General features: G+C 37.7%; 2 protein-coding genes and 1 long non-coding RNA gene across 3 annotated transcripts; 1 reads left to right on the top strand and 2 right to left on the bottom strand.

Annotated features, from left to right (window-relative positions):
- Positions 1-17,583: 17,583 nt before the first annotated feature.
- On the bottom strand, positions 17,584-20,402 carry utp11 (UTP11 small subunit processome component). The gene is made up of 8 exons (XM_065246061.2): positions 20,245-20,402; positions 19,862-19,923; positions 19,448-19,550; positions 19,224-19,337; positions 18,982-19,090; positions 18,594-18,724; positions 18,318-18,428; positions 17,584-18,121 (listed from the first exon to the last, which is right to left on the bottom strand). Exons 1-8 carry the CDS (start codon positions 20,302-20,304, stop codon positions 18,038-18,040), a joined length of 774 nt encoding a protein of 257 aa, XP_065102133.2. The 5' UTR covers positions 20,305-20,402; the 3' UTR covers positions 17,584-18,037.
- A 2,917-nt stretch (positions 20,403-23,319) lies between these two features.
- Positions 23,320-68,752, top strand: fhl3a (four and a half LIM domains 3a). Its single transcript, XM_065298377.2, has 6 exons — positions 23,320-23,517; positions 58,177-58,356; positions 61,318-61,492; positions 64,330-64,499; positions 65,347-65,533; positions 66,570-68,752. Exons 2-6 carry the CDS (start codon positions 58,201-58,203, stop codon positions 66,719-66,721), a joined length of 840 nt encoding a protein of 279 aa, XP_065154449.1. The 5' UTR covers positions 23,320-23,517; positions 58,177-58,200; the 3' UTR covers positions 66,722-68,752.
- LOC135788914 (uncharacterized) lies at positions 32,750-35,168 on the bottom strand. The gene is made up of 2 exons (XR_010547469.2): positions 33,654-35,168; positions 32,750-33,005 (listed from the first exon to the last, which is right to left on the bottom strand). It is a non-coding gene; the product is annotated as an uncharacterized lncRNA (long non-coding RNA).
- Positions 68,753-72,089: the final 3,337 nt, after the last annotated feature.

Here is a 72,089-nt window from a genome sequence, read left to right as displayed (position 1 = left end):
GGACACACGCCCCTGCCGTGTCACAACCCCATGAGTGGCCTGTAACCTCGCCCGCCCTGCGTTACCCCGAGTCCGTTTTAAGCAATCACCGCCTAAGCATTTGCTCTGATACCCCTGCGCTTGTCACAAAATTTCTGCGTCATAGCGGGCACACAAAAGCAACCCAGTGTTTGCGTGAGCATGCAAGCGTGCGCCCGGGCGCAGATGTCCCGCAGCGCTGCCGTTTGAATGCATCTGTTGTGAACGCGGCAGGGAAACGCGTCGGAGGCCTTGCCTACACAGTGACCACCATCTGAATGGATGGAATTCAAGATGGCAACTCTGACGAGCTGAGCATGCAGACACCAAACAATACCCCTCTCTTTCTCTCCTTCGCTTACTTTTGTCTCTCACAGTGGCTTTTCAGTATTCTTTCATCCACTTCTCTCTGCTCGCTGGAGTCCCAAGCGGCACTTTCGCTGTGATGGAGACCGAAGATACCAGGCTTTCCCCCAGCAGACTTGGGCTGATTACTATGGAGGGGCCTTTAGATGTGACTTAAATCACAGGCCTGTATTATAGATTTTTTATGATGAAGTGGGTAAGGCTCAGGAAATGAAGAATGGCTGAACAGGGTGGTGTACCTTCTCTGATCTTCCTCTGTGCTGATCCGTGCTCTCGTTTTTGCCACCTGGCGCGCTTTGGCTTACTGTCAAACACGCTATTCATATTTCAGAGAGAAATGTGGCAGGATTGAAATAAATGTGTCATAACCGCCCCCCCGTTCAATGGAACGATATGGAAGTAAACGCACCCTGTGGCAGGGGATGATTGATTGCAAACGATCACTCTATGATTGATCTATTGATTATGTGTCCGGCAGCCCTCGTCCTGTTAACAGGAGACATATGGCATCACTCTAGGGACATTAGGCAAGCATGCCCATAATGCACCTCTCTCTCGAGCCTCAGTCTCACAGCAGGTGAAATAGAGGAAGTATAGTACAGACTTGCATTAGAAAAACTCATTCATCCGAATCATTCTTTTGAATGAATCTCATATGAGCGCTCGTGTTTGTATCATACTCAATGAGGTTAAAACTAAAGATTAATGCATGATCCAGAGAGCTCGCAATGGATCACTGATACTTTGCAAAGCAGACTACGGTACATACTGGAGGTCTCTTTTCCCACAATTAGCAAACAATAATTAGTCTAAAGCAAAGTAATTTAAAACTAAAGGGTCTCTGGAGAACACAATCGTGGTGAGCCTGAAAGCCATCCTGGAACTAATTACTCACATGGCTTCTTTGAAAATATATTAGAAAAGATCAGTGCCGTATCATCTCGACATCTAAGGAACAAGCGGGGTTCAGATAACAGAGATTAATAGGAATGGAAAAACAATGAATTCTGATCAAACAGACAGATCTGTTTGGGTAGATAGCTTGCTTCTACCCAAAAGAAATGATTTTCTGTATTTGTGACCCAGTCTGTGAAAACCATCATTTTGTGAATACTGTTTTCTACATAAAAACTTGAAAATATAACCTTGGTATCTTTAATATTGACTTTTATGCTCCCAAAATTAAACTATCAGACTTTAGCCCTAGTTTCACAAACATATATTTTGTAAGTGAATTGCTATACATGTGAGAGCATTTACAGAGAGAGAAAAAACAGTGAGAGAGAGTTTAAGACAGTACGCAGCTCTTTGCAAAGCAGCCTCTTTGTTCCCAGGGATCCCAGCGGTGGGCGGTTAGCCCCGGATGAGAGAGAAACATTATCTCTCCGAATAAAGCCAGTGCACTGGTTTCAGAAGCTGCAATGGCATGGTTTGCCCTGTCCTCTAGGTAATTAATTCTCTGAGTGGCTCTTGTCTCTTGGGAACAAAGTGGCTGCTTGTTAGGGCAGATTGCTCTAAAACCAACCCATCTCTACAGACATGCTGCGAGACCTCTACTGTTCAAAACCGGCCACGTGTTAGCTATTCCACGCCCACAAAGGACCTCTTCATCTCAAAATTTTGAGTCTCATAAAAACATTATTGTGCAGCTTCAGGGATGATTTGTCCACTTCACAAAAGAATCAAAAACCAAAACACTGACCCTTTTGGACTTTCGGGGTGCATTTTTTACATTCTGAGGCCCTCCCCGTCGATCTTGTGCCCACATTGACGTCCTACGTCGCCATCCCAATTGTGCTCCTACGCAGCCAAAAGTCACCATGAAGGTATTTCAAAGGTTGCGTGGTCAAAGCCGCCACCATAGAGGCTAATTTGTTTCTGTCCGCTCATCATGAAACCAGACAGTAGAGACTCTGTTGGGTGATTGCGTGCAACTACCGTATCTTAAATACATCTTTGTGTATTTATCTTTACGTTGTTCGTAAAAGCCTCTCCTCTTCTTCTTTCCTACATCGCTGGGAATCAATGGTCCCGGCTCACCATCAATAACAATCTAAATATGGCTGCTCCACATGGCTCCACTCTTGCACGCCGTGTACCTGCCAAGCGCTTGGGCAAGGTCATGTCAGCCTATTAACCATATTAAAACATCGCAATTATGGTAATTGGCAACTACTAATGCAACTTTAGGTAGCTTCGCTCCAGGCAATTAATCATAATGGATTAGCCACTAACGTGTGGGGGGAACGAAGGTACAGGGTCACATGCTTTAGGCCTATCCGACTCGTCAGAGCCTGACCCTGACTGCAATGAGCTTATTCAACTTCATTGTGCTCATCTAATTTGCAAACATGATGGAGAAAATAGACTATAACTGTATGAGATATCTGTCATCACTTAAACATCCCTGGATGACAAATTGTGTTTCAGTCTGCAATATCTGATCAAGAAATTGATAGTGTAGAATAGTCTCAGGTCAATTCATAAGGTAAAATGGATTTGCCATATTGGCAGCACACATCAAATGCATATAGTATTTATTGCTCTTAGTTTCTACTAACCTCTCTCATTGACTGTAAATTGTAAGATAGCAAGAAGACCTTATCAGATCAGCTCCCTGTCTAGTACATAACTCCATCTCACGTCTGTCTACACCACAGAGGAAGAATAAAAGTGGCATGGCCATGAAAAAAATCATCTTCACCTGAGTGAAAAATAGGGTGAGATATGTGATAATGTATCTGTGTAAGCACTGTTTCGTAAAATACAACTTTATCTCACAATAGCCTATGTATACACTGATATTAGGTAAAAATCTAACTTGATTTTTTTTTTTTTTTTTTTTGATCTTGTGTAAATTAATAATGTTTAGTAGAGACATTTTTTACAAAACATATTAAAAGCAGCTAACTATTCAGCATTTAGCTCAGTTGTTAAAACATTGCGCTATTTGGGTTAAACGATGTGGTTTCGATTCCAGGGAACACATAAATCGATTTGGATAAAAGCAAAATGCATAAATGTTATGTAATTAAATGCTTAACCTCCTAATCCCTAGATGTCCACATACGTGGATATCACATTGTTTTTGGTGTTTGCACCATAATACTTAATTCTGTGTAACTGGAACCTGTTGTACACAAATGGGTGATTCTTACGAAATACAGATTTAGAAGGTGTCCAGCATCAGAATTTGTAAAAAGCCCTTGAAGCCAATTTTTTTCACATATAAAATTAAGGTCTGAACTTATTATAACCATTATTTTTAGAGGATTTAAAAAAAAGTCCTATAGAAATTTTTTTTTTTTTATTATCATTATCGAAAATTATCATTACCGCAACATGATATTACATTACATATATGCATTTACAAACTCTTGTTTCGGTAATGAGAACTAAAAAGTTGTCTACTATGAAAAAGAAAATTGTAACTTTTATCTGGAGAGAAAAAATAAGAACTGCTTAACTGGTAGCCATCTTGAGTGTCACAGTCAATTATGTCCCTTCCAACAATTTTTTTTTTTTTTTTTGAAAATATTAGTTCCTTGAGGGCTTAAAAATGATTGAAAATTCTTGTGGAGGATAAGAAAATTGGTCTTGGACACATTGTCAATAATATTCCTTATTATTGTCTCTACATTTACCAATGATCACCAAATACCACATGTTTTTTTACTGTAAATGTTTATAGTATAACATGCACTGAAGCTTTTTGATTTTTTAATTATAAATATTTCCATGTGAAAGTACCCAAATCAATAAACATAAAAATGTTCCCCTTAAATGTGGAAAAAACAACATGATGTCATTTGAAATCATGTGCAAAATAGTACATGAAGAGATGTTTGTAACTGTATGCTTCTTATTTTGATTCTCTTACTTTGCATTTACTTTTTTATCAAAATGTTTCATGACACCTCATAAGTTAAATTTCGCGAGAAACACCCGAATGTGGACAATTACACTGCTTCATGTTCAAAGGAAAACATTTTCAGGTGACCAACTCAGAGTAGAAGGGAAAGTGCCGTCCTGTTCCTTCTTTACCAACCTCTCCCTATCTTTACACCAGGCATATCACCACCCTCCACCCCCTCCAAGCAAGCGGCCCTGACTGTGTCTCTCTGGGAGAACAGCGCATTCTCCTTTCATCCTCTTTAGAGGACAAACATCAGCCCCATCTTGCCGTCCATCCATATTCATGAGCCTCTTATAAATATCTGATAGCGGCCGCTCTACAGCTGTTTAGCTCTGAAAGCAACGCTTAGCCCATATACACACAGATACACACACAGGCTTTAGCGTAAGCACTTACTGGTCAGATCTCGATCTCTGTCTCTCACAGCCTAGTGCGCCCTGGCGGCGCTGTGATAGCATCGGCTCATTGCCGGGGTACTGCTCTCGGCTTAATTAAAGACTAAATGTGACCGCTAAATGAGAAGAGAATCCAAAAGAGCTGTACTCGCTTTCCTCATGACAACATGCCGCTTATCTCAAGAAAGAGAGACAGAGGAAAACACAGAGAGTGAGAGACAGAGAGAAAGAGGTGGGAAGGTTATACAGCATTCAGTTAATTGTCAGTTCCTCATCTCACCAGAACACAGTTCAAGGTTAGTACCTCAGGATCACTGCTATAATGTTTCATTAAGGATCATACACAGTGGTCATTTTAAGTATTTATAAATCAATTATTGTAGATAATTGAAGTACAGATGTATTTAAAGCAGACATTTATTTGCGTTGTACAATTTAACATCACCTTGTACAGCAGGGTACTACAGGGCTAAATGACCCACAGGGTAAAATAACCTTTTATCTTCTACTAATATGCACACATATGGACCCGCCTCAGCTTTTAATTAAGAATTAAAAATTAAATTAATTTTTGTTTAATTAAATTTTTATTTGTGGCCGCAATAAATATATTTTTGTAGGCATATCATGTGTAGTGATTTCTTATTTCTCCATAATGTCTAATTTCTCCGTCATTTCTTGTTTGCGTTTATTTATTTATTTTTGCACTCCGCGGCTGCCGTAGACTACTATGCTAACATTTTTTACATGACGCATCGCCGCGCCAAAAAAAACGAAAACACAGTGTGAGAGGTTACTATAATGGCAATCTACATGAACATTAAGGATAGACAAATATAAACATAAAAGTGGGGCCTTAAAGAGAAAAGAGAAGGCGGAGAAGTTAGTCACGAGTCAAAAACTTTTTTTCTTTATTTAAATCTACCCTTTAAAGTAAAAAAGTAAAGTAAAAATATTTGACTGCCTTATTAAAAGTATATGTTGTTAACAGACCTGCGCGACACAGTTAACAGTGCCAACGGGCAAGGTTGGGGGGGCTTTGGCTTAAGGGGGCCCGTAATTTTTTTTGCATATGGGCCCGGGACTGACTTGCTACGCCACTGCATACTTTGGTATTTTTGCCAAATAAGTTAAATAAACATTGCATGTTGTGTGGATAAGAAAAAAATGTCTAGTCAGTCTATTAGTGAAATGCAGTGTCAATCACGCTAGTCCTAGTCGCATAGAAATGTGTTTTGAAGAAGCACCGGACGGGGTATTAAATGTAAAACTACAGCTATTTTATATGTGGTGAGCACTAGGCACCATGTTCTGTACGTGAGGCAGAAAAGAAATCTGTGCACTCCTAAAAAACTGCTCTTTTCTGAGATAACCCGTTTCTCTCCTGCAACTCATTAGAAACCCTGCCGAATTGCTGACCCAGGCAAGAAAACGCACTTTGCTTCATTTTCCAGAATGTTCTTGTTCGGTTTCCAAAACAAATAGCGAGAAATTTAAATATCGCTCTTGTACTGTGGTGCGAGGGGTGGGGGTTAGAGAGAGAAAGACAGATAGTAAGATTTGAGATAAGTATCACAGCACCCAGTGGACTGAATGGTTTACAGTATTAACATTAGAGAATAAAGGATGAGCAGAAGTAAAGAAAAAGCTGAACAAATCACAAAGATATAGATCATGATAAAGAATAGAAATCAAGGGATAAGAAAATCACAATACTGATAGCATAAGGAAAAAGCAACTTAACTTTGCTTACCCGGGATATACACGGCACGAACACAGCAACACCAAGGTTGTTGGCTTAAATACTAGAGAATTTACATATTAAAATGAACATAAAATGCATGTTAGTTTGAACAAAAGTATTGCTCACATTTGAAATTAGGTGTCTCTTTAACTTCTACATAAGCAAAAATGTAAACAATGTAACAAAGCAAAAGTTGCTACATATAAAGTATCTTCATGTAATGACACTCTTGACCCCAAATCTACCTGGAAACAGTAGATTTGTATACAATATGACACATATGTACACATTAAGTACAATGTATTTAAGTTACACAGTAAAGACAACTGATATAGAAAGTATTTTTTGTTTTAAAGGTATACACAGCGTGTCTTGCTTTCAATGCAAGACACAGTGTTAAAGTAAAAAACGGCATGTCAACCAGGATTGATTTAAAGAGACAATAGGCAAAAACATGAAAAGGTCCCATGACAGAACGAAAGATAAAGCGAAAGAAGCTGAGGGTAGAGAAAAATCAGAGATGGGGGATTTCTCTACTGCTCATTAGCCATGCACAGTGATCTGGCTTCTCTTCCACACCTCACGGCTTATTACAGCCCGAGCCCTGCCTGCCAGCGCAGACCCCGCTCCCCCCGGCTCCCACAATCACGCCTGCAATCACAGCCTCTAATTAGGTTAATTAATTTGTATCAGCCCTTGTAGGGACTTGGCTGATGAGGCAGCCATAAGAGTATCAGCGCTTGGACCTCATTAAAATACAAGAAAAACGAAAAGATACCCAGAATGTTTGTGTACTTGTTTGTGTACAGCCACGCTGCTGACAGAACAGGACCGTAAAGCATTTTAGATTGGACCCCAAAGCCGCAACATGCCCACCTGCTATTTCGTTCTGCATTGTATTATAGCCTAGGTGACAAGGTTGCCCTGTTCAGCAACAGACATAGGACATAGTGTTTGAACTCGGAAAGGAGGGGCCCTTCTGAAACAGAGGCATCACATTACAATCAGCCAGGGCCGCTCATCAGGACACTGACGAACACACTCTGATTAACAGCACGATCTGATTACAGCAATCACACAGACCTTAGGACCAGTCCCGAGAGAGAGAGAGAAAATGCATTACTGGGAATGTGTGATGGGTATATTGGAATGCTCATTCATTCTGCTCTTATAATAATGGTAATAATGCGATAAAAGATAAAAAGATAGAAGAGTCATTATTTAATGGCTGATACCAATATCTACAAAGCAAGAACGTGTGTAAATATATAAATATATACAAGCAATTGGGGTTATGCGCAAAAAAACGTCCTTATCCCTTATAAAACAGGCTGTACTGTTTCCGGCTTTTTCTTTTTACCACTGACATTTGTATATTTAAAATAGACACTACCAAAAAAAAAAAAAGGGTTACGTTAGCTGATTACCTTACAGTGTCAGAAAAATTGACAAAAAGTTGTCCATAGCTGTCACTAGGGCAGCACCCTTTCAAAAAGTAAACATTTGCACCTAAGGAGTTTGTTTTAGTACATTAAATGTGCTTATTAGTAGCAAAGAATGCATTTTAGTAAATCAAAGGTGCCTAATGGCACCAAATGTAAATGTACCTAAATGGTACTTATTTTGACCTTTTTAAAGGGTACTGCCCTAGTGACAGCTTGGACCATTTATTGACAGTATAAGAAGTCCATATCGCTGTCAGTTTATAAGGCTGTTAACACTTTCTTTGACAAGGGGATATGATGAGACCTGTTTTCAGGTTTGTTGATGTTTGGTATAAAACCAAAAATATTTGTTATCAGTTTGTTATCTGGCGGTACACTTTTAGCATAGCTTAGCATAATCCATTGAATCTGATTAGACCATTAGCATCGGGCGTTTAAAAATAACCAAAATGTTTTGATATTCTTCCAATTTAAAACTTGACTCTTCTGTAGTTAAATAATGTACTAAGACTGACGGAAAATTAAAAGTTGCGATTTTCTATGCCGATATGGCTAGGAACTATATTCTCATTCTGGCGTAATAATCAAGGACTTTGCTACTGACACATGGCTGCAGCCGGAGCCGTGATATTACAATATTACGCAGCGCCCGAAAGTAAGCAATCTTTTTATTTTCCCTCTGTCTTAGTACACAATGTTATGTTACTACAGAAGAGTCAAGTTTTAAATAAGAAAAATATTGAAACTCGTTATTTTTTAGCGCAATGCTAATGGTCTAATCAGATTCAATGGATTATGCTAAGCTATGCTAAAAGTGGTACCGCTAGACCCGGAGATCGGCTGAATGGATTTCAAAATGGTAAAAATCAAATGTTTAACTCTAGGGGACCTGGAAAAGGAGCATATTTTTTTCAAAAAAAATTGAGTGTCCCTTTAAAATTGATAAATGTCAACCTGTAATACTAAAAATCACTGTAAATATCATCATGTTAAATTTTGTGAAAGTAAAGAGCAATGCAGAAAAACTACAACCTACTTTAATTATATTAAATAAACCCAACAAAAGCTGCATTAGTTAACATGCCATAATAAACAAAGCGAGCGTGTTTTTCTATAAGAATGAGTGAAACGGAGTGTGGAGGGATACGCAGAGATAGACAGACAATGACACCAGGCTGCCTGCAGACAAGGACAGATCCAGTAGTTAAAGTGTAATGAACACATCCCCCAGGCACACGGCTGCCAGTGGGAGAGTGATGGACTAACGGTAATACCCAGGCAGATGGGTGCACGCCACGCCTTGTCCCATCCTCTCACCCGCAGCGGGTCCCCCCCATGGGCCCGCCACGTCTGGGGAGCGAAGGGGGAGATGAGCTCCGCTTGGGAGGAGGCCTTTACGTGATTTAGGCTCCCATGCAAATTTAATCAATTCAAGTGCCTCTTTCCAAACAGGCTCATGGCTAATTAGTGACAATTTAAAGGAGTCTCTGTGATCCCACCTCACACACACGCACACAGTGAGGGTTATAAAGATTTTCCTTCAATCGCCTTCCCTCTAGCGCAGACACAAACCCCCAGCCTCCAGCTCTCTCTACAACCCACTACTTCAAAGCTGGGTGACAAACCACAGTGAAACTCAAAGGGGCATATGTAAGAACCTCAGCCATTTTTTCTCCACACGACCCTCCGATTCCACCGTTTGCCCTCCTTGTTACCCCGCACCATAATTGGCAAATCGATTAGTGCGTTCTTAACCTCTCCCATGAAAGGAGTCTTTGAGAAGAGATGGCTAAGGACTCGACATCCAGTGGGCTCAGGTGCTATAATAACAGCCAAGGCCAACCAAAGACACAAATATTATGGCATACAAAGAGTGATTAAGGAATGGCCTTACTTACAGTGAACTGTGATTCACAAAGGTGAATTCACGTATATATTTGTGAAAACCTTATTCAGTACGCCGCCATGTTGATTCCAAAACTAGGCTTTTATACTGGGATGCTGGTCATTTAGCCATCAAAACACAAAAAATACATCATTTTACAAATTTCTACAGAACAAAAACCTCAGAAATCATGGATTGTTAAAGTGAGAAGGAACTTGTGACCTAATTTTGAAATAAGAGCAGTGCAATGTGTACATAAAATCTGTTTTGTTATTAGCTTGTTGGCTAATCTCTAATGTTGTTAGCATGCTTACTTTTCTTTAAAACACTAATATAGTCTTATAACTAAGTACATAAAAAATGCATTAATATGTTAAAAACTTTTCTCCGGTAAGTTTTTTAAGCACATTGACCGAAATCAACAGAGGCAGGATTCTAACTAAATAACATGTGTACACAACTTTGTGGGGTCATATGGGGTTTACCTCTAACAATACTTGCAACAATGAATTTAAATAGCTGGTTTTCAAGTCAACCACACGTTATTAAAGGGATAGTTCACCAAAAAATGAAAATAATGTCATTAGTGACTCACCCTAATGTTGTTCCAAACTCGTAAGACCTCCGTTCATCTTCGGAACACAGTTTAAGATGTTTTATATTTAGTCAGAGAGCTTGCTGACCCTTCATTGAAAATCTATACGGTATACTGTTCCTTTCTCCAGAAAGGTAATAAAAACATCATCAAAGTAGTCCATGTGACATTAGTGGGTCAGTTAGAATGTGTTAAAGCATCGAAAATAGGGATGGGACGATTACCGGTTTTACGATTAACCATGATAAAATGTCCTGACGGTTAGTATTATCGTTTAAAATGTAATGATCATTACAACCGTGTTTGATTACCGTGATTTTGAAAACTCGCGGTAAATCCTGTCCAGCCAGAATCAGCTTGACGCAGGCGCGCGCTTGCAACATTGGTTTTTGCATGAGAAGGCGTGGCGGAAGGCAGTAACAGGTGCACTGTGTTTTAATGCGTTGCTTATGTGTGCATTGATGTTTCTTATTTAAGGTACTGTTCATTAAAACATACATCTCAGGGCTCCATGTTAATGTTCATTTAATGCAGGGGTGTCCAGTACGACCAGTCGATCGCAAATGCAATGCCGGTAGATCGCACATAAGTTAATAACTGTGTATGCTGCTCCACGCCTCCACGAGCTTCGGAAAACAAAGCGCCAAATTGGCATTATGATCTTAGAAACAAGTCTTTTTGAGTTGCTGCGCATTTCTTCTCAAGTGTGTATTTAGAAATCTTATGCCTGCTCGCTGCAGCTGAGTCGTCTAACTTCCGAAATTTGGATGCACATTCTTGCCTTCATGCGGTGGTTGTGCGCGCGATCGATCGACCGACCGAACGAGAGAGATGCTTCTGATAATGTTGTCATTTTCTAGTTTATTTCATCAAAACCGCATCTCCGCTATTCCGCTATAAGGAGTACTCGGCATGTACTCAAGGATTTTTTAACTGCTCAAAAAGAATGGAGTAATGGTGACAGCTCTAAATTAAACGGAGATATAGTCCTCCTAACACACCCTTAAGTGTTATAAAAAAAAATTAACAGTGTTTTGTTAAAAATGTTTTTTAGCAGGTAGGTCTTGTCAGCTTTATCATTTTAAAAGCCTGGACACCCCTGATTTAATGTCTATGCTTAAAAAATTGCATATAGCTGCTAATTAAATTTGTTGTTTGCTGATTTTCAAAAATAAAACTTGTTAAAATGTTTTCAGTGTGTGTATCAGTTCTTTTTGAACAATTCCATCTCAATTTAAGAAAACCATGATAATATTGATAACCGTGATAACTTTGGTCACTATAATCATGATATGAAATTTTCTAACCGTCCCATTCCTAATCGAAAATACATTTTAGTCCAAACTTTATTCAGCATTGTCTTCTCTTCCAGTTCTGTTGTGAACCGCATGCACGAGACTGAAGTCTGACGTACAACGTGGCTGACATGTTATCTGGTGCGCCCCAGCTTTTTTTTTGTTTTTTTGAAGAGAAGACAATGCTGAATAAAGTCGTAATTTTTTTTATTTTTGGACTAAAATGTATTTCCGATGCTTCAACACATTCTAACTGACCCACTAATATAAAACATCTTAAACTGTGTTCTGATCTCACTACATTCCGTCTGGGATTGTCACGGAATTTTTTGCTAATTTTTCCGTGGCATTCTCACGGATCTCCGCATTTTTCCGTGGCCCTGCTACGGACTTCTTTATCCATGGCATTCTCACGGATTGGTTACTCAACTGCTTTTTCCTATTTTCAAACCATTTTCGGTTAAGGGTTAGATTTGGTGTTTGCGTTAGTATGTCACTTTAAATATTGGTTTATACTTTTTTTCTGATTTATTCTTTTATATTTTCTAAACAATTGTCGCCTGGCGTTGAGGTTAGAGTTGGGTTTGGGTAGGGTCATTGCATGGAAATCTAACCCTAAAGCGAAGCGAAAATGGTAAGAAAATAGGACAAAACAGTTGAGCAGGGCCACGGAAAAATGCGGAGAAAGGTCCAGAAAGGTAATAAAAACATCATCAAAGTAGTCCATGTGACATCAGTGGGTCAGTTAGAATGTGTTGAAGCATCAGAAATAAATTTTAATTGGTTGGTTCTGAAGATGAACAAGTTTGGAACAACATAAGGGTAAGTCATTAATGACATTATTTTCATTTTTGGGTGAACTATCCCTTTAAGTCAATGTTCATGTCTTAAAAAAACATAACGGAGACAATACATGTGACATACTATTATGATCTACACAAACTGAAGATGTATTTGTAGTTGTTATCATAAAATCCCTCACAGCCTCGGTTTGGAATCAACATGGTGGTGGAATGAATAAGGCATATATTTGGGAAATTGTTATACATGATGTAGTTCTATATTTGTTTCCAATGTTTTCTGTTGCAAATTAAAATGTATTCAAGCATGCAGGATTAAGGGCGAAAAACATCTAGGAAAGTAAATTTGATTGCTGTAATAAATGCAGGTGTAAAATTTAAACTGGTTTTATGGAATAGCTTGTAAAAACAAAAAATGTTTTCCCTTAGATGCTAAAAAATTCTGCATTTGAGAGATATATATACAGTCGTGGCCAAAAATATTAGCACCCTTGGTAAATATGATCAAATAAGGCTGTGAAAATTCATCTGCATTGTTAATCCTTTTGATTTTTCATTTAAAAAATTCACAAAAATGTATTCTTTTATTGAATAATAAGAATTTAAAATAGGGGGAAATATGATTATGAAATAAATGTTTTTCTCTAATACACATTGTCCAAAATTATTAGCACCCTTTTATTCAATACTTTTTAAAACCTCCATTTGCCAATTTAACAGGTCTAAATTTTCTCCTATAATGCCTGATGAGGTAAGAAATCACCTAACAAGAGATCAGAGACCATTCCTACATCCAGAATCACTCCAGACCTTTTAGATTCCCAGCTACATGTTGGTGCTTCTCCTCTTCAGTTCACTCCTCTCATTTTCTGTGGGGTTCAGGTCAGAAGAGTGAAATGGCTTTAGCAGAAGCTTGGTTTTGAGCTCAGTGACCCATTTTTGTGTTGTTTTTGAGGTTTGTGTTTTGGTTATTGTACAGTTAGAGGATCCAAACATGGCCCATTATAAGAATTCTAACAGAGTCAGTCACTTACGGATTTTTTATCTGTTGGTATTTGATAGAATCCACGATGCCATGTATTTTAACAAGATGTCCAGAACCTCCAGCAGAAATATAGGCCCACAACATCAAAAACACAGCAGTATATTTCATTGTACACATGGGGTACTTTTTTTTCTCTGTGTTTACCAAACCCATCTTGAGTGTTTGCTGCTAAAAGCTCATTTTTTAGTTTCATCTGACCATAGAAGCCATTCCCATTTAAAGTTCCAGTCATGACTGATAACTGAATATGCTTTAGTTTGTTTTTGAATGAGCTAGGAGAATTTTTCTTGTAACCCTCCCAAACAACATGTGTTGATGTAGGTTCTGTTTGACAATTTTTTAAAAGGTTTTCTGAACCAGAGGCTCAACAATTTTCTGCAATTCTTCAGCTGTGACCCTAGGAGAGTCTTTAGCTACTCAAACTTTCCTTCTCACCGCACATTAGGACCATATAAGCATAGGTCCTCTTTCAGGCAGTTTTGTAACATTTTCTGATGGTTGGAAATTCTTAATTATTGCCCTGATGATGGAAATGCTCATTTTCACTGCTCTAGCTCTTTTCTTAAAGCCACTTCACCAATTTGTGAAGATCAATTATCTTTTGCTGCACATCAGAAATATATTCTTTGGTTTTTCTCATTGTGATGGATGATTAAGGGAATTTAGGCTTTGTTTCCCCTCCTTTATATTTTTGTGAAACAGAAGCCAGAGCTGAATGATTTTGTGTTTACAATCATGCTGGAGTTCTGAAAATTGTGAAAATGAATGTGAATATACTTCGGAGATATTTTACCAATAAGAATTTCTAGGGGTGCTAATAATTGTGTCCAACGAGTATTTGAGAAAAACATTAATTTCATAATGATATTTCCCCTCCATTTTAAATTCCTATTATCCAATGAAAGGATACATTTTTGTGAATTTTTTAAATAAAAAATCAAAAGGATTAACAATGCAGATGAATTTTTTTACAGCTTTATTTGATCATATTTACCAAGGGTGCTAATATTTTTGGCCACGACTGTATTTATATAAGTGCATTTTATTTGAATTAATACACCAATGTGGGGATATTCAGAATTTGAGAGACAGTATAAAGCAAAGCAAAAGACAGAGGGTAACTTTTTAGTAAAACACTTTGCACTTTCCACTACAAAAATAAAATCTCATCAAATAGAATTTTTAGATATCTTGTTAAATTTAAGAGATACCCACCTCCAATAAACTGCTCTGCTATGAGTTCCACTGACATATTGAGGTGCCACAAAATGATTTACAGCTCATTTTATTATCACCATTCAGAATCACTTAATATTAATTACTGCTGTCAGGTTAAGGCATTACCCCAATTACGCATCTTAATGATTTCACTGTGGTGTGATTTTAGTTAGTTTTTCTACAATGTACAATGTGAGGTAAAATTACTATTAAAATGTTTCAATGAACCTTTCAGTTTATATGTTATAAATGACAACTATATCCAGGTGCCAGATATATAACTCAAACAAAAATAAAAAATAAAATTGTCATAATCTGTGACCTATAGGCTAAAGTCTTACAATCTACAGTAATTATGAGATTACGAGCATCAAAGTTTGGTTACAGTCATTGATATCAATCTTTGACATGGCCTTACTCGGTGCATATTAAGGATCATGGTTATATTTTTACAGAATGTTCTTTACATTATACGGTGGTTTAATGTAGAAAATAGCTGGGTTTTTACAGACAGGGTCACATTTGCTTACATGCCATTACAAACCTGTATGACTTTCCTGATGGCCTTCTTTTGTATGAACTGAAACAAGCTTTGATATCTTGCTGCTAAGTATCGCTTTTAGTGGTCGCTGCTACAAGATGAGAGTGAAGTGTAAATGAAGAGTTTGGTTCCAAAACGCAATAAATGCCATTTTTGAAAAAAATTAGTTACTGCCAAAATCAGTATTATATCAGGTCAGTATTTAAAAGTAAATTCTTAATTTTACGCAAAATCCAATATCCGCCGTGTTATTCTGTCATCTTTTCTCCCTTTTTTCCCAAAACACAATAAACGCCACTCCTCCTTTTCTACAGAATGCAATAAATCCGCTCCACAAATTACAGCGCACCATTCCACGCAATGTACACAAACAATGGCGCTGTGTTGAGTACACAGAGTCCTAGTTTTCCTCATCTACTTTGTACTTCGTGATCAACAAACAAACAAAAACAAAATAATACTTTAATAGCATTGATTAACCTGTGGTTTTCGGTGACAGGAAAGAAACGTAAGCCTAACGTAAGATCTTATAATTTACGCGAGAGGCACTCGGGAGAAGGTCGCTTGTTCTCCTGACAGCATCTAGCTTCTCTCGTGCTAACACATTGACCCCAGGGAAACTTATGAAAAACTTTCCATAATTTTACTCAAAGTCAACGAGAATCACAGCTGATCGCTGTGAAAAATGTTAAGCACGACGTCAAGTATAACCGCGCAGCAATGACAGTGTTCCTAATATGACAAAGTAAGTATTTTGATTAATGCCATTAATGTTTATTTTTTTAATCATTGTGTACAACTGTTCTACTAAATGAAAATAAAATGCCACAGATGAATGCACATTTATATATTGATTGAATAGATTTATAGAATTTTGGGAAAAAAACTTGTCATGGATTTATTGCATTTTGTGGAAAAAATTATTAGTTTTTATAATAAATGTTATGGATTTGAATTTTTATGTTTTATGCTATGTGAAAGTTTGTCTCTTTGTCACTTTCTTGGTATAGAAAACACTTTTTTTACCGAAATTTGTCAAAATGGATTTATTGCGTTTTGGAACCAAACTCTTCAAATATAACCTAGTATTTTCACTTATTGTGTGATTATTTTTTTATCTACTCCTGTCCTAAAGTGAAAATTGTATGTACAAATTAGGATTTGTACTAGGATTTGGCTTCTGTAACCGGACAGTTTTCTCTTAGCAGATCTTTTGGGGACAAAAATCCATTCATTCCAAGGAACAATGTTGTCATGGACCAGCTGTCCCACATCACACTTAACACATTAGCACACAATAAATTACAGTTTGCAACGGCAGATAAAACAGAAAGCAAAACCACAGAGGGCCAGTCTTGAATTCAGATAGTAGGCTCTCTCATAAAAACTAGTCTTTCAAACGCTAACGTCAACTCAAGTTTTACCCCAAACCCTTAACAAACGACCAGAGAGTTTCCCGAGGGCAACGGGAGGCCTCTTACATCTCCTAATGTGAAAAACCTTATGGGACAATGTAGATGATTTTGACCGATATCTTTAAAATCTAGGGGTCACTACCAACACCCCGCACTCCCCGACCTGCAGCCGTGACCCCAGAGCAAAAGCTGACGTGAATGAAAGACAGGCTTCAGTTAGAACAGTGCTTCTCTGTGTAACGGCAACAGGAAGAACAGCGGAACTGCGCACACGGCTGCGTACCCTCCATAACCGACTGTTGCGAGCGCAGTGACGAATGTTCATACACATGACGCATGAATGCGCGCACTCGCGGAGGCAGTTTTTGTCTGAGAATTGTGCAAACACAGAAGGCCAATATTGATAGGTCACACAGAGCTGAATTGTAAATATCACCAAGCTTAGACGTGCCTGTCCATGTCACTATGAACAGACACTGACTATTATAGCACGTAAGCAAGCAACTGAAATATATGACGTTTAGCGCAGACACAAGCATCATCTAATATACAACCCCTCACAGATCAAATACCTGTCTTCTGATCAGCGTTGGCAAAGAAACAGGTCTGGCTCACCCTGAACATAGTGACATTTAGCTGTTCCTGACATTGTCCTGCTCTTTTCCCCAGGAGAGAGTAATGGATGAGGACTGTTTATGAAGCCGCTGCCACCTGCATGATCAATCACACTGTACATAGACCACTCGAAGCCCAGTCTGCGCAGACAACACGCAACCTTTCACGTGCACAATTACACAAGCAGGATCAGGGGTGTTTATAATTTTGTTGCTTTTAAAACAGTATATTATTTATTTAGACTTCACAGAAATGTGCAAAAGTCATTAAACCGACAAAGCTTAAATTATATGGGAGATGTAAAAAAAAAACGAGTTTAAATGCAATTTTGACAGCAAGCTCACCAAGCTCTTCAACGACAAATCCAGTTGTTTGTGATCACTGAATAAAGCTGATGCTATTAATTTAATTTTAAGAAGTGGTGGCAGTATTTTAAGAGATGTAAAGTTGCTTAGAAAGTTGCTCAACTTCTTAAGAAGTACCAGTGCCATCTACTGAAACAGACAAGAAATTACATCAACAGTTTTATTACAAAGCATTAAACCACCTCACAATTTTTCCTTTATAATAAATATTTACATGCGTCTTTTTTAATCTACAAGACTCAGCATTGTTGGTCTCTCAATCTGTTGTTTAGTTGTTATAAAGAAATCCAGAGATTCAGTCCATTTCACAGCAATGACACCTTTAAGTTGTTGAGAACTGGGCAGTGGCAGAATTGTGTAGATATGGAGACACAATGCATTATCTTTTCCTCTTGGCCTCAAATTTATAGATGGCAGGGGCAGTTTCGGTCTCTTTACGAACCTTTATTTTCCTAACCTTATCCTGTCAAGAGATGCAGAAGTGTCATACAAAAACACAAACAAACTCCATATGCATAATAAGTAAATTATGATGACATAAGTAACAGAAAACAAAATTCATTGATTAATGTATTTATGCATTAATGAATTTAGATGTTATTAGAAATATCTTATCCAGAGGTGAGGGGTTTAAGTAAGGTTTAGATGAATGGACTCACTTGTAGATCTTTTCTGGTCTGGATCTTTTGACTAATGACAAACATCTTCTTTTCTCTGTCAATACGCTGTGAGAGCACCTCATACTGATTTTTCCTCTGTTTAGCAAGTTTCTGAAAATGGGGACATAATATAAAAGTAGGAAACAAATGACGAATTTGTACAAAAGGACAATAAAAGCATACATTGTGTGTCAGAATGGAAAGTAAAAAAATTTGCAGTACACTAGACACAGTAAAGACATATAACATATTATTTTGTACGTATTGCATGCTAACCTTTATCTGTCGCGGATCCACTGCTCCCCCAATGCTCTTGCTTTCTAATGTCTGTATTGTAGGTCTGTTATATGTTCGGTTCACCAATTCAGGCACCGTGTTAAGGTGTTTGGCCAGGTCAAAGTCCTCCACTACCATTCAGCAAAACAGGTTTAATAGTATTATTATAACAGTATATTACATTAAGTCACTGAGATGCTTTTAGGTGACAAACCAAGAGGAACAAAACAATTTGCATAAGAGGCAACAAGATTAATACACAAGCTACAGCAGAAGTTGAATGCAAAATATTTATAACACTGTAGTTTATACACAAATCAACAGCATTTCTAGCTTAAACCTACAAAAATCAGAATAAAAATGTAAAAATATAATTAACAATGTGTACCTTCTTTTTTTGAGTCAACAAAAAATACATGCTTCTTCTTCTTCTTTTCATCATCGTCATCATCATCATTATCAAGGAGGTGGAGCTCTGACTTCAACCTTTCAACTTTCTAAAAAAAAAAAAAAAAACCTATTTAATACGTAATGGTTCTCAGCTTTTAAGGAATAACAGGATGCCTGCATAGTACTCCCACATCAAAATCATTACACGGACAGTTACCATGTGCAAGAATAACCACCCACCTTCATCTCAGAGACCCTCTTCATTTCAATGTATCTGATGTCCTGGGTCCTCATCACCTTCTTCTGTTCCTCTGTCATTTCTTCTTCTTTTGGTTTTATTACGTGAACCCCATCCTATTCACAATGAACAGTAGCACACTAAGCAGAGTAGCTGACACCGTATAGTCATAGAAAACCCACTGTGTACTATTGATTTGTTAATTTACAATCATGAGATTAACAACCTTTAACTGGCTGTGTATCATTTTAAAATGAAATTCATCAGGGTTTTTGTCCATAGCCTTCTTACGCAAGGCCATGAGAGTTTTCTGTTTCCGGTGGTAATCACTGCATAACAAAATGACAGAAACAGATAAGTAAACAAGCTATGCTGGAAATATAAACCACAGTTATTCAGTTGTTTTCTAATAACAAGCACAATAACAATACAGTACATTATACAAATAGCTTACATCTATTACATGATAGCACGTGACCTTATATATATATTTATAAGGAGTGATTCTGCTACTTGGGCTGAATAACAAAACACTTTTGACAATATAATGACAGGATGAAGTACATACGAATATAGAGTATTGTGTAAAAATAAAACATGCTTTGTATTGCAAACAAAACAAAAAACAACGTTTGCTTACTCTGCACGGAGTTTGTAGTCCTTTTTCTTCTCCAACAGTCCCAACTGTTTTCTGAAACCGAGCTGCGACAGAGAGAAAACAAATCACTTTTAATGAATAAATACTACTGAATTAATACATTTAACGTTATAGATTTCTTAAAGCCTATGACCGGCCACGTCTTGCTGTGTTGCTTAGCAAAGTTATGCATTAGCTAAAGTGGCTATCGGACAAAAAAGGATAAGCTTTACTAGTTACATTCACATATAACTTCTACAGTCAAATATAATCTTTACAACAACTACCTTATTAAAATAAACAAAAAAACACAGATTGCATCGTTTGGGAAGGATTTTTGTACAAAGACTGGTTTAACTAAACATCCGATTTAAAAATGTGTTTACCTGTGATCGCTCTTTGTGGTCTCGTTGTTTGGACTTCAACGCTTTTCGAAAAGAAGACATGGTTGTAAATATCTGAAAACAAAATAGAGAAAGAGATCCTATGGAGTAAACTGTCCATACACTGAACAATCTTGCATGTGTGATACTTCACTCACGTGGGTAACGTTACTACAGTAGATCAACGTGATGTTTCGCAGCAGCAGATTCGCAACATTGGTATGAATTCTTCAGTATTCGACATAATTTATTTCAAACGTTTAGTTGAAGTTTATTATGCCAATATAATTAATAACTGTACAAAAATGCATAAAACCCATAAAAAAAATGAAATAACACAAGATAAAGTAACGCTAGAAAAATGTCAACACCAGATGGCAGTGTCATCCACCGCAAAACCAGTAGAATCATCCAGATGTAAGCTCTTGTGAGGTTTTATGTAAGATTATGTGACGTTTTTTAAGTTTCATATTTCTGACAGTTAAACGCACAAGTAAAATATACTTCTGTTATGAAAGTAAACTATTCATTCTTGTTCCAAAAAATACAAATCATTGATCAATGTGTTTCACACAAGCCTAGAAAAGGCTGAAGTATCATTTACATTCAGTTTACACCATAACGTTAGCTTTATAGGGCCATCTAAACACTGTTATCAATCACCTGAGTCCTACTTGTCTACTGTTCTGCATAGGGAAGACAGCCAGACTCTCAGCAGCGAATAATTATAACAAACCCTGGGTGCTGAGCCACATAGTTTATGTCTTGGCCAATATGCTGACACTTTAAATCACTTAGGTCATGATAATGACAGCCTTTACATGCCAAAGAGATTGGTTAACACTAACAAATAATAATTTAATACAGAAATTTAAAAGAGGTTCTACTATAATACAGGCACCCAATTTCAATCTTATCCAAAAGGCAGCTTTTGTGCATCAACATGACAAATGTTAGCACTGATGACACTGTGCACCTCACGCAGCTATGAAAGTCCAGTTTACCATAAGTAGCGGTCCTGTTCTGGGAATAAACGGGGGAGAGACAGATAATAACCACTTGGTGTGTCAAAATGAGTCACGCAACATTAGCAAGAACAGCTTAGATATAACAACCATTATTCGTTTGGAGAGCTCAAAAACACTGGACATTAGTCAAAAACACAGATCATGTGCTGGTGCTTTGAGGTCTCTCCCAATGTGCGGTATAACACATCATACATCTTTATATAAAAAACTCACATTTTTACTTCAGCACTAAATATATATCCACATGTGCAATTGTCTGTGATGTGCCTCATTAGACTGCTTATAGAAAACTGTACACATAATTGCTAAATTTTACGCCTCGGGTAACTTTTTCCATATGATTGCATAGCCTTGCATTGGTCTGAATAACCTTGGGTTTGTGGGCTTTCAAATGCATTATGCAAGACTTATAAAACTAAGTCAACTCATGGGTTTTTCCTACGGATGCTGAAACAAAGCAAATTAAAAATAAACATTATATTTATAATTTTTTGCTCAGTGCATGCATTTTAATCTTATTATAGCCTTTAGACAAAAAACATCTTTGTCACCTAAAGATTTAAACATGTGTTTAAGAGACAGCAGGATGTTAAATGGGCAGTACAAAAGGTTAAGTTACTGTAAGTTTGTGGAATACCCTTACTTGACAGATATATAACTGTTTGGTTTTTAATATAGGCCTTTAAAATCACACAAATGACATAATAGTACTAACCAAAAGCTGAGCTCAATATTTTGGAATTTCTGCCCTGACCAAGTTTCTATAGGACAGCAACAACATAAAGAGATGTGAAGTCCGCCTTCACTTTATTGGTGGTCACAGCTAACTAGCATGTGTTGTTCACCTGTATGAGTGCTATACATTACAGTATGAGATATTTTTTATGACTCCTGTTTATTGAATGAAGTCATTCGGTCCAATTAGGAAAGTTTACTTTTGAGGAGTATTTCTTGAAACACATGAAACCGGTCACGAGACACATGAAACTATTTAACAGATTTAAAACGTATAATTTACATTTTACCATGGCTGTTAATAACGCTTCTTTATTCTTCCAGGAAAAGTCTCTCGTGGATGTTTGGTGCATACTCTCACACTATGACCACAAAGCCCTGTAAACATTAAATACGAGACCCTTAACGGTCATAATACTAGTATTTACATTTCCCAACTGGCAGTGTGTATTGTGAATATGAAAGTGCTATTTGAGTACATGACTACAAAGTGAAAACTGATATCAAAGCATCACTTACCTCTATTATTATACAATAATACACTCGAAGAAAATGAAGTGCCTGAAGTAGGCCTACCTAATTCTTAAAAGTAAAGTTTGTGAAGCTGGGTTAAACCATAAATGGCCAAGCATAATACATTTGATGTTAGACATCAATATAATTGGTCTATATTGTCTATTTGTGGTTCAGTTGAGCATTGTTAGTATCAGAAAAAGTTGTACTTTGCACAAACTAATTAAACAATGTGTAGATTAAATGCGATGTAAATTGTTTTGGATTAAAGCGACTGCCAAATAGATAAAACAACATAAAGAAAGAACAGGGAAACAAAAACTGACAGAAACTGTTTGGAGGAGATCCATGTTTTTATAAAGCATGCCAACATTGCAACAGAAGTTGCATGTTATTAATGATTCGACAATAGGCTATGTTGGTTTGTTTGGACTGTGAGTTATAGTTATGTGAAGAGAATCCTTTTGGAAACATGCCTGTTAGGCTTTATATTAGTTAGTCTGGTTTCATAAATCAAATCAATACAGCCCTGTTCCATTAACCCACTATCCCAGTCTGTATGCCCTATACAGCAGGAGTGAGGGGCAAAAGTTTCTTATTGTTGTGATCGATGATTAACATCAGTCAGTTTTGGGTGTCAAGTAACAGGTACAACAGGCTATACCAAAAAGACTTTCGGCCTTTTTTAATGCAAATATAGCACAATTAAGGCAAACTGTCTTAATTTCGTTGAAATTTGACAAAAGTAGGAAGACCTTTCATTCATTGGGGCGGGAGCTTGTGACTCACTTAACTTCCTCTGTATAGTAACACATGGAAGAGTTGAGCGCTATCATTTCTCCGGTCGGTGGTTTGAGAAAGAGCTGGATCCATCTTCTGCACACCCATATAAAGCAACAGGAGTACAGAAATATTAAACAGTTAACTCCGCTGACCCCAACGCGCTCGAGACGGGCAGACAGGCGCGACACGGCGCGTGTCTTTTAAGAGAATTTACAGGGTAAGCGCGATTCTTTTTTCTTTTGTCTTTAACGTTCTTTAAAATGAGAAACTCGTTAATTTGTTCATTCATTGATGAAACTTTCTGTCTAGAAAGTAAAAATCAATGGATTGTGTACCTGAGAAAGTTTTCATTCATACAAGTTGCAAGCTGTTGTAAACTGAAATATTAACGCTGCAGTCTTATTGTTAGCCTAAACACCTTTGATTGTGTATTCTTGTATGTCCTATTTTTTATTTTAAAATAAATAAATACATCTTAGTTAAATTGTTTAGCTACTCTACACTAGCCTATATTAACCCACATATTTACTAGAGTAAACTTTAGTATATATTATACTGTATTATAGTGATTTACTATAATAAGGCTATTTTAGTATCATACCATATACTTCAGCACTATAATAAGTTTCAAAAACACTATAGTATCTAGGAATTTTAGTACAGTTTACTAGGTTAAATACTAAAGTATACACTATAATATATTTTCATATGGGAATTTACATACTTCTTTATAATAACTGCTGTAACACAACAATATATTTTTGTGGGCACAAAACTTGTCTATGGGCATCACCTGTTGAAAGATAACTAGGTTGAGACATTATAGTTCAGTATGTTGCTGAATCCGCATTATTTCAGTGGTACCAAAAATGCCATTCAGTTTTGAGATGAGAGGTCCATTTAAGATGCAGTGCCTTTTTAAGGTCACTGACTCTGTTTTATGACATTACCACTATGAGCATTTTGTAGTCTTCACATTTGCGATTCTTAGAAGAATCCGGCGCACATGTCACGACACGACAGTTATTTTTGTTACGTTTCTGACAGGCAAACCACCAGTCGACATTCCTTCTTGACATTAAACGTTAAACAGTCATAAAAAAACAGAGTGAACATACAGTATGCATTCTGTTGGAAAACTGAAATATTCCTGAGTTTAGTCAGAAGTTGGAATCTGTGAAACACACCTCATCGCAGAACAAGTAGTGTTCTAGACTGTGACTAACCACTTATGGTCCAAGTTACTGTAGATGACATACTTTGACAGCTGTTTAATGATGTAACAGTCATCATTTCCATTCAGGAACAAAACGTTTATGGTAGCCTATTTTATAATCTGTGCTGTGTTTAGAAAAAATGTAATCTTGCTTTGTCCACACGTGTTAACAGAGGAAATGAGTTAATCAGTAGGTAATATGATTCACAAAGACACACCTTAAGTGTTTGAGAACAGGTGAGATTAAATAATTGATCTATCAGTGGGTGGTAGCTACTTGATAAAACGCTGATGACTTAAATTCCTTCGGCAGTTATGTTTGATTTGAGCAATACTGCAGCTGACTTTCTTTCTAAAATATATCAGGAAGATCTTGACAAACAGAGAACAGATCAAAAAGAGCTGTGAGTGGATCTGGAGAGAATGCAGGAAGAGGAGAACTGGGCCCTCAGCTCATTTCCTCTTTGTTCTCTATTTTAAAGGCATGCTACTGTGACTGGCCTCTTTTCCTCAGCATGTTGCAGGCAGCTGGTTATAATTGTCTGAACTTTTGCTACACGTTGTGTTTTAACATTTATGTGTAAAGTAATAGTTGACTTATACAGTAATCATTTGATATTTACCCAAATTGACTTTCTTAGTGAAATCAAACCTTTGATATTGTGATGATTTAAAAAATGATGATAAACTGCCTCAAAAATGTCTGGAAAGTATTATGAGATTTGGAGCTTCAAAGTTTGCTTTCACTCATTGATTCCAATGTTTGACTTAGTCTTACTCAGTCAATGTGCTATAATTGAATACCCAGTGCTTCTGTCAACCTAGAAAATGTGAAAAAGATCAACCCAGTAACTAAGTTTTGGTAAACCATTCTCTGCAAGCATGCGGAATAAATAGGTCATTGAAATTTGGCTTCCTCTGTGATGTCAGAAGGGGATAATACCACTCCTTAATCTGCACTATCCAACCACGGCGCCATTTAGTGCAGTGATCAGCTTATTTGCATTTTAAAGGACACACCCAAAAATGGCACTTTTTGCTCACATCTACAAAGTGGCAATTTTAACATGGAATAAAAAATTATCTAGATGGTATTTTGAGCTAGAACTTTACATACGTACTCTAGGGGCACCCATGATTTATTTGACATCTTAAAAAAGTCTTGTGAAATGTCCCCTTTAAAACCGCTTACCTTATACCAGATTCCCATGCTATCGGCTGCCAGCCCTCTGCCCTTCCATTCCCATTCATTATTCTAAGAGGGGGAGTTCAGAGGTGATCGTGGAGAAACCAAATCATCCCTTTGAAACTCAAGTTCCATCCCTCTCATATACATGCCACAAACTTTATGAGGCATTAGTGTGTTTCTCACAGTTTCACTAGCTCGGTTTCCATCCACGTATTAAGCCGCAAATGTTCACAGAATGCTGGATGGAAACACCAAGCAAAATCTTTGAAATGCACGTAAAACATGCACTCACGGTAGATTTTTTTATCTGAAAAGGTGCACATAAACACCTTTGAAAATTTGCCACATAAATGAGTATGAATTGTGATGAATAATTAAATTAAACTGAAAATTAAACTGAAACCTGTCATGAAAATGTTTGGCTATTATTACCCTCCATGCACACTGTAGCTTCCAGACATAAGACATTTGACACTGGTTGCATTTTGTCTGCACGCTCTAAATCTCAAGCAGTTTATTGTAGTGAACAAAAGAACCACAGTGGCTATAACTTCTATTTCCTCGGAAGTGATGATTTGTTGTTTCGAGCACACTTGGAAACAGTGATTGATTTAACTGCCTGCTTCATAGCAATATGAACCTAATCCCTTATCCAAATTTTTTCTGGTTTACATACAGCCCTTTGTTTTGTACTGTTATTTTAATAAGATAAAACAAAGGGTTTTTATTGTCTTTTCTGCCTCTCCACTCCTCTAGCTCATCTTAAAGAGATTCATCAAAAGTGGCTTATGAGTGACCGCTTTTGAATCCAAGTTCTTAAATTAGGCTGTATTTCATTTTGTACAAACCACAACAGGGCTTCCTCTTATAAGGACCACGGTTTGTCCTGCTGTGCCAACAAAACTAGGTCTGTTATTTTTATGATGAGACTCTTTTCTTGTGGTTTAAATCCTTGCACCCCTTAAGAGTGAATAAAGTCCAAAAATGTCTATAAAGTATAACATTGCCATTTCAAAAGTCATTTTTCAGAAGTAATATTCAGGCCCATTAGAAATTGCCCTCTTAAAATGCTGGGTTATTTTCAACCCAGCATTGGGTCAAAAAGGGACGAGCCCAGGCTGTTGGGTTGTAATTTAACCCATGTTGGGATGTTTCAACCCAAAATGCTGGGTTATTTGTAACCCTTTGTTGAGTCAAATATATTTTGCGTACCTTTTTCTTGGCTAAAACGTTCTGCATTCAGAAATTGCATATTTCATCACAAAAATGTTGAGCTCTGGCCTGCCATCTCAGTATCTGACTCTATAAACTGTTTATATAAACTGTTCCCTATACAGGCGTGTACGCATAGAGTGCATAATGTATGTTTAGTTTAATTCAGTACATATTTTTTTTAATCTGATTAATTAAACTGAAAGAAACTTGCATTACTTTTTTTAAAGTAACTCAGATATTAATGTGTACATTTAAAAAGTAATGTGTTACTTTACTCCTTACTTTAGAAAAGTAATATTATTAGGTAATGCACATTACTTGTAATGCGTTACCCCCAACACTGCAGTATGAATGAAGTGACTCTTGATCATGGCCACATTGTTTGTGTAACATCTTGGAAATATAAGTAATCATTTGGATTTTTAAATAGATTAAAAGGTCATCCAGGATCATCTAAGCATTATATATGCAGGAAATTTGCATATTGTGCCTAATAAACCTACTATAGTAATAGAGCTTCAATAGTAAAGGTAATATTGTAATGATATTTTGATCATAGCCTACTATTTCTTGACCTCAAACACACCTTAAACACTGAAGCCTTTGACATGTGTCCAATTGTACATATGGCTTTATATGACTTTTGTGGGTTTACTCCACAGTAAATCTCAGTAAAACGTTCAGAAGTGTACAGTAAGGGTTAACACGATTATGCAGCGCGTCACTTCTCGTCACGTCGTCACGTGCACATTACCTTGCTTCCTGATATCACATGTGCAAACAACATGACATAGACAAGAAAACTCGAAACACTGTGTTTAATTGCCACTGACTTGTTTTCCAACTAGAATGCAAGTAAATGCTTCTTTAAGCGATTTTATATTTGAAAGAAACCCGAAAATAACAGGAAATGATTAAATTTACGTGTATATTTACAGTTGGTCTATTCACACTGGATTAGTATTACCTGAGGTAATGTCTCCGGACCTTTTAACAGAAGATAAAAGTCGCAGTAATCTTTACTGACATTGTCCGTAATAATTATTGACATTCGGACAGGACTAAAATCATTGAGAAGCTCTGGTAAAAGTTGCTATACCCCACCTCTTCATGTAAAACTAATCTCAGTGTTTCCCATACATTGATTTATTTGTGGTGGCCCACCACAGAATCAACACTGGCCCCCACAAATAGAATTTTCATGATTCCCATTTACATTTTTATTTCACCATTTAAAACCGCTTAATTCGGCTTAAAATATAATTTGATATATAATACAGATCAAATACAGATACAGATCAAAGAGTAGAAGTGAAACATATTTCAGGTGCCAACACTAGATCAAACTCAAACACAACATGATGACGTCACATATATGCTAATAAGCGGGTGACGTCATCACCACCACAGTCTCCTCAAAATCCTGTGGGAAACACTGAATCTCGTCCAAATAGTACTTTAGAGAGGTATAAAAACAATATGCAATTATCAATTAAGATGTCGAATCTGTATCCATCCCATGAATATCAGAAACGTGAAAAAAATCTATTATTATCCCAGTGTAAGAAAGGTGGTTAGGGGATTGTTTATGAATCAAGGGAAGTAACTGTGGGTTTCCTTGCGGGGGAACCCAGGTGCATCTGTGATCCTGTGAGCAACTGGTGGCTTCCTCCGAGACGGAGAAGAATGAATGGATGAAATCAGATCCTCTTAGACAGGGCCCCATGAGAGGCGACCTTCTGCTCGGTGTGATATCTGCTCACTTGTACTGTTTGTTTACATTTCCCTTCTCTTCCTTCCACTGGCTTTATTTGTCCCTCACAGATGCTTGCTGTCTCACCCTGGGCCACTTCTTGCTAAACTTTTTTGTGTGGCAGTTGGCGAAATCGTTTCATGATTGCAATTATTAGGGATTTTAGTGGAGCATCTGTATTACATGATCTTCAGATGTGGATGCGCCACTTGATCATTCTGTTAATAACATCACATTTGCGCTTTGGTTAAAATTAAGTATCTTGGCAAAACTGAAAGATGATATTTTTGCAATTTTTTTGAAACAAGGTGTTAACAGGGCGCTCAGTAGCATTTATGCATTTTAGGAAACAAGTTACAGAAGACAAAATGTGAATCAAAGACTGTACAATTATTTTTACATTTATGTGTTTGGCACACACTTTTTCTAAAACATCTTACAGTGCATTCAATTCATACATTTTTTGTGAGTCCACTTGGAATTGAACCGACTGCCTTTGCATTGCTAACACAACACTTAATCAACTCAGCCACAGGAACCCACTTATAACCATTTGCGTGTTCCCTTGAATCGAATGCATGGTGTTGTTAGCACCTTGCACTACCAGTTACTTTATCTAAGCCCCCAGTGTCTCATTTTAAAAGTGGTAAATGATTACAGGAGGTTACCAGTGTGATTTGCAGTGCCCCAGTCGTGGTTTGCGTCTGGACGCATGGCTTGCGTCAGTAAACATCTGTGGATTACATGGATTAAGTGATTGCAGTTTTTCCAGTGGTCCATGATTATTATGTCTATTATGTAAGCTGAATCCCAACCAACAGATGTTATCTATCCATCTTCACTCCTCTGTCACCCTGTGCCACAGCCCTTGAATCACTCCTGACGCACATCACCTCCAAACTGATCCAGGAATAGTCACCCTGAAGGTGTGTGCTCTTAGAGAAGAACATTTTTCAAATCTGTCAAGAGAAATGCATTGAACCTGACAATGAATACCCGCAATGCAACTTAAACACCAGCCCGTACTTGTAACAATCACATAAAACTTGCCAGGTTGGCATTCGCATTGCTTTGGTTGTCAAGGCCTCCGTAACATTCAGAATGAGAGTGAAATATATGTGTATATAACTGCAGGGAGTTTCCTGTAAAATCTGGATCCAGCACGAATAAAATCTGCAGTTTGGGGCATTGGAAAACCAACGGCATTGTGCAGTGACTGCTGTAGAAATAAGTACTGTAGTGTTATTTATATACCCTCAAGTCCTTCCAAACACGTATGCTATTATTTTATCAATCAAATGCAAAACGAGAAATGGAACAGCGATCTTTTCCATACAACCACAGTTTATGGTGACTGTTTATCAAGCTCAAAGAATGACATAAAAGCATTCTTTACTACTTGAGCCTTACATTACAAGTCATTTACATCTCCCCCTTCAGTTATTTAACTTAAGAACATGAGTGTTATGTCATAAATGATGACAGATATTTATTTTGGGGTCATCTTACCCTTTAAAGATGCACTTTGTTTATGTTGGATTATATTGCAGATGCAACGTACCTATTGAAACTTAAATCTTGCTTTCTAAACCATAAAAGCACATTTGAAATACTCAGACATGTGTTACGATACAAACTGCTCTGTTTAGCTTCATAGTCGTTTTTTTCTCCGTCTGACGGTGGTGGCACACCACATGATGGAAACTTACGGATCAAACATCTGTCCTCGCAGGCTGATTATTTTGACTTGATTCATCCTTGCTGATAAATGAAACAGCAACACTCTATGGCGTCTGTTGTGTAACTGTTCAGTCTAAATTAAGTTGCTATAGTAAAGTAAACAAAAATAAATACTTTGATTAAGAAGTGCTGGTTTCAAGTTGTTTTTGTGGACCAGGATAATGGTTCCTTGCAAACTACTGATAAGCAAAGGACTAAAGAGGGGATGCTTGCAAATCACAATCTGGGCCCAGTTGTTTGTTCATTTACTAGGGCTTACATCACTGGGAGATGCCATTCTCTAATAAGCCATTTAAAGGAATCAATCGCAATCATTACATCGCACATATTCTAGTTTTTTTTACAGGCTTATGTTAATAAGCTTTAAATCCCTGCATTTGCAGACGTGCACATGTGTGCAGACAGACACCTCAGCAAATTATAGGGTGCCAAGTCTGGATTGTTAGTGCTGATGACTTCCCATTGCTTAATTAACCTCCACATCTGTAAGAGATAAGAGCAAATGGCTGTGACATCATTCAGACAAGAGGAAATCTGACTCATGTGTTTCCATTTCGTATTTGTGCATCTGTTTTGTGTTTGTAAGTAATGAAGACTGACTCATTTTTGGTTGGTTTCAGACTTCTAAACAAACCTTAACAGCACACAAACTGTCAAAAAACATTTATGGGACACCGTGGACCGGCTAACCCATGCTGACCCGTGGAGCACACTGCATGAGGAATGCTGAAAAAACCAAAGCTTACCGGGTCACTTATGAAATTTTTTGTCTCCTCGGTTCAAGCTGATGTTTATGTGGTGCGCAGCTGTGCACAAACGTGTTTTCCTCTCAAGTAAACACTGCAAAATTCTTGCATCATGAAGACTAAAGTATGTACCGCTGCTTTCCAATAACAGATCTCTGACCAAAAGGAAAATTAAGGATGTTTGCAGCAGCCTGAACCAAGAGATGAAGGCAACCACTCATCAATCATAGGCCTGGCAATGTAAAACACTTTAAGTTTTTGAAAAAATATCTGAAATGAATGCTTTTCAGGACTTTCCAGTCGTTTAATGTTCATTTAATATGTAGGACTAATTGTTGCTTTGCATGCAATCCGCCTCTGTGCCACATTAAAAAGTATAAGCCATTGACCATGACCATTTTTTATTGAACATACTGGACATATGTACATTTGTAGATGTAACTGTTTATTTTTACTGAAATATTTGAGTAGGTTTTTTTTAATCGCACTGCAATGTTTCGTGAAGCAGTAAGGAGATCGGACATAAATGTCACCTTCTTTAAGGGAACACCTTTAGCTGACCACAGCTCGGCACAAAAGCCCATAAATGGGAGAAAGTGTCCTTGTTGTGTCTATAAAAGGATGGTGGCTAGTGGAAAGGATAAAGATGATTTAATACAGTGGGCCTATGCAAGGGAAAAGACTCTTCAAGCCGTATGTTTCACAACAAAGCATAAGAAAGCAAAGGCGCTTGTTGCCTGACACTTGTTGACAAGGCTGCGTAGCACATGCGCTCATTGCTTAAAGTCATTTCCATCAACAGGCTATAAAGTCAAAGCACTTTCAAATGCATCACTGGATGGTTTTCTAATGCCAGTTTTGGCACAAAAAGTCTACCAAAGATGGTGTGTTGACATTAGTTCCCAGGTGAAAAAAAATTCTATTAAAAATATACTTTAAAAAAGTGTACTAAGTATATTTTCTAGATTTTGTACTATTTTCGTCAAATCCAAGTATAGTTAAGTGTACTCAATTATGTATTAACTTCAACTTAACACCTATTTGATTACACTTCAAGTGTAAATAGTATGCTAAAATGGAACAACTTTTTTTAAACTTCAAGTGCACTAAAATACACTCCTGAAAATCAAGATTTATGAGTAATTAAGCACACTTACAGTACAATTGCATTGTATTGCAATTTTAATGGAAATACACTTAAAAAGCCATTGCAGCACAAATTATAGTTGTGTTTAAGTACATTTTGTGCATACTGCTATCATACTTATAATTAGTATAAACTATGTTAATTTAGTATGCCTCTGTAATATTTCAAGTGCTCTACAAATGCACTTCCTAACTATTTTTAGTGCTTTTAAAGTGTCCCACTATGACAATAATAATGTTTTTAAAGTGAATTTCAATTATAACCTAAACATCATAGACACGTACTTTCAGTGCAATATTATTATAGTGTATTTTTTATATTTTAAGTATATTTAATTTGTACTTTTATCCCCATTTTGTTATACTTAAGCATGAATATTGCTGTTACACTACAAGTGTATAATATAACAATTCAGTTCAAATGCACACAAACAGATTACAAACTGCATTTCAAAAAAGGATCTTTATTAATGACACAAAAGTAACACACAAAACAGATATTGGCAAAATGGGGAACCTTAAACAGTCGACTTTCTTTGAAATGCCGGGAAGAGAACAATTGCGAACAACTTGTACTATATGGACATCTAGCTCTGATTTGAACTACTGGAGGCCTTGTAACTGGCATTGTTGCACTTCCTCCGTAGAAGGTCCCGGATCTCTGCCACCTCGATGTTGGGGAATCACTCCCTCACTGCATCTGTAAAACAGGAAAGAGACATTTCAATTTCAATTTTATTTATATAGCGCTTTTCACAATTTGTAGTTGTTTCAAAGCAGCTTTACATTAAAAGAAGCAGGGGAAACAGAAAAATCGACAGACAATATAAGTAGCAAAATACAGCGGCTATGAATACACTTTACAAGTGAGCAAATTAATAATGTCTCGTATACAAGAGGGTGCTAAGTTAAGCCAATGTTGCTTGACTCCCCGGGGTTAAAAAAACCCTAGGAGAAAAACCTCAGGGAGGAACAAAAAGTCCTAGGAGGAAAAGATATACACATATATATATATATGGGATGTAAACGGATAAGGAGATTTAACGGGTTCCGTCTAGGGCTGCACGATAAATCGCATGTGTTTGTCAGGCGCATCTCCTCAGTAATGCCGGTTCCTTGATTAGTATTAAATCGCCATCAGCTGTTTTCAGATGGAGCAGCTTTAACTACAGAGCCGTAGTTCCCTGACAAGCTGGGCCATATCGCATACATATCGCAGCCGATACGTCCGCGATAATTAATGCGAAATTGCCCCGATTGTCAGTGAACTACGGCTCTGTGTAGTTAAAGCTGCTACATCTGAAAACAGCTGATGGCGATTTAATACTAATCAAGGAACCGGCATTACTGAGGAGATGCGCCTGACAAACACATGCGACTTATCGTGCAGCCCTAGTTCCGTCGGTGGTCAGGCATCGGCTGGGCATCACGTTGAAGGGCAGCCAGTAGATCAGTGGTGTGTTGACCTCCACGGCAGCCAGAACTGGTCTGTTTGTCTCAATGTCCTCGGGTTTGAGGACGAGACAGGGAGAGAGAAACAAAATCCTATTAGCGTAGGGGCCATTCACATGTAATGCAGTGTCACACAGTGTTGTGTTTTAATATCTGCTCGGTTCCAGACAGGCTAGCTATTGCGGCATTAGTAAATTACCCAGACGAGTTATGTGAATGCTTTGTTCCGTACAAGCTAACTTTTGCGAGATAAGTATAATTTACTAGACAAATTATGTGAATGCTTTGTTAAAGAAAAAAAGTCTTAAAGAATAATTCCGGTATTAAACACTTTGAGTCTCATTTCTGGTTTGTTTTGGATGAACTACAGTGATGGTCACTGAAATTTTGACAATGGGTCGTGTCTTGACTTTTTAACTTGTTTAGAAGCGTCTCTTGACTGCTTCAGAATGGAAGTCAAGGGCCATGCACAAACATGTCATTAAAACAACACTTAACGTTCATTTTCAAAACTGTGCTACTCACAGAGTGGTTTGTGGTGTTCGTTGATGATTAAAAACAAATATATCAGAGCAATGTATGATTTCAATCCGTGTTATTTGCTATAGTGGATCTATTTTTTCAGACACCTCACAACCACGTATATACTTCCGCTCTATATTTGAGTCTGAAGCGTTAGCACACTCTTGACCACTTGATGGCGACAACCACTTTGCCTAACAAGGATGCTGAACGGAACTTGGTGTCTAGCGTATAGACAGTCACAATCGAGCTCAAATTCAAACCTAAGGCTGGTCACTGAGCCATCAAATATGGGAAAAATTTGTTCCCTACTCCGAGGGCACAGTTGCTCTGCTCATGCTAGCCTTTTGAGAGAAACCGAGCGAAAAAACTACAACCAGATGTAAACAGACCCTTTTCCATTTCCGGCGGCAGAGTGATATATCAGCGAGCAATGAGTCTTCCAAGAGAAGTCAATGGAATTTTACAAAATGCCAAATAAAACACCACAGAAACTGTATTTCGCTACACTACTTGTTTTTAATCATCAACGAACACCAAGAACCACTCGGTGAGTAGCACCACTTACGAAAATTAACCATGGTTTTACTACAGTTAAGACCAAAAAAAACCATGGTTACTGTAGTAAAACCATAGCTACCACAAAATAACAATGGTTTTGACAACCATGGTTTTCAAAAACCATAGTTAAACCATGGTTAGTGTAGTAAAACCATGGTTTTGCTCATAGTAATCAATTGACCAAAAAAAACATGGTTACTACACTTTTACCACAATAAAACCATGGTTAATATTCGTAAGGGACAGTTTTGAAAATGAAGGTTAAGTGTTGTTTTAATGACATGTTTGTGCATGACCCTTGACTTCCACTCTGAAGCAGTGAAGAGACGCTTCTAAACGAGTCAAAAAAAGACACGACCCATTGTCAAAATTACAGTGTCCATCACTGTAGTTCATCCAAAATAGGGATGGGCACGAGTACTCGATTGCTCGAGTACTCGAACGTGGCATCGATGATCGATCACGAAAACGATGATCATGTGGGTTTATTAATTTATTTATTGTGGATATGGCGGCATTTGGATGTCTGGTTAGCATTACGAGCGCATATGGTAGTAAAGACTGGGTCTGGAGATGCGTGTTTGACGTCGTGTCAAGCTACGCAGACCGACGTATGACATCAGTAACATTACCATGCGTGATTCAAAAACAAACAGATAATTCCGCGCGACCGCACCGCAGAAACCCGCCGATCCGCGCAGCCCGCGAGCCCGCGAAGCCGGTCACACCTCACATCACTGAGGCACTATGGTTTAAAAGGATGTCGTGATTTTCGGAAATACAGTCAGTCAGGTGCAAAATGTACAGCGCCGTCAAAAGTTCAATGGATTATCATCTCATATTTAAACATCAAATGTCAAGAGATACCAGAGAGCCATACTAGCATTACCATTACATCTTGACTGAGGTAAGAGGACGACACGACACAGCTAAACGCTAAAATGATAGCAAAACACTTAAAGCTGCATAATGTTATGAAGCTTGAGCTTTGACTGGACGTGTTTAAAAGTGCGCCGTTTATGATGCACATCCACAAAGGGAGTTAAACTTTCCTTTCTTTTTTTTTTAGATAACTTGGTTGAAACCTTAGTTGAAGTCTTGCATTTTATGCAGATAGATGCACGTTGTACATTTATGTTGTATAAAGGCTTAATATTATGCAGAGTGCGTCAAATAGAAAGGGCTTCGGTTTGTGTTTATTAACCCTTTAGTTTCACTTCATCACGCAGCTTTTCTGTTAGAGGTTTCTGTTAAAAACATTTGATTAATTAGGAATCTAGTATGTGTTCATTGTTCTGTCAAAGTTTCTTCAAAATTAAGTTTTATTTGAGTGTTTTAATGAAAATATTTTCATTTTCACCATGACGTGTACGCCCCGCCCCTTTGATTGCCCCGCCCCCAGTTAATCGAGTACTCGTTCTTCAGACCTATGGATTAATCGAAATGAAAAAATGACATAAATGCACATCCCTAATCCAAAACAAACCAGAAATAAGACTCAAAGTGTTAAATACCAGAATTATCCTTTAATGGAGCATTTCACCTGTAGAAACATTAATCTTTATTGAAAGTGTCTCATATTTGTAGTGGAAATGTAACATACATTTCGAATTTGGTGCCTATTTGACTAAAAAAGGGGTGTTTGTAGTCTCACCACCTCAACAAAGATATTGGACTTCCTTCTTTCAATGATGCAAAATTATAATTTTTTACATCATTGAAAGAAGGAAGTGCAACACTGAAATCTGTATTTCTCCTGTCTCAGGAAATGATGCATGACCATTCAAAAACATGACTGGGGTTCTAAAGATACAAAGCTTAATACAAATGGGTGAAGTGTCCCTTTAGATTTAAAGTGATTGACTGTGTCTGATTCACAGATACCAGTTGGCAAATCATTTCAGAGCTTAGACACTTTTGATATTCTAGGGAAAATTAAGAGACCAGAATTTTGCGACCGCAGTGTACGTGTTGGATTGTATTCTGATATTAATTCTCTAAGATACGAAGGTGCTGGGCCTTTTAAGGTTTTATTGGTGATTAATAGTATTTTTAATTGTATGCGATATTTGACTGGTAGCCAGCATGACATGGGCATGAATTAAAACAATATTAAATTAAAAGATTAAACTTAACTTACATCATTTTTACACAGAAACCTCTTCAGCGTCAGCAAGGTCGACCACATGGTACATGACCTCTGTAAACACAAACATGGATAGACATCATATTAAAAAAGAAGACAATCATACAACTTTAAAATATATTTTGACTCCAAGCTTCTTTACAACAACATCTAACGTTAGTTTATCTTAAACTTAAAGTGAAGCTGGCTTGGTTACTAAACAGAATAAAGCTATTAAAACAGGCTTGCAAAATAAGCAGCATCTATCAGAACTTACCTACAGCAATGAGCTTTTAAACAACAGAAATCGTCTAAGGTTATCGTTTAAAATAGCAGAAAGAGCCATTTGCTACAGTTAGCTGAACATCTCCAACACAAGTAATCTTGCCGTTTTATTTTGAAAGTTTTAAACATCGAATTGATTCGTTTATCAGGCATTTTGCATGTTACTTTGCTCACTGAAAAACCGCATGTTCAAGTTCCTAACGTTACTGTGTACAGTGTATACTTAATGTTTCCTGTGTGTGCTTTAAATTAAAACACTTCTCGCATAAAGACAAAAATAATCACAGTGAAGAACAAAATAGGAACAAATATGGAACAGATCTGCGCGATGTAAAGGAATGAAAGTCAAACTTACCTCAGCCGTACTGTTTAGCATGAAAACGAGTCAGTAGCGGTTTGAAAAATGCCGTTGATCCTGATTGGTGGGAATGAATGGGTGGGTGCAGGTGCATTCTGGGAATTTGAGTCTTTTGCCCTGGCGTTGGTACTGCTTTAGCATGCTGCTGTAGATGTATTTTGACTACAATTTCCAAGTTGCATTGGATGTTTTTTTTTTTTTCATTATTTTGGATCCTCTGCTGGCACTTTATGTACTTTTTATAATCTGCGTTTTCACACTGATTTGTTCTTTATACTTTATCAATAATAAAAATATTAAATATTTTTATAAAATGTATAACGTTTACAAAACATGTTTAGTTGACAAACATGTTGACAGTTATTTTGAGTGATGCTCAGATTTTCTTAAATAAAAAAAACCTTTATCAATTAAATTACATTAGCATAATAATACATGTATTTAGTAAACACACTTGTAGATATATAATGTTTTTATGTTATGTGCTGCCTTGAACCCCCCACCCAGCTTTGAAAACAGAGACAGCAACTCTGTCATTAACCCTTCACACCTCACAACCAGCACTCCTTACAACCAGCTGTGAGGATTCCTAGAAACTTCCACCAGTATACATCCATATACACAAGGTTTCTGGATGTTTCACGAGTTTACTTCTGAGTATTACGTTTCCAAGCACTCTGCCTCATTTATCTGGCAAACCTAAAGTTTAGCAGGGATTTCCCATCCGTATTTGTCTGGATACAGCTCTTTTCATGCAGTGTATAGCCTACATTTTATTATTCTAACGTATTTTATGAAAGTACTCTGATATGCAACTAAAAATACACTTATTTTATAGTGTACTGTATAAAGTGTACAGAAGTCACACTTCTAATGAAGTGAGATCCTAGTATGCTAAAAAAGTAAATTAACAATTAATTTCCAAAAAATATACTTCCCATAAGTATATTGAATTGTCACTCTAAGTATGTCAAATTTAATACACTTAAAAAAAATAAACTTCTATACAATTTAAAATACATTGACAACAAAGTACACTTTCAAAAAGTACATTTAAAAAATATTTTAATTACTGGTAAATTAGTATACTTATTTTTTGGACTCTTAAGTTGAACTTAATTACATCTTTTTTTAAGTATACTTTCAAAAAGTACATTTAAAAGATAATTGAATTACTGGTAAATTCATTATACTTATTTTTTGGACTCTTAAGTTGAACTTAATTACATATTTTTTGAAGTATACTTTCAAAAAGTACATTTAAAAGATAATTGAATTACTGGTAAATTAGTATACTTATTTTTTGGACTCTTAAGTTGAACTTAATTACATATTTTTTGAAGTATACTTTCAAAAAGTACATTTAAAAGATAATTGAATTACTGGTAAATTAGTATACTTATTTTTTGGACTGTTAAGTTGAACTTAATTATATCTTTTTGGAAGTATACTTTTAAAAAGTACATATTAAATACTCTTTAAATTAAGTACAACAAGTAGAAGCATACTTGTTTTATACTTCATGTACTTCAATCATATTTCTAATACACTAAAGTATACTACTTTTTTACCTGGGTTGCTATAACCAGATGTCACTCCATCCCCCTTTCGTATTACATTTGAAACACAATAATTCTTTGTTTCTTTAACCATGTTTATCATTACAGAGCTTTATAGGTTTCCATTAACTCCGCTAGTAGAACATGGTGCTAACAACACCAACATCACAGGTTCAATTCCCAGTGAATGCATGTAGGGATAAAATGCACAGTATGAGTGCACTGAATTAAAGCTGTAAAATGCATATATTTTTGTATATAAATATTTAAATCATTCAGCATATATAAATCATTCATGGCCAACACCATAGTACTGCATGGTTATGACCAAAATCATAAATATTGACCTTGAAATTGTAATTAAAGTTAATCTTTTCCATTTTCATCCATGCACAAGGTTTAGGAGAAATACAGTAAATATGGTAAAAAAAAAAAAAACATAAAAAAAATCAGTGAAGCAGTGCAAATCTAACAAATTACACTTCTCACTTTGTTTCTATAGCATCTTTTTCAGTGTCATGATTTATTTAGGCATCTGAATTACTAGGGATGCAAGATCGAAAAAAAATCCGCGAAACTATTGTGCATATCGCAATACACATATTTCAACAGATTGCAATAAACTACAGATTTTAATACTTCAAAAGCTGTGTTGGAAATTTTTTAAGGGCACACAATGCAAAGCTTGTCAAAACATTTATTTAGCCCCAGTGTTGGGGGTAACGAATTACAAGTAACGTGCATTACGTAATAATATTACTTTTCAGAAGTAACGAGTAAAGTAACGCATTACTTGTAAATTTACACATTAATATTTGAGTTATTTTTATAAAAAGAATGCGAGTTACTTTTCAGTTTAATTAATTAGATCAAAAATTATGTACTGAATTAAACTGAACATGGTCACATAGAATTACGCACTTTATGTGTGCGCGCTTGATGGGAAACAGTTAAGGGCTCGTTATAGTCATGCGTAGGTCCTACGCCGTAGGTTCCGCGTCGGTTTTCATTTATACTTTTGCGTCGTCCTCCGTGTCGACGTGCAAACAGACCCGCAAACCGCTGGTAGGCAGTATCCACGCGTGTAACCACAGTAACAGCACGACCGTCAGAGAAGAAGAAGCTTGGCAAGTTAACCCACAAACGAAGAAGAAATAGCAACTTGTTGTGTATGATTTGAGAAGACCAGCTTTGATGGAAGTAAATAAACAGCGACTTTTGTTGCAGTTTGAGTTAAATCACTCCTCAACTTGGCTCAACTTTGTTTTCACCGTCACAAACGGAAATATCTATGACGCAGTTTTTTTTACCTGACGGGAGGGGTTCTGGTGGACCAATCACAGCGCTTGCGGTCCGCGTAGATCTGATGCGCTGTTAAAATTTTTGTAAGGTGCGCGTCAGGCTATGCGTAGCTACGCCATAGAACCTACGCACGACTATAAATCACCCTTTAGAGCCGGCAGGCCAGAGATTGACATTTTTTGTGATGGAATGAAATATAAAATTTTCAGTCATATAAAACACCTGCAAGGCCTGAAAAAGATCAAACCTCAGCCAAGTAAGAAAAAGTAACGCAAAAGTAACTTATAAGTAACGTAAGTATTACTTTCCATGAAAAGTAACTAAGTAATGCAATTAGTTACTTTTTGGGGGAGTAACTTAATATTGTAATGCATTACTTTTAAAAGTAACTTTCCCCAACACTGTTTAGCCCGACATGTGTGTGTCGCGTCATATCAAAATATGTGTTCGACGTGTCATGGGAACCTATTTGCTTTATGCATTATGTCAAAATACGTACCTGCTACAGACGCTTCAAATGGGTTTATGATAAAAAAGATGCTCACGTTTGCCAGATACTCGCTTAATCTCATGTAATCATGAGTTTAGTGTTAGGTGAGTGTCTTGTGAGTATTTTGTGAACTTCTCTTTTATGATAAACCCTTTTGACATGCATATTTTGACATGACGCACATAGATAGGTTCACATGACACACCGAACGCATACTGTATTTTGACATGACGAGCCACACATGGCACTCCGAACACATATTTTGAATTGCGGCCCTTCGGTAGAGAAGTCCATTGTTGCATTCAGTTGTATTACCTGACTAACCTCTCGCAGTTCTAACCGCTAAATGATTTAGCATCTGCTTATTCCAGAGAGTGTCCCTAAAGACAATTTGCAATTTGCCAAAGCATTGAAGTCATAAACCGCATAAACTTTATGACACGCCTAATAAACACTGTCTCTCTGGAGAAGTTTAAAGAGTTCTGCATTATATATCTCATATATAGTAACCCTTGAGAAAAGTTAGAGAGGAATTAATTTAACGAATCTGAGTCAGTCCTGAACGGTAACAAGTAGGTTGCATTTTTCCCAATGCTATAAGGTTACTATTGTGTTAAACACAAAATACAGAAGAGGGATATCGAACCAGTGCAGGGAAATGGATGAAATGAGTAATTACACAAAACAAGAGCCAGATTGCCTGAACTTAAGTACAAGAGTGCTGACACATGAAGCCATTACCTCATTCTGAAAAAATGTTAGTCTTAAAAGCCTTTTTTAAGTGTGTATGCTGTTTATTAGAACAAAAACACTAATGTCAGATTTAAATTTCTGATAAGAACGATCCAATCCTAGAAATAACAATGCAGGAATATGTGCAGCTATTTGCTTTTAACGTGTGCTATAAAGTACATTTTATTCTCCATAAAATAAGTGCTGTTAAACAAAGATGTCTTGACTTTGTAAGCGCTAGTAAAATGCAAATGCACAGCCTTTGCCCACGAGCCAAAACTGCAGTTTTTCCTATTAATACGCAGCCCTCATGACAAAATCTATATTTTCGGATGATCTATGATGAGATTTTCAGAAAGCCATGTGCAGAACCTGGCGCCACTCGCCACCTAAGACCAATGTCTTTGCGTCTGGCTTTAGGTCTGTTTGGCTGTCTGCATATTCATTTATCTGTGGTGAGCTGCTCCACTTGGCCTTAAAAATGCACAACTTTCACTATGGAACTCAGTTTGTCAAGTAAATCAACCTGGTTTGTTTTAGTAAGAGGAACAGATGGGGTTTATAAAGGGTTGTGGGGTTTAATGAGGTTGGAAACATTATGGCGAAAAGTCGTGCATAGCAACTAAGAGAATTTTAAGGAGGTGCCTTAGTTTGATGGACATTTAGATAGGACCATCTGATTCGATATCTGCATAATTATACCGTCTTATCTGCGTTTGCCAAACGTACCTACTTGCATTTTATCACTTGCAGTGAACAAGGCACCCAAGACAAATGGTGTTTTGCATGGCTGCATGATAAAGAGAGACCCACGTGACACAGTAAGATAAGACTATGATGAATTACACCTCTCCTCTTCTGCAAAGTCAAAGTTTTTTTGCCCCTTAGACTTAAATCACATCAATGTGGAGGTTGCCCGAGACGAGCATCTTACACATACCAATTGTTGACACACCTCTGTGGCATCAATTCAATAGCAAGTGATGTCACACCACACACATTTCACTTCAGTAACATGAATTGGGTTTTAAACATACTGACCCAAGGTAAAAAGTCACATAAGATCAAAGACACTATTTTGTCAAGCACATTATATTCTAAACACATAAAAATCTACCATATGTGCCTTGTTAACAATTGCTAAGTTAATGTACTGTTGAACACAAACTGTTCTTTAAACCTAGCCTGAAGCCCAACCACAGACGCCATGGGAACTGCAGATGAGATCGACAGAAGGGTTACACACAAATGCCTCACCCACCCCAAACTTAGCGACTTGCGTTTCATCTGTCACTTGCTCTGATTTTGGTCTAGCTCAGATTTAAACCTAATATGGAAACGATGGGATGCGGCCTGTTTGACCACGGATATAAATTTTAGCATTCATTTTTGTTTCCAAAAAACAAAAGCTTGGCAATCGATGAACCGGCGAATTCAAAAACGGCCAGCGTAGACATTGGAGAAAGGCCTGAACCCAGAGTCCCCTATGAGCTAATGTCTCTCTCCCCGCCCCCAGCGCACGCATGGCCCAGTGTCTTAAGTATGGCGGACGGGATTTTGGGGGATGGTGGGGCACGACTGTTTGATTTATGGCTACCTTTGAAGCGAGCTTGTTCCTCCAGCATGGCCAGTGCTGCCTTCTGATGCCTGGAGCTCACTCCCCTGTGCATAGAAACAAAATCAAAAGACCCCTGGAGGTCGCCAACGCCCACTGACGCATGTTGCAAAATATACGCTTCCCATTTTTATGGTGATTCATTCAGATTAATAGACATGTCTAGCCATGTGCTAAAGTTGCTTTTTTGCATGTGACGTTTATGTTTCCGCTTGCTTTATAGAAAAAAAATGTGTCAGGAAAAAACGGGGGAAAAGAAGGAAACGAAGGGAGGTGGTCTTGATTGGTCCTTTGGGAGTCATAAATGAGGACCAAGAGAGACATGTTTAGGCCAAAGTCTATATTTAGGAGCATTCATTCTGTAGTAAGCCGAGAAATTCAAATTCTTTGCTTGTGTGGAATGCTCAAATGCATGTAAATGTACAAATTAATGATCGATTTGGCTTACTGTATATTGGGATTGGGATTTTCAAAAAATCAACTACTCTGATGGGGAATCAGGTCTTGTATTACCCAAAAGGAGAATTACCCATTTTAGAATATTGGCTTATTGAAATATAGACAATATTTCAATTACAATATTAAATAACTATATCTAAAATATTGAGCTATAATACAGTAATGAACAATGACAACATTTTTATCTTTCTCCTATCAACCATGAGGAATTAAATCTGACAGTCTGCATAACTCATTTATAAAGTTATGACACTATATGATCTCATGTATTCTGTGGGATTTGGTGTAAGCCAGTTTGGGGTTGTGATTATATGCTGTGGGAAGCAGCCACCAACTGAGTAAAAGAAGATATGTGTGTATGCAGCTGCTTGTGATGTCAGCCCCTCCTAAACAACCGCCCATTGTCTCTAGATCTGCTGTCGTGTTTATTTTAGCGCATTTGGGTGCATCTGTGCAGTCTTATTTTCTTCGTCCCTATCTTGCTTTCAGTATTTTTACAGCATTTTACTGACAAACTTATGTAGTGTTGTTTCGGCTTTAGTGAAAACTGAGACTCATTAAGTATGAGATCAGCTGGCAATGCAGCTGAGCTTTAGGTCACCAAAGGTCACTGTAAAACAGGAAGTCAGTCTAGTTTTTGGTTGCAAGTTAAAGGACAACATTCTGAAAAATGGCTGTAAAAATCAAAACTACTTAGGGATAACCCAGAAAGTTTTGTACTTATTTCATTCTGGGGGTTAATTGTCCTTTCAGGTTGATCAAAGGGAAATCTAAATATTTATAGGTGTGTCATAGCACAGTATTTTGCATATTGTCTAGTCACAATACTTAACTGTATTCATGTTAACTTCTGCCAAAATGTACAGTAACATCTAAGTCTATCTTATTTCACCATGTATATGAATGTGCTATGAACATCTCAGATGCAAAACCTGGCATGCGTCTGCCTTTTATATCAGACTTTGAATGGATTCTGCCTAGAAACCAGGAATTTCTGAATTGCATGAGGATTAAGCGGATTTGACATGAATGTATTTGATGAACGTATAGTATGTGTCGAGAGCATTCGGTTACAATCATTAATTCATTTTTGACAAAAGTGTTTATCTGCTTTTGCACCTGAACTCTTCAGGTCCACATTTCAGTGTATCTACTCCTTGTACTGGAACTTTTTGTACCCTGAACCTGTAAGGTATTTGGCTAAGGTCATTGATTATAAGATGTGAGATCTGGCCTGTGTGTGTGTAATGTCTTTCACATGATGTTGTTGGACACCGCTGGTGGATATTTTAATACTCTGGGGAGCCTGGACACTGTTTAAATGTTACCAAAGGCCTACATTACCAAATGAATATCCCGGAAATGACTTCTAACGAAAGTTCATCCTGGCCGCTTCCTATTTAGCGCAATCTCTTGATATGTTTTGGCATTATGACTTATTTCCTTCTCTGTCGTGCTGTCTGTGCCAATGAGATAGAGAGAGAATCTGTCTGTTACCAGCCAGCTGTACTACCAAATTGCTGATAATACATGACGGCGTAGAAGAAAAACATAAAGGACTTAGGCTGGAGATAACAGAGAGATGTGTTTCACAAATGAAGTATTTTCTTTTATTAAACTCAAACAAAATTTAACAAAATTACTAAAGGGCTTGGAAAATAAACTTAAAGCAAAGTGTGTACAGAAATTTAAAATTTTAAAATTTTAATAATAACATTGGTGGCTGGTGACTGCTAATCTGAGGGGCGCAAATTCAAAATAAGTGTCATGTGTGTTGCTTGTGTTTTCAAAATATGTGTTTGTTGCGTCATGTGAACCATCATGTGTTTTGTCAAAATAAGTGCCTGCTGCACACGCGTCAATATGCTCACGGTCACAAAATACACGCAAGACACTCCCTTAACAGTAAACTCTGATTACGCATGAGAGTATCTGGCAAACGCGAGCATCTCTTTCATCATAAACCCTTTAGATGCGTCTTCAGCAGGCACTTATTTTGACAAGACACGTGATGCACATAGGATCGCTCAACGCGCAGAGCACATATTTTCAAATTAAGAACCTCACACATGATGTGCCATGTACATTTTGTGACGAACTTCGAATCAAGGTCCCTCGAAAAAAGAAGTCACCGCCCGCCACTGAAGAGTAGATCAATAAAAAACATTGCTTTGTATGTCTGAGTTGCACGGCCAGCCAGAAACAGCAACACTAGCTCAACCAGTGGATTTGGAGCAAAAGTATCTGTTTGGTCAACCATAGGCAGACTGGAGGAGTAAAGGTGCAAAAATACACCCCTCTTGCATTTTATATAACAGTCATATATTGGCTCAGAAAAAGAGAAAAGTTTGAGAAATTGCAGATTCTTGCACTAAAATGGTTAAAAAAGAGATTTCAACTTGGCTCTTGCCAGTCATTTTTAGAAGAAATACCACAATTTTGTGTGATTTTCTTTGTCCTTTGTGATTGAAAGTGTAGTTGTTTGAAGACACTAAAGCCGTGTGCAATCCATATGTCAGTCATAGCCGCCACAAATGATCTGTTTTTGTATGCAGGGAGGTAGAATATGTGCACGTGGCCCTCATCAGGTGTACAAAGTGCTGAACTGGCAACCACAGCGGTGCTCCTTCTGGTCGATGTGACCTTGTTGAATTAGTATCTTTTCATTAAAAAACATCAAGACCACCTGGGACGTGCTCCCATTTTAAACCCAAATAGCCCCAAATGCTGTCTTGGGTACATGGTATAAGCCCTTGGTTCCAAATTAAAACAGTTTGAAAACCATTAACATGATGTTATACGGAACAGCTGTGTATTCTGTGTAAATAAAACATTCCTTTCATTTGCAATGCTTGCCATGACTGGAAAAAATGGGTAAACTATTTTGTATTAATAGTAGGCTCACATCCAGAGACAAGGATCAGAAAGGAAAATAGATTATTAAAGGAAAATAGATTATTAAAGGAAAGCGTTGAGCTAATGTTTATTTCTGATAACTTCACATGATTTCAGTTGTCGAATTACAGCAGTTTCAGATAATTTGCTGTGTGTTGACATGAGAAAGAATGTTGGAGATAGCAGGAGAAACCTTGGAGACGAGACCTAACAGGCCACATTCAAATGCCAACGCATAGCAGTTGTGACTAGCGGAGTAAAGTACAAATAATGAAAGCAAATAGGACAGGCCTTGAACGCACACACTGTCTCCGATATTATGGGACCTGATGGAAAATCACAACTTGACTCGACTAATCACAACTATATTCCCAAAGTCTTTATTGTTTTCCTAACATAAGATTTAGAGCATGTGAACTTTGTCTGGTTAAGTGCTTGAAGCAAACCTGGGTTTGGAATAGATATGGAAACATAACGTTGTATTGAGTTGAAAGAGGTATTAAAAATAACATATAAGAGATGTTTTACATGTAATTCATCCTAGGCCTTGTTAACTAATCTGTCTAATCTAGAATTCAACAAGTCATTACATTTGTGATATGGCAGACACTACCAATGTGGATCACAGTGCAGCTATATACTTTTTAGTATATGCATTCTCTGGAAATAAACTAGTACTAGTTGATTTTCAGGGGCGTGTGTTTGTGCCGTCATTCAATCATTTGTCACCCACACAAACCATGGGTTGAAAGGGCAAACCTGCATGCTATGCTCAATATCCCTTACTAGCAATTATTCTGTCCATTTTAAATAATTAGTCATGTTGAAGAAGCAGCAGTGTGCTTGAACAGTTTCCAGGATCAGTATTAAAAGACATTTGGTGGCTAAAATATCTCTGCTACTATATGTTGAAAACCACCAGTGAAATTAAGAAGGCCACCCTTAGCCGAAGGAAATGGTTTACAAATGCCCCTTGTGTTTGCCAGACCACCTCTCAGTGCCTTTATTTCTACCCTGCATGAAGAAGACCGAGTCCAGACATCTTGACGTGCAGCATTGCCAAACCTCTGCACTGCTCAGCTCTAATCGCAGGGCTACTCTAGAAATACACATTGTAGAGCTGAATATGCATCCCAAATCCACACTTCACATTTGATAGCTGTTCAGCTCAACGTCTTACTCAAGTCCTTTCAGTGGAAAACGCATTGATTTAGGAGGGAATTCAAAATTCGGGGCATCCATGTGACAGTTTTGCAAGTGATTTTCCTTTATCTCAATTTGTCAGACCTCATTCTCCTATCACCTTTCATCACCTCATAGATGTATGTGTTAAAATTCACCTGATCTTTGGATCATGCGATTGAAGTTTATAGTTCCCAAACTTCAAAGCAAAGCCTTGTTTAGTTACACAGGGGTTGATGACACAAGGAGGACAGTGACGGCAATGACCATGTTTGGTCATAAATTCTACTGTGTAGTTACTGGGAAACAGAAGAGCGAGAAGGCCCATGGGATTACAATTGCGTTTGTTTGTTCTCAGAGCAATAATACACTCGTTCTTTTTCTTGTCTTACATTAGCCCCTGAACACCCCCCATCCATTTTTGCTTCATTTTCTCTTTTTATTGGAACAAAGCTTTAGGGTCTCCATGGTTTTCTTTATGTCTTTTTCTTTAATCTCTCGGATTTGTATCGGATTTTATTGTCTGATACAATTTAAACCATAGAAAGCTTCAAATTTAAACCTTTTCTTTTCATTCTAGTCCGCCCTTCATACTGTCAGTTTCTATTCTTGTATTCTTTTTGCCTCTGTGGTACTACTTACCAGCAAATACCACAAAAAAAGTGAAGAAAAGACAACCCTTCCTGCATTCTTCAGGCGGTGACTCTCCAAAACTTACTTTGGCACTCTGGAGTTAACTGCATACTTCTGTCAATAGAAAGCAGATGTTAAACTGTAACGTATGGCAGGTTTTTTCAGTCTCTCACTACACTGAAACAAATACAAAGGCGGGAACTTTATTAACTACACTGTCAGAATTATCAAAACTGGTCCAAGCTGTCTTTGGGGGAGTACCCTTTAAAAAGGTCCTTATATGTACAATTTATGTACATATATGTATATATTTGGTAGCAATATGTATCCTTGAGGTACTACTATGCATTCATTGGTACCAATATGTACCTATGAGATATAATATGCACTCCTTGATACTAATATGTACTTTTGAGGTACAAAGGTGCACTTTTTGAAAGGGTACTGCCTTAGGGGCTGGACACACCAAAACTTTTAAACGCGGCTGAAAACGCCTGGACAACGCCGAATACCAGCTATTTTTCAGCTGAGTGCCAGCTTTCTTCAGCTTAGCGCTTTGGTAGCTCTGATACGTCAGCTGTAAGACGGTTGGTTGCTGTGATACTTGTCCCGCCCCACCTCCACTGTGATTGGACGGCCGCGTGAGAACTGACATTGACGAGCGGAGCTTTTCATTCAAAGTTGAAAATTTTTCCGGCCGGGCGCCGATTTTCAGCGCGGAAAAAACCCGCTAGCTGCTGGCTTATTTGAAAAACGCAGAACTTCCATTGGAAACAATTGAAAACATGCACCGGCCGCGGGCGTAAAAGTTTTGGTGTACACAACCCCTTAGTGACAGTTAGGAAGCTTTTATTTTGACATTGTCGCTATTTTGGCTAACAAAAGCGGAGGAGAGGCGGGGCTATCAGACACTGAGAATAAGCAAAGTTTAGTGCATAGTTTATAGTATTTGGGACCAGTGTTGCGGAAAGTTAATTTTAAAAGTAATGCATTACAATATTAAGTTACTCCTTAAAAAAGTAACTAATTGCGTTACGTAGTTACTTTTAAGTTACTTATGCATTTCTTTTTCTTACTTGCCTGAGGCTTGATCTCTTTCAGGCCTTGCAGGTGTTTTTTATGATCGCAAAAATGTCAAGCTCTGGCCTACCATCTCCGTTTCTGACTCAAACTGGTCCTGCTCAGGCACACAGAGTGCGTAATTCTACATTAATATTTTCAGTTTAATTTAGTACATTATTTTATTTTTAAATTGAATTAATTAAACTGAAAATAAACTTTTTTTAAAAAGTAACTCAAATATAAATGCGTACATTTATAAAGTAATGCATTACTTTACTTGTTACTTCAGAAAAGTAATATTATTACATAATGCGCGTTACTTTTAATGCGTTACCCCCAACACTGTTTGAGACACAAGTATTTAAGCTTTTCTATTACCAAGTTCCATGATAAAAAGACACACAAAAAACACAAGCTTACATTTAATAAGAGACCTAAGCTACAGTATACCTGTGTAACAAAATATCATTAAAACTTGGGCTCTAGTAAGCAACTACTAAAACACCTTACTGTCCACTTAGCAATGCAACTGCTTATTACAAATTATTGCAATGCACTGGCAACACGATGGTGATTTTTGCATGGACAAGCAGCACCAGTCATGTCCTTAGAAGCTATTTATAGCTGCAGCTTCAATGTAAAGGAACTGAGGATGATCGCTTTTGTTTTGTTTCTCCTTTTTTCTTCCTCTGGTTCACTGCCTCTTTCATACAGAGCAGTAATTTAGAATAAATCTCTTGTGTAATAGACGGTTTCTCTGTCCTCAGGGCCTTCAAAGCCCCTTCATTGCTAAAGCACCGATGCTTAAGCTAGCGCCACTGACACCACATTTGAGGCTTCGCTAATTGACTGTGCGCTTCTGTGTGTCCACTTTAATGACAGCTGCGCCTTGAGCAAAAACATCTTGCCGCAGACCGAGTCTGCCGTGTCAGACAACTAGACGGAGGCCGGTTTTGCTGTGAAGGTGCTATAAAGAAGAAAATGTTTTCTTTTGAATGTTAAAGGTTCTTAATGCAACCATGCAGCACAATTAAGAACCTTTCAGAAATCTTTATTTCTAAGAGTCTAGTATTAGCATCTGCCTTAAATGATACCTTACAGGCACATCAGTATTTCAGGCCTGTGGTTTGGGCCTATTCACACCTCTCTGCCGCTTAAAAGCCAGGAAAATGACATATGTGTTAATGTTAGCCCTTGCGGTAGGTGCTTATTAATGCTCATTGATGTTTACGAAGTGAACCTTCATCAGAACTCACTGTGCCATTCTTGAGTAGCAGATGGTTCTGTTTTAACGGCTCAGTGGGAATGACACGTTAGACCTGGTGTATGTCTGCATCTCAAACCTGTTCTGGTCCCACACCTTATACTGTATACTTTTATTCAGGTTTAAGAGATGCTCAAGTGGAAGGAGAGTTTACCCTAAAAACTTGACACATCAGTTTACATTTTTATACAGTTTTTAATACTATATACACATTTCCTGTATTTCCTTTTTTCCCCTTAGTAGAGACTGAGAAACAATTATATATGATCTCTATAACATTGCAAAACAACAAATCTAGTTCTGGCATGGTGGCCTAAGACTTTTGCACAGTACTGTACATTACTTTAAAATAAAACCCAAACTGGTAGGGTAACAGCCATTACTATCTGTACTCTTACGTCAATGGGCTAATTAGATCTTTGCAGTTTTGCTGTGCTAGATAAATGTTAGTGGTTTAATCCAAGACAGGGTAAACCATACTTTTTGAAAACAAAAATAATTGCATTTAGAGTATATTATTCAGTATGTGCATCCCATGGGAATCAAACCCTCAACCTTTGCTCTGCTAACACAATGCTTTTCCAACTAAGGCACAGGAACAGCTGGTTGTAGAGGGGGTTGTTGATGTCTGGCTTACATAAGATGTTGTTGTTTAGCAAAACAGTTGAGATAATTTAATGACAGTCCTTCTGAATGTTGACGGTGGTCATTGACATCTCTTTCACAATCGTGGGTTACTTCAGGGAATGTGCATGAGGAGCCTTAACAATTGACCTGTAATACACAATAGAAAATGTATAGGAGTTCAGCCCCTATAGCTCATAATCAAACTTGTGATCAAAACATCCTCTGCTGGGACCCTAAACACAGATTACACAAGCAACCAATAGGCAAGGTTTATAGCATCTACATATACATAATGTGACGCATAATTTTACTGTAACCAATTATGCAAAAATAAAACAATAAAAATGCATTCAATGAGACAACAGCAAGATGGAGGTCTGTGGATTGCAATGAAGGCAAGGAATGAATTAATCAAAACATAATACAATTAATTAAATAAAAATGAAAATCAATTGAGAGCCAGGGGGATACAGATTGTTTGTCGTATATCTTATGCATCAAGTACTTAAAGAGGATGTGTGAATGAACAAGATTTGTTTTTGAATGCTATCTCATCTTCATCGGCAATTGCCTCTCTGCTTCCTCTGATAAGGCTCGCTCGCCCTCTCTTCACTCTCTCTCTTTCTGTCTTTTGCCTTATCTGATGCAGCAAGAGCCGGTCCTAAAAGCCAACGGCAAGTGCACGTGTCCATATGTTTAATGCCTTTTTTCTACAGTAAGAACTTTAACAGCCATTAGTGTGTCTTGTCAGGCAGACAGAGTCCTGATCTCAACTCTGGAACCCTTCGGCTCTTCATTTTATCACTTCAGTCAAGTGCATCTGACCTCGTAAATTCAGAGTAGATTTAATATAATAGTCTTCAAGACTACACTTGTCATTTTATTGCAGCATTACTTCAACACAAACACTTCATAAAAAAAAACAAAAAAAACATATGCAGCTGGATAAAACACTTTGAAGAACTGGGATAAAGAAATTAGCTTGAAAAAACAAAGGAAAGTTTCAGGGTTGTGCAACAAATGTCAGGAAAGAGAAATGATACGTAATCGTTTGATGCTTGTGCAAGATTTCTTCAGAAAGATATTTAGATACTACTGAAAATGTATCAATTAACCCTTTCCTTACATCAGCAAGCATTGTTATTGACATTCAATCCTTGCTACATTTATGCATTTGGCAGATGCTTTAATCCAAAGCGACTTACATTGCATGACAAGATATACATTTTTTTATCAATATGTGTTAGGGACGCACCGATACCACTTTTTTGGAATACGAGTACGAGTACTTGCATTTCAGTACTTGCCGATACCGACTACTTAATAAAAAAACATGATTTAAATTTACAGGTAACAGCTTTATTCATATAATTTAACAAAAAAACAAAGGACTAGTTTTCCAGTTTGTTGTAAACTCTGCCTCTTTGGACAACACAAGAGGCATTAACCCCTTACACGCCGCTCAAACATAGACATTTCTCAGACCGTGGTATCGATTCCAGGTATCGGGGGACTTTTAACGAGTACGAGTACTTTAGAAAATGTGGTATCGAGGCCGATACCCGATACGAGTATCGATGCATCCCTAATATGTGTGTTCCGTGTGTACAAACATATGCGCTTTTGCACTTCTAGTACAACTGAGCTGTACAGAAGCACTACACTTTCCACAAAATGAGTACAATATAATGCTAATAAGGAAGTGTTAGCAGTAAGCAACAAGAGGTCAAAATACATATGAGCATGGCATTTGTGCCTCTAATTTTAGGGGAAATAAATGCATCCATTTCAAAGAAAGTGCCATATAGCATGTCAAATATTCCACAGTTTATTTTTGATTGTGGAAAACATGATTTTATATATTTTATATTCCTTGGCATCATATAGTATAAAATACAGTAGTGCTTGACTGACAGTAAATCACTTGAGTTATTGGTCTTCCTGGAGATGATTCAGCACCAGGCTGGTCACAGTGTGCTGCTGTCTGCTTAACCATATGCTGAGGTTACTCGCCAATTTAATTTAAAGTATTTTAGAGGTCGATGGGATCGTACCCAACCTTCATTAACAATGACACATATTACATACTTACAACTCTTTTATCATCTTGATTGCATACATTTTTGTCACCCAGAAATATATTGCCGATCCTGGCAGCCTCTGTCAGACAAAATCCACGCAATTTTATTTTCCACAGTCAGATAAGTATATGTCATTATGCATTAAATCATTAAATTTTGTATGTTGTGTAAGCGTAACTTTGAGGTGGCATACAGCCATTGCCTCCTGTTGCCCAGGCAGACGCTTGACAGGCCGATCTCTGGCTGGACCCCAGAAACAGGAAGAGCCGGGGTCAGTTTACCCAGCGGGAGGCAAAGCCGGCCCGCTTTAAGTGAAGCGGAGCGTGATGGGAGTTTGCTCTGAGGATTACTGTTGTCTGTGAATCTGCAGAGGGACCAGGGTCTGCGCGAACATGCTGCCACGGCGTTGTGGACCCGCTCCCCTTCGTTCTGGGCTGGCCTCAGTGAAGTTAGACAAACATGCCATTGTGGCCTTGTCATTCCCCAAGAATCTCACAGACTGTTCCGAGAAGGACTGCCATATCCTTCAGACAGAGATAGACGCAGAAGGCGACGAGATAGGTGCTTTGAAATATTTAAACGTTTGGCCTATGCCCACTAAAACCCTCTGATGATTGTCCCATAGCAGTGACATTGTACAGACTAGATAATATAAACAGAGCTAATGGGTCATAGTCCTTGGGGGTTGAAGATGTCGAATAAAACACATTACTCAGATGTTTAGTATTTGACCTCACTCCAGAAAGGAGTAAGAGTTTGTCATATCACTGTACTATACTGTACTATTCCTTAATAGGACCCAGGTTGAAAAACACTGTATACTATACTATATATATATATATATATATATATATATATATATATATATATATATATATATATATATATATATATATATATATATATATTCGTAGTGTCATGTGTTGCTCGTGTTTTCAAAATATGTGTTTGTTGCGTCATATGAACCATGTGCATCACGTGTTTTGTTAAAATAAGTGCCTACTGCACACGCGTCAAAACCATTTATGATAAAAGAGACGCTCACGTTCACAAAATACACACAAGACACTCCCTTGACAGTAAACTCTGATTACGCATGAGATTATGGGAGTATCTGGCAAACGCGAGCATCTTTTTATCATAAACCCTTCAGACGCGTCTGGAACAGGCACTTATTTTGACAAAATACATGATGCACATCGGTTCACTCGACATGCCGAACACATATTTTGAAATGACGAACCACACATATAACGGGATACATACATGTTGTGACGAAATTCGCATCGTGCACCTGCCGCCATTGAGTGATGCGTAGAGTTCATGTCATCCATCTTTCGTCAGTTACGTCAATGGACGGGTGCTCATTTGTTTATAATAACAAGAATTAGGAACACCTCCTAGTGACCTTTTAAAAGAGACGTGCAACACACAGAGATAAAGTCGATGGTAGTGTGCACGGAGTATTATGCGTGCCAGGACAGTTGTTGGCAATGCCACGCTATGTCTAAACACGTAATATGAATGTGCATGAAGTCACAGTTATAAAAAATTCTCTGCGTAAACAACAAAAACAAGGTGTCATTTTTAAAAACTTCCAAACCATTTTCTAAACTTTGTGTTGCCAGGTCCCCAAAATGCCATGTAAATGAACGGCCAAATGAATAAAAAGCTTCCCGTTTTTTTTATCTGGAAATGATGTCATGTAAACGGCCCTTTAGTAAATGTAATATCCCACCCTTTTGAATCGCCAGGACCTGAACAGGAGGTTCCTTATGGATATGAAAGAAATACCCAACTAGCTGTCAACCAAAGCCAGCTCTGGCTTTCTAAGTAGAGGGAGAAGTCTTTCTTCATTCTCTTCATTCAGCTTCTGGATTCAATCACTTCTAGACATACAGCCCTGGGGTCACAGATGACATCATACTCTCCACCTAAGAACCCAGTCAAAACCCTAATGTAGCTTCTTTCATTTCGTGCTTCCATATGATGTTTTAGAAACTAAGTGTAGAAAGAGAATAAAAACAATCTCCACCCCTGACAATAAGTATTTATGTCCGTCTGAGCTGGAACGATATTTTCCTCGGCGCTACCTCATCTTTAATGATTACCAGGAGACAAGTTTTCCTAAATTATGTTCACATGTCCCCAGAGTCCAAAAACACACTTGTAGTCAAGAATGCAGAATTGTCATTGTTGACGTTACTCACTTAGGTGACTAATGAGACCTTCTAAACCCTGTCGGTGATCCTTTCTGGGGCCTGCGAGAAACACGTCTTATGTTTACGTATAATTTGAAATTGAGGAAATTCCTGCCAAACAAGAAAAAAGAGATGCATAGATCTGTCAACTTTCATTATAAACAACATATTTCCTCCATATACAGTACGGTCATGATGTGTTTATCAGACTTTGAGAAAAAATGAACATGCAACATTTAAGCTTTCCATTAGACTTACCATTTGGAAATGGAACATTTATCTCTCTTATCTCCTGTTTAAGACTTGTTTCAACCTAAAAAAGTGTTTTGCTTACCAAGAACCATAAAGGGCAGAAAAAGGGAGTTAAGATGAAGCTGTGTGTTGGTTCCCAGGAGTATCACACCTGCAAAAAATCAAACCTTTGGTCTTAAAAAACACTCTGGTGGAATCTAATAATACAAGAAGCACCTGTGATGGTCATCAAAGCTGGTGCTCAAGTTGACATATCTATAGGAACAATGATACCCTTAATGAGAAAAGAGGTCATATTTTCTCAAACACAGGTTTGTAATGATGTGAACCAGGAATACCCTTAGGCCACAATGGCTTTAAACACCAACACTTCAGAGTTACGAGTAGCCCATCCCGGGCAGAGATGCTTTCAGAGCACCTCTCGGCTAAGGCTAAGCAGCATCAATATGATGGAAGTGTGTCAGCTGGTTATTTATAACGTTTGGAAAGGTGTGTCGCCGTTTTTATCTTATCCTTTTACACCCACAGTCATTTAAGCCCTTTTTTGTCTTGCCAGGAAAAGAGGAAAGATGAAACACAGTGGTTGATGTCTTTCATCTCCTTTCCTGTGATTACACCCTCCCTCTGGCCGTGTGTAAAACAGGGAGCGAGAATAGATTCATTATTTTAGCAGTGCCTGATTATTATTATTAGTAGTAGCCGGGTGGAAATTGATATACTAGGTTTGTCTTTGCCAGGGAGTCCTATCACTCCTAAGGCTTTTCTCCAACGCCTCCGTAATGTTTTGGCAATCTGATAGTGTTTCCTCAGTACTATAACAATATTATTTTGTGATTTTGTGCGCTCACGGTAACTTCAAGCTGGTGTTTTTATTACACTGTCAGAAAGAAATTGTAAAAAAAGCCCCAAGCTGTCTCTAATATGTATCATTCAGGTACAGATGTGTATACATATACTAATACAGTATGTGTACCAATATGAACTCTTTAGGTGCATATGTGTACTTTTTTAAAGGTTACTGTCCCAGTGACAGCTACCGACCGTTTCTGGTTTTTGTGTGTGCCGGAAATGGTTTAACACCTCTCATTGTGAACACGTGGTGTTACTATACTGGATGCGAACGACTCACACAGCAGATCTGATGTAAGACAGGCACTACAAAATTAAAAACACAAACCCAGTTGTGTACTTCTGTGTGTATCTGTATTTGTTCTTAAAATAGTAGTGTTTACATCACTTGCTGCTTTCTAAACGTCCTCGCTAGGTGGCCCATGCAACCACAGCATAAATGTTTACTTGATAAATATTTATGTGGACTTTCAACAGAATAAGGCTTTTCCTGTTCAAAATATTGCCTTACCTCAGGCTTTAGCAGTCCTTTCACCTGTCACAGTGATGTAGCTTGGAGGCCGGGGGGGGGGGCTTAAAGGGATAGTTCACCCAAAAATAAAAATTATGTCATCCTTTACTCACTCTTATGTTGTTACAAACCTAAATCAATTTCTTTGTTCTGTTGAACACGAAGGAAGATATTTTGCAAAATGCTTGTAACCAAACCCTTCGTGGACCCCATTTACTTCCATATTAGGAATAAAGAATTCTATGGAAGTGAATGGGGTCCACGAACGGTTTACAAACATTTCTCAAAATATCTTCCTTTGTGTTCATCAGATCAAATTTATGTGGGTTTGTAACAACATGAGAGTGAGTAAATGATGACAGAATTGTCATTTTTGGGTTAACTATCCCTTTAACAGTGCAAACTCCAGAAAATTGATAAATCCTATAATATATCAAAAAGCAAATGAATGGAAAACAGCCATAAATTGTTTGTGACAAGTTGAACGGCACAGTAAATTCAGCTAAAGCTCGTATTCCCAAATATACTTCCATAAAAAAATCATACTACATATGCCAAAGGTTAGTCTACCCTACTAAAAACGACCATCGTAAATGACGGGAACAGCATCCACTGAAGCTGTGCTATAGCTGCCACATCACATGCAGCATGGAAAATTGTGAGCTTACTAAGATTCCAGCGTTCTCCCTCTCATTTCCCAGCTATCATCACAGAGCTATAAAACTTAATAGACGTTTTGCTGTGTGCCTGTGGGAACAGTCTGTAAGTGTTTGTATGTCACTCTCTCTTCCCTTTCGTTTCTCTCTCTGTCTTACTGTGATTGACAATTCACCTCGTGTACTTCTGTGTTACAGGAACATACTTGGATCTGGATAATCATGAGTGAGCGCTTTGACTGTGACAACTGCAAGGAGTCTCTGTATGGCAGGAAGTACATCCAGGCAGAGGACAACCCTTACTGCATCCCTTGCTACGACAGCCTGTTTGCAAACACCTGTGATGAGTGCAAGGAGCTGATTGGTCACGATTCTAGAGTGAGTTGTTAAAGGAACAGTACACCAAATAATAAAAACTCACCCTTGTTTCATTCCAAACACTTAGGGGCGGTTTCCCGGACAGGGATTACTGTAGCTTAAACCAGGACTAGGCCTTAGTTTAATTAGGAAATATAACTAGTTTTAACAAACATGCCTGACTAAAAACATTACTGGTGTGTATTTTGAGGCAAAACAAAGGACACTGATGTATTTTAAGATATGTCAATGCAAGTTGTTTTCAGTTTGGACAGCTCTTACATTTATTTTAGTCTAGGACTAGTCTAATTCCTGTCTGGGAAACCACCCCATAGAGATTGGATTGAGAATCACTTAACAAGTATTTCTACGTGCACTTGTGAAAAAATGTTATGGTGTTTAACGGATTTTGACAACAAACTAATCATACTGAATGGCCTGAGACAGGCATTAAAGCGAAAGTATTTGATGAACATATAATACGTGCCAAAAGCATTCGGTCAACATCACTATCTCATTTTTGATGGAGGTGCTGTTTAGCAGATTTTGCATCTGAGCTCTTTTTTTGTTGTTATGACTTATTGATCACCTTATCTTTTACAGTGCGATAAGATGTCAAATTTGGTATTTCGCTTTCATTCATTTATATTTCGCTTTGGACAAAAGCTTCTGCTAAATAAATAAATATAAATGTCAGTCCCTCTAGAAAAATGTGATTATGTGATCGCATGATTCAATGCATAATCAGCCATAATCCACATATTGATGCGGGGACCGCATTTTTTCAAATACGCCGCACTTTTGCCACATAAATTGCAGATTTCCGCGCGCAAAATATCCAGGGCCTGCATGATTTCATAATCCCCACATTTCCGTAGCAAAAAGTCACATATATCTTAGCAGAAAGTTGAAAAATCGCAGCCATGTCCCCTGTTGCTATGGGAACATTATTATGTGACGTAATTATGCGACGTGAACATCATTGAAAAGCTCCAAACCTCAACTGCAGTTTTTGCAAGTTGCCGCAGTTTTTGCAAGTTTTTTTAAGAAAATGTGCCACAAGATCAGGGATTTTTGCCCGCAACAATCACAAAAAAATCTCCACATTTCTCTAGAAGGACTGAAATGTACTTTAAATCTAAGCAGGGGCATGGCTATATCATGAGACTGATATCTAGGTTACATACAGTAATAGAATAGTATTTACGGGTTTAATTTTCCCTTTTTTAAAATATTACGATAGTTTAAAATAATGATTAATTTACTACTAATAAAGCTATATTCATACAAAAAAGAAGGCTTGTAAATAATGTAAAATGTAATTCTACATATTAATTTTTGAATATCATTACAGTATAATAATGTAAACTATTCTGATACTTAAAAACACTGATGTTTTCTCACCACTAAAGCACCATTCATACCGCCAGAGACTTTCTCGCTGTGTGTCGCCCGTCTCTTTCAATGAGTTCGTGAGGAGGCATTCCTCATTTTGGTTGTCATAAAAAAACAAGTATATGCCTACTGCAGTAACCAATGAGAGACAGCTGACATTAGCGGCACTGCTTTATTCTTATTGGTAGTCGATCCCAAAAGTCACTTGTGATTTACATAAAGTTAAAGTTTTCTCAACTTTGTTGAACATGCCCACTTCCTTCTAATGGCCATTTTCTTTTGTACTGTATCACCGGAAGTCGCCAAGCTTCTTTTGAAATAAATGAGATCATATTGCTCTACCACTGCTAGTTGCTGGCGGTTTGAATGGGGCTCAATTAAGATATTTAGGAGATTATCCATGCTGTTTTATTCTTACAAAAAAGAGGCGTGTAAATATTATCTAACACACCTCAAAGCCAAATTTGAGGTTTCGAGGAGCATTTCACAGTGGCAGAAAAATTAAAGACTCAATTACATTTTGAAAACTTCTGTGGTTTTAGGCAAAACGAGTCTGTTTAGTCAGTCTTTTGAGTGAAGTATTTATTGTACAATTAGAAATGTTATTTAACTCAAGTCAATGCAACAATGTTCAAAACCTAAGGGAACACATTAGTAACCAAACGAGTCTTTAATCCTTCCTGATTTAAGGGTAACTGTAATTCCTTCTTCATTAAATAAAACCCAAACAATGCAGTTCATTTGGCACTGTATTAAACTCCCCACAGGAAATACTGTAGATGCACAATGTGATTAAAGTCGGGAGGCAAGTTGCTCCATGTCTACAGTTCAGTATGTGCACAAGGACAAACTGTCTGATGACTTACTGACAATAAGAGACAGCACATGCTAAATAAAGTCGCTGTTTGTCTTGGCAATTTCCAGCACAGGCCGTAAATTTCACCCTCCCAATCTCATTACTATGTGTTTACATATTTTACATGAGGAGTTGACCCAGAAACGTTATTCGGTCTCTGTCCACGCTCATACAGATCATAACTAAACCCACATGCACTGGTGTAGCTTTCATTTGCCATTATTTGATCTAAATAAGAAATGCACCTGGGCTTCGATTTTAAATCGATTTTTTTTTTTTTTTAGCAGGAACACCTTCATGCCTTCCATTTTATTCTATACAACATACATTTTTATTTTTCTGAAACCAAATTAACTTTGTGATAGGAACAGAATAAAATATAAGTTTTTTGTGAGCCGAACAATTTGTAAATGAATTATTTGTTTGATCTAGGTATTTTCAATGAATGAATAATCCGGTTCATTAGTCGGACTGATCTGCTTTCTCGAGTCAATTCACTGACTGACCTCTTTTACAAAGGTTCTCAAGTTAATAGCCCACTGGAGCGAAAAATGAACAAAGAGTATAGATTTCAATATCAGGCTGTTTTAGAAAAAAAGCAAGAAATAAAAAATTACTTCATACGAGTATGATGAATAATGGCCAAATGTTTATTTTCAGTTGAATGATTTCTTTAAAATTCACTATACCTGGACCGTCTGATGATTATATTGTGTTGTGTTGTTTATCAGGAGTTATTTTACGAGGACCGTCACTATCACGAGCACTGCTTCCGCTGTTTCCGCTGTGACCGCTCTCTGGCCGACGAACCCTTCACCAGCCAGGATGACGCTCTTCTGTGCAACGACTGCTACTGCAATGAGTTCTCCTCCAAATGTGTGGCCTGCGACAAAACTGTCATGCCTGGTGAGAATGACACAGACACAATCGGTTGTGAGTCATGTCGAGTTCAAACTGATCTAAGATCTGTCCTTCCTAGTCTGTTATACTCTAGCACAGTTTGTTCTCGATGCTGTTGTGTAAGACTGCAAGTCTTCACATATTACCCAAAGAGACAGCTACTCACGACCACAAGTATGCAGGTAACATTAGACTGAAGGGAGGAAGAGTTCTGCCAAAGCAAATCAAGTGTACCAACAGTATGAGAGAGAGAGAGAGAGAGAGAGAGAGAGAGAGAGAGAGAGAGAGAGAGAGAGAGAGAGAGAGAGAGAGAGAGAGAGAGTTGAGCAGGTTATATATGACAATAATTACCAGTCTGTCTTGCAGCCAGTCCATGGTGCCTGGGTGTCTTCCAAACATCTGATAGGAGGAAAGCCAGAAGATTACTTCAGCAGAGCTGAATTAATCTGATAAGTTAACAATTCCAATAAATATAACATGTTGTTACAGTTTTGAACAGCACAAGGCACTGAATAGCAAGACTTCATTTTTACTTTTATCTCCAACCCTAATTGATAAGCATCTGCAATAAATTCAGACTTAAATTTGTAAATAGGCTGCATTCTGATCACATTAAGAAACACTAAGCATGATGCAGCATGATTTAGCATAATGCTAGCACATTTCTAAGGTGTTTCATCTAGTTGTTAGGCGTTGCACATTGCATGGCTAACATGTCTTAGCTGGGTTCCAAGGTGTTTCATATGGTTTCTAGGTGTTGATAGATAGTAAGCATAATCATCCATGATGCTAGCAGGATTTATGTTAGCATGTTGTCAAGCAGTTGTAGTTGGTTACTAGGTGTTTTATGTGGTTGCTAGGCTGTTTAAGCTAGTTCTCATGTATGCCATGACATGCAGAAGAAACAAAAACACAGAGTATTGCTAAAATAAACCCCAAAAAATGTTTTGGCAAAGATAGTCATGCTTTATACATGGCCTGGTTTCACAGATCAGGCTTTGCCACAGTTAAATTAATATGTTTAAGCATTTTTAATAGACATACCTTAGATAAGGACGTTACCAGTGTGTATCTTGAGACAAATGAATGGCACTGGCATATTTTAATCTGTCAGTGCAAATTATGTTCAGTCGAGACAACTCAAACATGTGTTTTAGTCTAGGACTAGCTTTAAGCTGTCTGTGAAACCCGGGAAATGTGTATCCAGAGGCCTACATTAATGGAAAACCCCATATTTAGTGTTTAGGACCCTTGTGTGTGATGTGCAAATGACAAGGGAAAGACAATGGATTGAGGCCTATATTATATAGAAAATACTGTGATGAATGTGCTGACACAGATAGTTTAGGGTAAATTACAACCCCACTCATGCACTGCTGTGTGTGCGTATACACAGTAATGTGTTTTGAAGTGTGCGAGACGCCCTTGATGTAACTTTATACTTCTTCTACATGTCTTTTATTATCCAGGGGATTAGGACCTTTACGGTTTGCTCTGTGTAAAGCTTCAGTGATTTCAGTAATGGGGGCTCTTAAAGGACGTGCTCTGCATAGCTTTTGATCTGAGTAATGTGCAAGCGCTTAGTGGATTATCAGTGTCAGCCTTTAACCTCCTAATCATTTGATGAGCGTCGAGTGTCAGATCATCATTTTATCACTTGAAAAGCCCGGGTTAGTCTTTTGTTGGGAACTTCCCACAGGTAAGTCGTCTCAGGTTAGATCTCTTAAAAAGCATGCAGTTATCTGTCAAACAGGTCGAGCTGATTTCTGGCAACATGCATACCAGCAGGTCCCACAATGGGATGCTTGTAGGGGAATCTGGAGGATTACAATGAGCATTTCACTTCTGTTAGGCTACTTTGGTGGTCCTGGAAGTGGGGAGTTTTTTTAATATGTCAGAGAAAATAGGGTCAGAAACTTTTTTCTTTCTAAACAAAATTCAGTGTAATTACAGGTAGGTGTTTAAGCTTTAAGAAAATGTTGTTTGGTTCGAATCAGGTTCATGTCAGGTTTGATGTACGTGTGTAGCTCAGGTTGTGGGTTTGATTCCAAGGGAACACACACACACACACCTGTATAGCACCACTTTTGTGTAGCTCTATTTTAATTTTGTATATGGTCCTGTAAATATTAGGCTACTGTGTGTCTGAATATTGTAACATCTAAATTCATTATTTATTTATATCTGTAGGCTTATGTCATCACAAGGTGGTTTTGATAATATTTTGAAGAAATTAAAAGAAACGAAAACTTACATTCATAGCAATAACTAAGCACATATGGTATATAAAGAAGAAAATCATTTCTGTTTCTAATTTAATAAATCATGATAAAATGATCTAATTGGCTTATGTCTAGAAACTAAAATTATGAAAAATTTTAAAGTGGGAGAAATGATGAAAATTTGACTTTTTCCATGTTTAAGTGCTATTATTGGGTCCCAAGTGCTTGTATCAACATAGAAAATGTGAAAAAGATCAACCCAGTAGCTTAGTTTTGGTAAACTATTCTCTGCAAGCATGAGAAAGAATAGGTAATTGAAATTTGTCTCCCCTTGTGATGTCATAAGGGGATAATAATACCGCCCCTAAATCTGCACTATCCAACCACAGCACTGTCATTTAGTGCAGAGATCAGCTCATTTGCATTTAAAAGAACACACCGAAAACGGCACATTTTTGCTCATGCCTACAAAGTGGCAATTTGAACACATTATAATGAATTATCTATATGGTATTTTGACCTAAAAGACACCACTGGGGACACCAAAGATTTATTTTACATCTTAAAAAAGTCTTGTGAAATGTCTCCTTTAAAACTTTCCCTATCTTTTCTTCCTCAAAGGCACCAGGAAGCTTGAGTATGGCGGCTCCACATGGCATGAGGGCTGTTTCATTTGCAACAGCTGTCAACAGCCAATTGGCTCCAAGTCCTTTATCCCAGACAAAGACGACCACTACTGTGTACCCTGCTATGAGAACAAGTTCGCACCACGTTGTACTCGATGTAAACAGGTCAGTCGTGGGATTTTACTCACAGAAATGCGTAACCATGTGTTTGCTCATCGACCCACGCACTCATTCCTACACAAAACTCAGAATTCTGACCCCATTCCTCCTTCCTGTTTCATATCAGAGACATTCATGCCGGTCACTGATAAATCCGGACTTTCACATCCTGTCCTCAAATACAACCATCTGAGCCTTGCAGTCATTGACTTACTAAGTAATATGATATTATGATGATTTGTATTGTTTTTGTAATGAGATTAAAGTTTTTTTGTAGCTCAGCCAGCATGGGTTTTATTATCAGAGAATGCAAGTGATACTATAAGTTTCCCAAATGCTTAAATGTAAACGAAATGGGAGCACATTCATATCACCCTTTATATGTAATGCAATTAGAGATAGCATATATATAAGCAGCACTACTGCTTACCTCACTCATTTCAACAGTTCTTACAGTAAAGTCTCCCGCATGTCAACTTAGCCTATTCTCTGCATATTTATATCCAAGAAAGATATGAAGTTGAGCCAAGTTTAATGCAATAGTCCTCCTTTATAGATAGCAAGCAAAACTGTTTTCCACATCCTTCCTAAACATTATACAAAGGTGAACTCAGGTTTTATGCATAACAGATTTGACGTGAGCACGTCATGTAAAGCTGAAACAGATGGCCAACACCTGGACTCTGTTTCAGGAAAACTGTTGGATTGGTAAATGCAAAATCGATCAATCCGAATGACAATCATTTTTACAGGTTCCTTGGTGTAGATCAAGTCATGTCAAGTTGTGTTTTAGAAAGGAAGCTTTGACTTACAGTCTCCTGTCTGTGTCTCTGATGGATTATCTCAATTTCAGGCCCTAGCTAAAGGTGGTGTGACCTACAGGGACGAGCCGTGGCACAAGGAGTGCTTTGTGTGCACAAGCTGTAAGGTTCAATTAGCCGGCCAGCATTTCACTTCTCGCGACGACAGCCCGTACTGCATCAAATGTTTTGGCAACCTGTACGCTAAGAAGTGTGTAGCCTGCAACAAACCAATCACAGGTAAAATGATGGCTTATGATGACCTTTGTTGAAATGTTTTTATATTTACTCATTTAAAGGGACATTCCACTTTTTTTTGAAAGTATGCTCATTTTCCAGCTCCCTTAGAGTTAAACATTTGATTCTTTCCATTTTGAAATCCATTCAGCTGATCTCCGGGTCTGGCGCTAGCACTTTTAGCATAGCTTAGCACAATCCATTGAATCTGATTAGACCATTAGCATTGCGCTAAAAAATATACAAAGAGTTTCGTTATTTTTCCTATTTAAAACTTGACTATTCTGTAGTTACATCGTGTACTAAGACCGACAGAAAATTAAAAGTTGCGATTTACTTGGTCGATATAACTAGGAACTATACTCTCAAACTGGCGTAATAATCAGTGACTTTGTTGCTGTAACATGGCTGCAGCAGGCGTAGTGATATTACACACTGCCCGAAAATAGTCCCCTGCCATTGAAAGTAACCAAGGGGACTATTTTCGGGCATTGTGTAATATCACTACGCCTGCTGCAGCCATGTTACATCTGCAAAGTCCTTGATTATTATGCCGGAATGAGAGTATAGTCCTAACCATATCTGCCTAGAAAATCGCAACTTTTAATTTCCGTCGATCTTAGTACACGATGTAACTACAGAATAGTCAAGTTTTAAATAGTAAAAATATTGAAACTCTTTGGTTATTTTTTTAGCGCAATGCTAACGGTCTAATCAGATTCAATGGATTGTGCAAAGCTATGCTAAAAGTGCTAGCGCCAGACCCGGAGATCAGCTGAATGGAGACCAAAATGGTAAAAATCAAATGTTTAACTCTGGGGGAGCTGAAAAATGAGCATATTTTCAAAAAAAGTGGAATGTCCCTTTAATAAAAAGTCTATGTGATGTGTTGATGTAAGTGCATGCACATAACACCATATAAGGAGAAAGAGGAAAAGGCTAAAGAAACTGCACATACATTATACTGTAGTGGGATGTGAAGAAGTCTGAAGATTTAAAATCCAGTGCAGTCATCTTAACCTCTCGTTTATTTTTTTAGGTTTTGGCGGAGGGAAGTACATCTCATTTGAGGAGCGGCAATGGCACCAGTCCTGCTTTACCTGCTCTCGATGTTCTGTGTCACTGGTGGGCGCAGGCTTCTTCCCTGAGCAAGACGAGATCCTTTGTCGCAACTGCAACAGCAACCTATAGAACAGAGCTAACTTCTACACACCTCTCCTCACCACAACACAATCACACACACATGTACACATACATCTCTTATTCAAAACCTCTGTTCCTTCACAACAACTTCTGAAAGATCTCTCTTAAGACATACCCATGGTGATACTGGAACCTCAGCCCGGAACTATGAAATAGTTTTGGCAGTGCGAAAGAGATCACAGCAGACCAGTTTTCTAAACCTCACACACAGCATTGATCTTAGCTTAACCACAATATTCAAACGTAAGCATAAATGCAAAACTCTGGAGGCTTTGATTTCTGTGCTGTTTTCTGGTTTGTTTTGCTAGTTTATGACTGAGATTTTAAAATGATGCACCAAGGAGTGCCTTTGAGATGTGAAAGCTACAATACAAACTTATGAACCATACCTAGTGCCTTCTACAATCCAGAGTCTATAAATGTTTTGGTCTCTAAGCAGAATAAATATAATTTCATGTCTCGAGTCAACCGATCTACTAGTTATTCCCATTTTTATTTGTCCTGGCCATCTGAACTGTCATTAGGCTAGTAGAAGTCACTAATGGGTCTGTTTATAGCCTGTGAAAGAACATTTTCCTAAATGCTAAAAGGTCAAAAAGTTTGCCATTATGCAAAAGTGACTGAAATCCCATTTCTACTTGTTTCCACTTCTCTGTTATAGATCAAGTGTAGTAACAGGAATGGATACACAAATTATTTAGCTTTCCTTGGGATAACAGCAGCCACTCATTGAACATTTAAGCATTTACATCATATAAAAAATGGCTGTTAAATGTAAGGTTCAATTTGTGAGCACTTTTGCACTGGGGATACCGTGAAGTCACCCATCGGTTTCTGAAGATTTTTGAAGCTTAAAGTAGGCGGTGCCTGCCTTCGCCATCTTGGCAGCGTGTCACTGCGCATCACTCGCAGATATCCGAAAATGGGTAGAGAGGCGAGATGTGGGGGGACCTGAGGTGACTGGTTGCTGAAACCACTCCCGCCTAGCTCGACTCTAGTGACTGCAGTGGCTGTTCAACCGTCACTCAAGTGGCCACGCCCTTAATTATGCAGAACTTTATGGCTTAATATCATTTAAACGGATGAGTTTTAAAAAAATGTACCCCGCTCACAGTTGTCATGAATGGTAAAATTAGCTATACAGACCAGAAACACTTTTTGTATCAGGCTGTAAACATATTATTTTCTACTGTAAAGTTGGCCATTTTAACATGGAGGTCTATGGGAATTAACTCCCTTTTGGAGCCAGCCTCTAGCGGCCAGTCGATGAATTGCAGTTTAAATCACTTGCGTATGGCTTCATCAGAGAGATCGGAAAGTTGCCCCTCGGTTTTAGTTCACTATCTTTCCTAGCAGAATTTGTCCATGACATCAAACGTCAAGTTGCATGTGCATTTAATAAAATGGAAATCTTAAAAAGCTTAGCAATGGCATATAGAAAAACCAGAAATGTTTTTGCAGAACAGATATTTGTGAGAAAGTATGCATTTTATATACAGTTGGACAGACTTGCATTTGCACTATGGCTTAAATTACCTATAAAAGCACACAAACTAGCTAGATACAGCACGCATACACTGTATATAAACAAATTATCTACTTATTTCCTTTCTTCTTTTTTTGTTTTTTAGTGTTTAACAATGCATCTGGCTACATTATGGCCTTAAGTCATTTTTATGAACATTTTCTAAATATTCAGAGCAAATTAAATAAAACATTTGTTTAAATATGCAAAAAAATACTTGTTGTCAAGCTTTATTTTTTTTCTAGTTCAGATCAGTATTGATATTATTGATGGCAATTTTAAAGTTTCACTTTGAAATATTTTACATTTTTAAGTATAAAGTTTTAAGTATATTCACTTTAAGCTTTAAAGCAGAAGAGGAGCTGGCGAATGTGCATTTCTTTTTACAAAAATTATTCAAGATTTAAGCTTTAAAAGTTTAAGGTGTGCTAAAAATTCTTTTTTTTAAATTGTTTATTACTTTGTTGTTTGTTAATAAATATTTTCTAAATTAAGCCAATCTTTCTGTCATTCTTTCAGAGCACAACATTAAAGAAATACATCAAATTATTTGCCACATCTCATTGATTCAGTTGAACCCAAAAATATAAAGTTGCATACACAAGAGCCTACAAGTCACTAAGCTCTTCAATCATAGACTTATTTGGGGTTACCTTGTGCTTCTAAACGTGTGTGCGTTTGTGTGCAAACGTGCTGAGTGTGCCATTTCTTCGCCTTGATGAGGCTTAGGAACTTTAAACAAACACGTGGCCAGATCCGCTCCCTCTCAACACCACTGAAGGTCTTCCTCCCCTTCTCCTTTTCTGCATTTTCACCAAAGAAGGAAATGGAAAAGGAGAGCAGGAGATGGTGGGGGAGGAGAGGGGATGGAGGCCTTCTGGTGGAAGTCAGGAGAGCATGTGGGAGAGCACGACAGAAAATGAAAACGAGGGAAAGAAAGATGAGAGAGGGAGGGAAGACTGAAGCATTTGGAGTCAGTCCATGGCACATCCACTGGGGTTCAGCTACATACACACAGTGCAGAGGTTTATGGGAAAAAAGAGGGCCAGTGAGGCAACAGGGGAAGGGTTGGAGAATCACATGATCGGTGAATCATTACCAAGTAAAGCCTGTGGGAAAACGGGACACTGTTAAGTTAAAATGAGTCACAAAATAAAGTAGCTTCTGTAATAAATTATTAACTGAAATAACTGATAAGGTCATCAAATCTGAAATTCACTGATAGCCACTCGGATGAAACTGCAAATCTATGAGTGAAATTATAAAGTAAAGTAGCAGGAGATGAAGACTAGGTATGAAATTGTAACGTACAAAACTTAAAAGAAAGCTGAATGTTTTTGCAGTCCAGATATGAAAGCTGGAGAAGAATTGGCAGACATATATTTCAGGGTTAAATAGTGTCACAGCACAGTCTTGGATTTCAACTTAAATGTTTCTTTGTCAAATGTCTGGTGTAGAACCATAATTCTTAATCCTGTTACCATAGAAACAGAAAGCATGGAAAGAGTTCTCCTTCATTATACATTTATACTTTAATACATTTAAAAACAAAATACACTGTATTATATACTTGCAATATTTTTTATATTGTAGCATTTGTACTTAGTAAATATTTTTGGTGGGTCAAGCAGTTCATTCATAACTACACATTTTGTTTTACTACAAATGTAGCTGTGTGAAATAGCCAAGAGGCAGCTGAAGACAGTTTAACAAATGCTCATGCATGGCTGAACAATTCTGTAATGATTCAAGCGGCATTTAAGCCGCCACCCCTTAAGGGTGGCCAAAAAACTAGTGGTCATAAATGCATTAATGACAGAATCTCACACGTGGTTTTTAAAGTTGATTTACTTTAATTTAATTTACAAACACGATAGAGCTGATGGTTGAAGTCTGACTTGGCATTCATTTCAGACCAGAATATATTTTGTAACATCTCTAATGTAATTTGTACAGAAGTAATTACATCACGTCCTTGGATTCGAGTACCTTAATACGTATTTATCAAAACCATGCAAAGCCAGTCAGGAGTAATGTTTAGCGTGTTATTTCATCTCAATCTCATCGTCATTCTTATGTAAGTGACATCTAAAAGTTGTGTATAATGAAAGTGAAGAATTGTCAAAATCCAGCAGAGCCAAATGCTTTCAGTAAATCTTAGTCATGGTAGTTACAAAAAGAAGTTGGAAATGTGGGAAGAATTCGCTTATATAATCTTTTAAGTGAACATTTATACATGTCTCTATAAACTCATTTGTGATAAAAGCTATCAGATCTGCCCTATACACAGGCTAAGCGAGCTGCGTAGGGCCCCGCACCACTAGGGGGCCCCCTTGTTCGTAACTTCATGCAGCGCTGCACAGACCAGGTGGCGAGTGACATCATTGTGCCACGGGATGTTGTCAGTCCATCTATGCAGCTTCGCCAGAGCCGATCCTGGCCTTCTGGGGGCCCTAAGCAACTTTGTTAGGGGGCCCTGTCATCGCGTTCATAATAAAACATTTACTGCTTTAACTCTTTCACCGCCAGCATTTTTTTAAAAAGTTGCCAGCCAGCGCCAGCGTTTTTCATGATTTTCACCAAAGTTTAATGCCTTCCAGAAAATTTTCTTCTTTAAATTTATAAACATACAATATACCAAAATGAAAGAACAGACCCTTTGCTTTCATACAAAAAAAAAAAACGTTTCATCCTACCTTCAGTGGTTCTTTTGTAATCAGCTTTTGAATATGGGTAGGTTTCTGCAAAAACACCACATTTTGAGCAAAAAACTGAGATAATTCCATTTTTGTGACGGACTTTTCATAGAGATCCCATTCAGAGCGATCTTTAAAACAGACACGGACATGCAGCAGCTTGCCATAGGGCAATACTTCCGGGTTTAAAAAGTTGCGAATAATAGCGGTATTGCGGAAAGACAGAAAATCTCGTCATTGGCAGGGAAGCGTTTTCTCTTAATTGACGAGATATCTCGTCAATGGCGGTGAAAGAGTTAATGTAGCTATAAACAAAATGTTACTAAAACACGTATTATCTTATAGACGGTTTCAGCAGTAACAACATAAACAAGCAGCTGTCGTGGTCCGCATGTAACTTCTAGTAAATTCCGCTAAGAATAAATAACAACAAAGTTCTTTAAACGTAGTATATTTATATAACAAGCAAAAAACAACAACACATAGATTACCTAGGTAACCAAAACATTTGTTATTTTCGACGAGACATTGGTTCAAGAGATCAGTTTAGCAACTAAAGAGTCTAAAGAGTTTATTATAAAAGAGACGCTCGCGTTTGCCAGGTACTCGTATAATCTCATGCGAAATCAGAGTTTACTGTTAAGGGAGTGTCTTGTGTGTATTTTGTGAACGTGAGCGTCTCTTTTATCATAAACAGTTTTGACGTGTGTGCAGCAGGCACTTATTTTGACAAAACACGTGATGCACATAGTTCACATGACACAACAAACACATACTTTGAAAACACGAGCAACACACATGACACTCCAAACACATACTTTGAATTTGCACCCCTTGGATGAGCAGTCACGAGCCGCCACTGAAAACAATACTGTTCTTGTGTCTGGCTGTTATCATCAAGACAAATTGTCAACACATGCTAGTGCGTGCTTATTCGACCGTTAAAGACATTCAACAAAATGTGTCTATAAAATTGGTGGGGGGTTAATGGAACCTAAACACCCATTAAAACTGGGACTACAGCACATGAGGACGTGGCTCTTAAAAACAGATTTGGGCCTTTGAATTCAGCTCCACCTTGTTTCCATGTGCTCTTGAGAGCTTCAGGCCAATTTTCAGAGAGGTCCAATAACCA

The sequence above is a fragment of the Paramisgurnus dabryanus genome, chromosome 13 (genome assembly GCF_030506205.2).
Source record: "Paramisgurnus dabryanus chromosome 13, PD_genome_1.1, whole genome shotgun sequence".
Lineage (NCBI taxonomy): Eukaryota > Metazoa > Chordata > Actinopteri > Cypriniformes > Cobitidae > Paramisgurnus > Paramisgurnus dabryanus.
This window is presented reverse-complemented; position numbering and strand designations above follow the sequence as displayed.

Bases quoted from the DNA above. Each gene is read 5' to 3' on its own strand.
- utp11 (XM_065246061.2), bottom strand. From the start codon at position 20,304: ATGTCTTCTTTTCGAAAAGCGTTGAAGTCCAAACAACGAGACCACAAA. The intron at 19,338-19,447 runs GTTGTTAATCTC...CATTGTGAATAG, and splicing joins TGATACACAGCCAGTTAAAG to GATGGGGTTCACGTAATAAA. The intron at 19,091-19,223 runs GTGGGTGGTTAT...TTTTTTTTTTAG, and splicing joins AGAGGGTCTCTGAGATGAAG to AAAGTTGAAAGGTTGAAGTC.
- fhl3a (XM_065298377.2), top strand. From the start codon at position 58,201: ATGAGTGAGCGCTTTGACTGTGACAACTGCAAGGAGTCTCTGTATGGC. The intron at 61,493-64,329 runs GTGAGAATGACA...TCTTCCTCAAAG, and splicing joins CGACAAAACTGTCATGCCTG to GCACCAGGAAGCTTGAGTAT. The intron at 65,534-66,569 runs GTAAAATGATGG...TTATTTTTTTAG, and splicing joins CTGCAACAAACCAATCACAG to GTTTTGGCGGAGGGAAGTAC.